Below are 71,806 nucleotides of genomic sequence, written 5' to 3'. Positions count from 1 at the left end.
TGGACTCGCTATCCACGAGGAAGAGTGAGTGTTTGTTTTTGAGAGTGAAGGAGACAGCGATTGTTGTTTTTGGCCAACTGCTTGCTGTTATTGATGACCGCTCCAGTGTTCTTTAGGGGGCTGGAGGAAGCGGACACGTTCTGAGTGGGTATCTTACCAAAAGGTAAGAAAGACTAACTACAGTTGCAAAGCACTGCTGCTTTTTCGATGATTGATTAAAACTATCAATCTGAGAAAAAACACAGATCACATTAATTGTGATCGGTTTGATACCAATAGGCTTACATGACAGGTATTGTGTATAGACAATGGTAAAAGTACTAGACAGTTACGATGGCGCATTAATGAGCGAGCATAAAAGTTCAATTAGGAGAAAAGATATCCATTCACCACTAGCTAGACATTTTGTAGATGCCAAACATTCCGTTTCAGATCTTAAATACCGTGGCATACAAAAAAAATATTTCAAGCTTGAGGAGGTGGTAATCTCTAACAAAAACTATTACAATGTGAATCAAAATGGATCTTCTATCTCCATACAGTACAACCCGAGGGATTAAATGAAAAGCTAGGATTATCATGTTTTCTGTGATATAATGCGCAACCATATTTGTCTTTCATAAGAGCTGAAAATAAATTATAGCGCTTTGAGATTGTCTGTTATTTGCAGATTGTTTAGAAATGTACTCAAATATGTTCCAACTGTTCTGTCTACGAAATATTTCTGTAACATTTATGTAATGCTGTGGCAGGAATGGCTGACTGGTCTGACGTCACGGCAGAAGAAGGGACCACAACAACAAAAAGGTATTGTGCAGTGGCGTGGGCGCCGTTTTATTTAAAGCAACCAAAAATAAATAAATAAAATATCCAAACAGAAAACACTCGCTCACAGAGCAAAATAAATAGTTAAACAAAACAAAATCACGAACACAAAAATAATAAACAAAACCCAGGTCAGGCTGAGCATTTGCCTTCACTGTTCCTGGAGTTTACTTTTAGTTTCGTTTTAATCCTCTCGCTCACTCTCCTTCCAACACCCACCCCGATCTAAAGAGCTGCAGGCTTTTTATAACAGGTGACCATCTCCCGATTAGCAACAAATTAAACCACTTAATTCATTCGGGAGATGGCCACCTTCTGCACGAGTTTTAATTAATTACTCCTGGCAGAGGACGAGCACTGATCTCGCCTCTGCCAGGACACGTTTTAAAAAATAAACAAAACACGGCGCTACGCCGTCATAAATATAATACAATAAAACTAAATACAAAAGAAAAACACACTGCACAGGGGCGGAGGGGAAGACCCCGATCTAAAAATAAATAAACAATGTACAGGGCTGCTCGCCCTGTTACATATCCCCCTCCTTGTGCGAAGCACACATGGCCCCAACGGCCACCTCCCCCCTCAGTCTCAATGTCCTCGGAGAGGGGGAAGCAAGTTGCTTCTGGGGGGTGGCCATGGTGGAATCTCCAGCACCCCCCAATTCTTTGTGGCCGGCAGCTCCCTCTTCTGGGGCTCCCTCCACACTCTGTCCTGCCGCGAAATTGCGGCTGGGGGAGCTGGTCTCCTGACCTTCCCCCTCCTCTTCATGGCCAGCAGTTCCCCTCCGTGGGGCTCTGACCACCCAAACTCCTGCCGCGAAAGTGCGGCTGGGGGATCTGGTCTCCTGACCTTCCCCCTCCTCTTCATGGCCAGCAGTTCCCCTCCGTGGGGCTCTGACCACCCAAACTCCTGCCGCGAAAGTGCGGCTGGGGGATCTGGTCTCCTGACCTTCCCCCTCCTCTTCATGGCCAGCAGTTCCCCTCCGTGGGGCTCTGACCACCCAAACTCCTGCCGCGAAAGTGCGGCTGGGGGATCTGGTCTCCTGACCTTCCCCCTCCTCTTCATGGCCAGCAGTTCCCCTCCGTGGGGCTCTGACCACCCAAACTCCTGCCGCGAAAGTGCGGCTGGGGGAGCTGGTCTCCTGACCTCCCCCCCTTTCTTGATGGCCGGCAGCTCCCCTCCGTGGGGCTCCGACCACAGTGTAGGGACCCCAGGTGAAGCAGGATCCCTGGCGACCCCAGGCGACGGCAGCGGACCCTCGGGAGGCGACGGCAGCGGACCCTCGGGAGGCGACGGCAGCGGACCCTCGGGAGGCGACGGCAGCGGACCCTCGGGAGGCGACGCAGGACCGGCAGCAACCCTAGGAGACGCAAGGGAGACACAGGCGACCCAAGGCGATGCTGACGGCGGGAGGGGAGCCCCTGGCCATGAAGGCGGCAGCAGGAGCTCCACTTCTCCCAATGGTGGTGGTGGTGGTGGAGGTAGAGGTAGCTCCTGCTCCTCTCCTCTTGACAGTAAAGGCGGCAGGGGCTCCTCCTCTTCTGGCGGCCAAGGCGGCAGGGGCTTCTCCCCTTCTGGCGGCCAAGGCGGCAGGGGCTCCTCCTCTTCTGGCGGCCAAGGCAGCAGGGGCTTCTCCCCTTCTGGCCGAGGTGGCAGGGGCTCCTCCCCTTCAGGCGGCCAAGGCGGCAGGGCTTCCTCCCCTTCAGGCGGCCAAGGCGGCAGGGCTTCCTCCCCTTCAGGCGGCAGGGCTTCCTCCCCTTCAGGCGGCAGGGCTTCCTCCCCTTCAGGCGGCGAAGGCGGCAGGGCTTCCTCCCCGTCAGGCTGCCAAGGCGGCAGGGCTTCCTCCCCTTCAGGCGGCCAAGGCGGCAGGGCTTCCTCCCCTTCAGGCGGCCAAGGCGGCAGGGCTTCCTCCCCTTCAGGCGGCCAAGGCGGCAGGGCTTCCTCCCCTTCAGGCGGCCAAGGCGGCAGGGCTTCCTCCCCTTCAGGCGGCCAAGGCGGCAGGGCTTCCTCCCCTTCAGGCGGCCAAGGCGGCAGGGCTTCCTCCCCTTCAGGCTGCCAAGGCGGCAGGGCTTCCTCCCCTTCAGGCTGCCACAGGGAAACCAGCAGGCATGTTCCCTCTGCTGGCGGTGGTAGTGGGAGCGACATGTCGTCCTCCCATGGAGACGGAGGTGGCACCAGCAGGTATTCTCCCTCTGCTGGTGGTGGGAGCGACACGTCGTTCTCCCACGGCGGTGGAACCAGCAGGTATGCTCCCTCTGCTGGCGGAGGTGGGAGCGACACACAGTCCTCCCACGGAGACGGAGGTGGAACCAGCAGGAATGCTCCCTCTGCTGGCGGAGGTGGGAGCGACTCACAGTCCTACCAGGGCGGTGGAACCGGAACCAGCAGGAATGCTCCCTCTGCTGGCGGAGGTGGAAGCGACTCACAGTCCTCCCAGGGCGGTGGAGGTGGAACCAGCAGGAATGCTCCCTCTGCTGGCGGAGGTGGGAGCGACTCACAGTCCTCCCAGGGCGGTGGAACCGGAACCAGCAGGAATGCTCCCTCTGCTGGCGGAGGTGGAAGCGACTCACAGTCCTCCCAGGGCGGTGGAGGTGGAACCAGCAGGAATGCTCCCTCTGCTGGCGGAGGTGGGAGCGACTCACAGTCCTCCCATGGAGATGGAGGCGGCACCAGCAGGTATTCCCCCTCTGCTGGCAGGTACCTGGGCTGTGGACCTTCGGCCTTCCCCTTCTTGGGCCGTGGACGCACCGACTCCCCCCTCTCGGGCCGTGGACGTACCGACTCCCCCCTCTCGGGCCGTGGACGCACCGACTCCCCCCTCTCGGGCCGTGGACGCACCGACTCCTCCCTTTTAGGCGCAGGACGTTCGGGCTCCTCCCTTTTAGGCGCAGGACGTTCGGGCTCCTCCCTTTTAGGCGCAGGACGTTCGGGCTCCTCCCTTTTAGGCGCAGGACGTTCGGGCTCCTCCCACTCAGGCGCAGGACGTTCGGGCTCCTCCCACTCAGGCGCAGGACGCACCAACTCCTCCCTCTTGTCTCCCCTCCAGCAGCTGTAATCCCAGTCTTCAGGGAGGGGGCAATTAACTGGGAAATGCCCCCGCTCCCCACAGATGCAGCAACAACTCAGCTGGCTTATGCTATGGAGGAGGGCTTCCCAGCTCATCTCCTCCTGTGCCTGCTGTTGTTGCTGCAGCGGCTGCTGTCTCCTCATCCTCCTTCTTCCTCCCATCTTCCTTCCTCCCATCCTCCTCTTCACTCTCCTTTTCTCCACACACAAAAACGAAAAAAAACGAAAAAACCTGCAGTACCCTCTTCTGCCTGCGTCCTGGAGGCGCTGCAATCCCACGCAGGACACCACATGTGGCAGGAATGGCTGACTGGTCTGACGTCACGGCAGAAGAAGGGACCACAACAACAAAAAGGTATTGTGCAGTGGCGCGGGCGCTGTTTTATTTAAAGCAACCAAAAATAAATAAATAAAATATCCAAACAGAAAACACTCGCTCACAGAGCAAAATAAATAGTTAAACAAAACAAAATCACGAACACAAAAATAATAAACAAAACCCAGGTCAGGCTGAGCATTTGCCTTCACTGTTCCTGGAGTTTACTTTTAGTTTCGTTTTAATCCTCTCGCTCACTCTCCTTCCAACACCCACCCCGATCTAAAGAGCTGCAGGCTTTTTATAACAGGTGACCATCTCCCGATTAGCAACAAATTAAACCACTTAATTCATTCGGGAGATGGCCACCTTCTGCACGAGTTTTAATTAATTACTCCTGGCAGAGGACGAGCACTGATCTCGCCTCTGCCAGGACACGTTTTAAAAAATAAACAAAACACGGCGCTACGCCGTCATAAATATAATACAATAAAACTAAATACAAAAGAAAAACACACTGCACAGGGGCGGAGGGGGAGACCCCGATCTAAAAATAAATAAACAATGTACAGGGCTGCTCGCCCTGTTACAAATGCCTTTGTGGTTTTTTAATGAAGCTCATTTGCTAATAGACTGTTCTGATTTTGTTTCTAACCGTGAAGCGATCACTCTTTTTGCCGTATATTTTCTTTCTGTAAGAGGAGTGTCCTTGTGATTCCATACAGAATGCGACAAAACAAGTCGCCCTCCTTAATATAACCAGAAAAAGAATAAGTACACACACACGCCAGGTGATTTACTGCAGCGTCAGACATTGGAGGTTCAGCAGTGTGCTGCAGTGTTGTGGAAAGTCGGTCCAAGTCAGGATGGCCGACTAAGGCGCTGCGTTCAGGTCGCAGTCTCCATGGAGGCGTGGGTTCAAATCCCACTGCTGACAAATCTTCTTGTTAATTTATTTCTAAAACGTCCACCGAATGTTTGGTAATTTTACTTGTTTTTCTTGTTAGTAATCAAATCACAGGTTTTTAAATGAGAGAAAGTCACCGCAAGCCCGCACCTCGCCACTTTCTTCACACTGTTAAACTGCCTCAAAGATGAGGCCTCTAATTATGCCTTTCCAATACTTTGAATGTGTTATTGTTCAGTTTAACATATCTTGGTAATCATAATGTCGGCAGGACTTTTCTCGGGTTTTAATAACAAGGTTCGTGTGTGGCCGGTTAGCTCAGTTGGTTAGAGCGTGGTGCTAATAACGCCAAGGTCGCAGGTTCGATCCCCGTACGGGCCATTACTTTTCTCCATTATGCCACTAGGGCTGACAAGGGAAGCACACATTTGGTAGTACTAAAGAAAGTGGGAACAATATTATCGTGGTTTAATAAATATCCAAGCAATCGTTGGTGTTCAAACAAAGCAGAGTGTTACATTGGGAAAGGGCCGTACTAATCAGTAAGTATTCGTAATTCATGTGGGAAGATTTAAGATTGTGAAGAAGTTTTAATATGCTTCGTATTTGCGCATTGGTAACCTTACATAATTAGGTTTTGATTAATGCCACTTCCTTACAGACAGTAATCAGGGTGACGATACAAGACCAGAGCCAATAAACCTGTTATTTTCCTGTCCTTTCATTACCATATGCTAGTGTGCTTGTTCAGAATATGCGTGAATCCTGAAAACGTCTTGCTAATATGTGAGCAAAGCCAGCATTCACTTTATTGATCACCATGTGGATTAACCGCTACTGGAACACAGATGATTGTGTTAAAGATGTGAATAGACTCTCAATGTACAAGTTTGAGCTAAACGTTTGTTGAGACAATTCAAGCGCTGTAGCAGTGTTTACCTATTTCCTGGATGTTTGCCTTTTGATCTTACTCTGGAAAAAGTAATACTAATAATAAAAAGTAGGCAAAAGAATTTGAGAACCGCATTTGGGTGAAAAATGAACAGTTTCAAAACACATTTGTAAAGGCATTGGATTCTATTATGGTGTTTCCGAGCTGTTGAACGTTTCTCATTATATACAGGTTTACTGGCTTGACAAAGGCGATTGACAAAAAGAATGCCTCGTCCCTGCGTGGGCTTGAAACAGCAACGTTTTGGTTAAGCCGAACGCGCTCACCGATTACGTTGTTTTATTAGATAACACTCTCGGAGCCCAACAGAACACTGTATGCATATAACTAAAATATTTACGGTTCAAATGGCAATCGTATTCATCAGATTTTAAGCACACATTTGATGGACTTCACACTGCAAAGGAGGAAGGCAGGCAATGCAAATGAGGCAACTGGCTCGTACTTTTAAATCATACGAGAAACTTGAACCCAATTAAGCTTTTAACCGCCTGCAGTCTGGAATGAGTTTGAAATGTTATTGTAACACCTCACTGGGATTCAGCAATTGCATTATATGAAAGTGCTCCTGTTTATTTGTCACCGGCACAGCTACCGGTGCCACTCAGAGTTGGTTGGAGACGGTCGGCCAGTTGCACATAAAACAGTACTTCCAGGGATCATTTCTATAGTGATTTGCTAGCGAAATGCGTTTCTAGAGTTTTTCTGTGAGGTTAGCATTATTTAAGCATTTCTTCAGCTTCCAAAAGGATCTTCTGCCGGGAATTGGAAAGATCTACAGCAGGAGTTGAGATGATGGCGGAGATTCAACGTGCTCCGTTTGACCTGGAAAGAAAAGGAAGACGTGACCTTAACCAGATTGGTCTTCAGGTCGACAGATTCTTCAGAGGCTGCTAGAAGTCAAACCGATGGAGCTGAATTGTTTAAATCAGAAGACCAGGAATAACTGCAAGCTTTGATGTCAGCTTCGTGAGTACAGGGGCAATGGGGAAGTGCTTGGAAGTGTTTAACAAGAAAAAAGATGCACCTTTAAATCAGTTTTTAGTTGAGCCTCTGTCCGACAGAGAAATCAAAGTTTTCACGATTCAGTTTTATGACGAGACTGTAAATGATAATGATATTGAGACCTGGTTGAGCAGACACTGTCAGGTTAAATCTGCCAGTCACAAAGTGAGAGATGCAGATGGGGTGTGGAATGGGGCTAGACAATGGCTCATTCAACTCCATGAGGACCCGAGCGGGATTAATGGCGTGTGGCATTTGCTAAATAATATTACACTGGGAAGTGCTCTTGGGTTTGTGATCTACTACGGCATGCCGAAGCTGTGCCGTAACTGTGGGGAACTGGGACACATAGCGGTGGCTTGCAAGACTGTAAAGTGTAAGAACTGTGGTGGGCTGCACATTAGTTCCATGTGCACAGAGAAGAAATGCAACCTGTGTGGGAAAGAGGGGCACGTCTTTAAAGCATGCCTGGACCTGTACTCCAACATGATTAAAGGGCTAAGAGTGCTAGAACAAACGATGTAGGAGAAGGAGGCTGATTCGGAGAGTTAGAGGAACAGCATGGCACAGATTGGGAACACAGAGGAGAGTTTGGAGGAGTATTTTTCAGAGTCAGACTCGAGTGCTGAGGAGCCTGAGTATGAGAGCGCCATTGCTGACCGGGAAGTACGGAGAACGACAAAGCGCAAGCCTGACCAACAGGATGCGGGGAGTGACACAACTAAAAAGAAAGTCGGCGAGGTATTGGTTTCGTATGAAGCAAAATCTGAAATAAATTCAGGTAACATCTGAGGTGGAGGTAATGGAGGAGGCTGGGCTTTATGTGGACAGCCCTGCCTATTCTAGCGGGAGAGAGGACGTGGTCAGATTGGGCTTTGATGGGGCAGCCTTTTTGGAACAAGGGGACGTTACGTCTTTTTCTTCAGTATCGGCCATGCTGAAGCCTGGAAAGGGCGAAGCAACTGCAGAAGGGCAGGTACGGGACGTTGAAACTGTGGAGGACGTAAGTGCTGAACAAAACAGCGCTGCTGTGGACAATGATAAACTTGGGGGGGAAGGGTGCTGGGATGGACAAGGAGCAAGAATGGGAGGAGGGGAAGAAAAAAAGGAAAAAAAGGGAAAAAAAGAGAAAGATGGGTCTGATGTAGGAAAATAATGGGGACGAAGGGTGTATATTTGTGTTGCTCTTTTTTTTGATTATTAGTCATGTTATTTAATATTGTGTCAATAAATGTTAGAGGGATTTGGAGTTCGAGTAAACTTAGAAGCGTGCTGGGTTATTTAAAAACTATTGATGCAGATATGTTTTGCTTGCAAGAGTGTGTTATTCCATACTCTAAGAGTTACTTTAATTTAAAGCAGGAATGGAATGTGGGGGAATCAATATGGTCGGGGTCAAATACAGAAAGAGCTGCAGGGCTGGGCGTTGTGTTTAAAAATGCAAATGTCATAAGTGAAATACATGAAGTAGTCCCTGGGCGTTTATTGATTATTGATGTTAAATATGGAGAGACAGAATTGTGAGTAATAAATGTATATGGGCCTGTGACAGGAATGGCTGAGGGTCTGACGTCACGGCAGAAGAAGGCACAACAAAACAAAAGGTATGGTGCAGTGGCACGGGCGCCGTTTTATTTAAAGCAAACAAAAAATAAAATAAATATTTAAACAAAAAAACACTGTGCTCACCGAGCAAAATAAAAGGGTAAACAAAAACAAATCACGAACACAAAATAAATCAAACACAGGTCAGGCTGGGCAGATTGCCTTCACTGTTCCTATGTTATTTTCTTTTAGTTTTGCTTTTAATCTCCGTCTCGCTCTCTCCGCACCTACAACACCCACCACGAGTTGGAGATCTGCAGGCTTTTTATAACAGGTGACCATCTCCCGATTAGCAACAAATTAAATCACCTAATTAATTCGGGAGATGGCCACCTTCTGCACAAGTTTTAATTGTTACTCCTGGCAGAGGACGAGCACCGATGTCGCCTCTGCCAGGACACTTTTAAAAATAAACGAAACAATAACACTGCGCTACGCCGTCATAAATACAATACAATAAAAATAATACAAAATAAATACACTGCACAGGGGCGGAGGGGGAGACCCCGATCTAAAAATAAATAAACAATGTACAGGGCTGCTCACCCTGTTACATATCCCCCCCCTTGTGCAACGCACACATGGCCCCAACGGCCACCTCCCCCCTCAGTCTCAATGTCCCGGAAGAGGGGGAAGCAAGTTGTTTCCGGGGGGTGGCCATGGTGGAATCTCCAGCACCCCCCAATTCTTCGTGGCCGGCAGCTCCCTCTTCCGGGGCTCCCTCCACACTCTCTCCTGCCGCGAAAGTGCGGCTGGGGGAGCTGGTCTCCTGACCTTCCCCCTCCTCTTCATGGCCAGCAGTTCCCCTCCGTGGGGCTCTGACCACCCAAACTCCTGCCGCGAAAGTGCGGCTGAGGGAGCTGGTCTCCTGACCTCCCCCCCCCTTTCTTGATGGCCAGCAGCTCCCCTCCGTGGGGCTCCGACCACATGACCTCCGGCCGCGAAAGTGCGGCTGGGGGAGCTTGTCTCCTGACCTCCCCCCCCTTTCTTGATGGCCGGCAGCTCCCCTCCGTGGGGCTCCGACCACAGTGTAGTGACCCCAGGTGAAGCAGGATCCCTGGCGACCCCAGGCGACGGCAGCGGCAGCGGACCCTCGGGAGGCGACGGCAGCGGCAGCGGACCCTCGGGAGGCGACGGCAGCGGCAGCGGACCCTCGGGAGGCGACACAGGACCGGCAGCAACCCTAGGAGACGCAAGGGAGACACAGGCAACCCCAGGCGATGCCGACGGCGGCTCCTGCTGTCGCCTTCATGGGCAGGGGCTCCTCCTCTTCAGGCGGCCAAGGCGGCAGGGGCTCCTCCTCTTCTGGCGGCCAAGGCGGCAGGGGCTCCTCCTCTTCTGGCGGCCAAGGCGGCAGGGGCTCCTCCTCTTCTGGCGGCCAAGGCGGCAGGGGCTCCTCCTCTTCTGGCGGCCAAGGCGGCAGGGGCTCCTCTTCTGGCGGCCAAGGCGGCAGGGGCTCCTCCTCTTCTGGCGGCCAAGGCGGCAGGGGCTCCTCCTCTTCTGGCGGCCAGGGCGGCAGGGGCTCCTCCTCTTCTGGCGGCCAAGGCGGCAGGGGCTCCTCCTCTTCTGGCGGCCAAGGCGGCAGGGGCTCCTCTTCTGGCGGCCAAGGCGGCAGGGGCTCCTCCTCTTCTGGCGGCCAAGGCGGCAGGGGCTCCTCCTCTTCTGGCGGCCAGGGCGGCAGGGGCTCCTCCTCTTCTGGCGGCCAAGGCGGCAGGGGCTTCTCCCCTTCAGGTGGCAGGGCTTCCTCCCCTTCAGGCTGCCAAGGCGGCAGGGCTTCCTCCCCTTCAGGCTGCCAAGGCGGCAGGGCTTCCTCCCCTTCAGGCTGCCAAGGCGGCAGGGCTTCCTCCCCTTCAGGCGGCCAAGGCGGCAGGGCTTCCTCCCCTTCAGGCGGCCAAGGCGGCAGGGCTTCCTCCCCTTCAGGCTGCCAAGGCGGCAGGGCTTTCTCCCCTTCAGGCTGCGAAGGCGGAAGGGCTTCCTCCCCACTAGGCTGCGAAGGCGGCAGGGGCGCCTCCCCTTCTGGCTGCAACAGGGAAACCAGCAGGCATGTTCCCTCTGCTGGCGGTGGTGGAAGCGGAACCAGCAGGCATGCTCTCTCTGCTGGTGGGAGCGACATGTCGTCCTCCCACGGAGAAGGAGGTGGCACCAGCAGGTATTCTCCCTCTGCTGGTGGTGGGAGCGACACGTCGTTCTCCCACGGCGGTGGAGGTGGAACCAGCAGGTATGCTCCCTCTGCTGGCGGAGGTAGGAGCGACTCACAGTCCTCCCAGGGCAGTGGAGATGGCACCAGCAGGTATGCTCCCTCTGCTGGCAGAGGTGGGAGCGACACCCAGTCCTCCCAGGGCGGTGGAGGTGGAACCAGCAGGAATGCTCCCTCTTCTGACTGCGTCCTGGAGGTGCTGCGATCCCACGCAGGACACCACGTGTGACAGGAATGGCTGAGGGTCTGACGTCACGGCAGAAGGCGGCACAACAAAACAAAAGGTATGGTGCAGTGGCACGGGCGCCGTTTTATTTAAAGCAAACAAAAAATAAAATAAATATTTAAACAAAAAATCACTGTGCTGACCGAGCAAAGTAAAAGGGTAAACAAAAACAAATCACGAACACAAAATAAATCAAACACAGGTCAGGCTGGGCAGATTGCCTTCACTGTTCCTATGTTATTTTCTTTTAGTTTTGCTTTTAATCTCCGTCTCGCTCTCTCCGCACCTACAACACCCACCACGAGTTGGAGATCTGCAGGCTTTTTATAACAGGTGACCATCTCCCGATTAGCAACAAATTAAATCACCTAATTAATTCGGGAGATGGCCACCTTCTGCACGAGTTTTAATTGTTACTCCTGGCAGAGGACGAGCACCGATGTCGCCTCTGCCAGGACACTTTTAAAAATAAACGAAACAATAACACAGCGCTACGCCGTCATAAATACAATACAATAAAAATAATACAAAATAAATACACTGCACAGGGGCGGAGGGGGAGACCCCGATCTAAAAATAAATAAACAATGTACAGGGTTGCTCGCCCTGTTACAGGGCCCCAGTCAGGGACGGAGAGAGTTCATTTATTTGAAAAATTAAGATTTTTGGTAACGAGCAGGGTATTGCTTATAGCGGGGGATTAAGCACCAATAATTGTGTGTATTATAAAAAGAGTGGTGTTTGAATATATGCAACACCAATAGTTACATCATAATATAGCAGTTATAGTTATAATGATTATAATTGATTACATGAACTTGGCTTTCAAAAATATATTCCTTCATGTCATCTCACTCAAATTAGTTTCCTTCTTTCCTTACTGGTGTATGTTTAGCCGGTATTATAGGGAACCTTTATTCTATATCTCTTCTAGTATAGAGTTTTCTCCTTATGAAAAACCCAACTATTTTATTGAGCTATGAAGTTGTAATGCCTTTCTCTCCTATGGGCCCCAATTGCCTGAACTCAATTGACACTCAGATGACCCTGTATGTTTCAGCTATATTCATACTGGCTAAAACCAGCTTGCTGGAGACACCTCTTTTCTTGCCAAGTTTCATAGTGATTAATGTTCCCTAGAACTTTCCTTACACCTGTATCTTACGTGCTTGTTCCGCCCGGCAACTAACTATCTTAGGTGCTAAGACCATCCGTTCTAACTCCCTATTTTTGCAGTCCGGCCCGATACTATAAGCCTTCTGATAAAAAATTCCGGCCTCTTCCCACCAAAGAGGCCTTCCATCGGCTAATACAAATCTTCTCCAAGGGCAGGCTGATAGAGAGTTCAAGAAGACAGATCACATAGAGTTTACTCTCCTAAAACCTGCTTTTATTCTTCATTATTTATTCAATCCTTTTATTTTGTATGTTTACCACAACTTCTTTTTATGCTGCGTCTTTTAACTTCAGAGTCAAACTAGTACATTACTTCTTATAGCGTATGGCTGCTAACCTTATTACTTTCTGCTAGCAGCAGTATATCCGCAATATTACAATAGGATTTTATTCAATTTTTCTGCTCTCTATTTGTGGTGTATCTTCTGACAATGCTTATTTTTCTTGAATTAGAGGCTGCTTTTTACTCTAGGTTGTTCTTACTCACCCACTTATTTTAAAACTGAATTACAAGCAGAAACCTACTCAAAGCGAGGTCTTTTACTCCTTTTCTGTTTCTCTTTCCCTTAAGAATACTCCTAACTCCTTTTCCCTTTATATTCGGAAGTTATAATTCTTGAATGTAAGCACACAATAATTCTTTTCATTGAATTAGGACTCAGTTTTTAACTATGCTCATCTTCATAGAAAACAGCTTCAGGTATGCTATCATATTAAGCAAAGTGAATCATATGATCTTATACATAAAAATTGTTCATAGTATTTCATACTAACAATAATTATCACTACCTATGATTATATGTTACCACAACAATCTATACCATTTAAAACAAACATTTTAACATACATCTATTAGTACAGCATTATTCTGTATTCAAGCTGAAAAGTGTTAACAGAGATTTTAGCACTAAATTCTGGGAATCGTGCCAATTTTGATAAGAGACTGCTCAAGGCCGGCCAGTGTATCAAGTTGTACCAGATTCTGTTGTACGGTCTTACAGAGAGAGAGCACTTTACAGTATTCGTTACAGACTAAAGATTATTCAAACATTACAAATGGTTACAACACATATCATCTCATTAATACATTTCATTTTTAAGTCATCCAGTCCATGTCCAATGTTTCAGCTCGTTCCCAGCAGGACTCCACTTCTGTCTTGGGTTCAGCTCGGGTCGGCTCTGCAAACACCACAATACCTATTTTGCTCTACATTATTAGTGGGCAGACTTAATACAACTGAATCTGAATCAATCAAGGAGCCGTGAACTCTAGCCACTGAAATTCTCCATGCAAAGGAATCCACTTTCTTACTACACATAATAACTGGTTCAGGGTCACCCGTGACAAAGTGCTTAATGAATGTTTTAAAGTTAAAGGTTTGGGGAGATCTATGAGGGAAGGTTTGATAACCATTTTGTTTAAAAATAAAGGGGATATCAATGATCTGAAGAACTGGAGGCCAATTACATTGCTTAATTGTGATTATAAAATTTTATCCAAAATATTAATGATTAGACTACAAGAAGTAACCGGAAGATTAATCTGTCCGGATCAGGTTTGTGGTGTGCCAAGGAGAACTGTGGTGGATAATTTGGTTCTAATAAGAGATGCATGTCTATATGCAAAAGAGAGAGGACACACTTTGTGTCTAATTAATATTGATCAGGAGAAAGCTTATGATAGGGTAGATCATGAATATCTCTATAAAGTCTTTGTGCATATGGGGTTTGATCCAATTTTCATTGATTGGATTAAAATGCTGTTTCGGGACGTAAATGCCAGGGTGGTGGTAAATGGGTTATTGTCACCGTCGTTTAAAATTAATTCAGGTATAAGGCAAGGGTGCCCTCTATCACCCTTGTTATACATTTTTTCTTTAGAACCCGTGCTAGCAAAAATAAGGAAAACAAAGCAGATAACGTAGGTGATTATTCCAGGGTCAGGACAACAAGAAGTGAAGTTATTGGCTTACATGGATGATATATTGTTTGTTTATCTGCAGAGATGACTTTCAGGTTCACAAAGCCTTGGATAAAATGAAATTATTTGAAACAGCTTCTGGTTAAAAAATCAACGTAGTAAAGTCATGCTCTGTGTATGGGAGAATGGAAAGAAAAGGAGAGGATCAAGAAGGAGTTAATAGTGGAAGAGGAGAGTATAACAATTTTGGGTGTTGTATTTGATAAACATATTAATGGGAGTAGGAACTGGGTGGAAGTCTTAGGGAGGGTAAAGAGAAATGGATTATTGGAAGTTAAGAAGGCTATCGCTAGAGGGAAAACTATTAATTATAAAAATGGTACTGATGCCAATGCTGCTGTATGTAGCAAGGGTGTTCCCACCTGATGTTGCATCAGGTAGAACAATAAATAGACAATTGTTTCGGTTTTTTGGGGGAAGGGAATTTGAGAAAGTCAAGAGAGAAACAGTAATCTTACAAGGAAGTCAGGGTGGTAAGGGCTTTCCAAAAGTCATTTATTTTCTAAGGGTCCATTGTGTGTCATATGTTGAAGTCAATTATTGAAATGAATAAAAAAATAGTTTTTTTGCTAGGTTTTATTTTGGACAGTTTGAGGAGAATGGGTATAGTGAAATTAACAAATACTGTGTCACAGTCAGGATATGCCTTGTGTACAGGAAGGCCATGAATTTTATTATACAAAATAATGTGTGTAAAGCGATGGAAGCCGAGTGGTCAGCAAAGAAATTGATTAAAAAGAAGGAGGCAAGTGGAAAATTAAGTAGAATAGGCTTACTGAGTGACAAAGACTCAGAAATGGTATGGAACAATGTAAATTATTTTAGATTAAGTAATAAACAAAAGGACATAGCATGGTTAACAGGACATGCAAGGCTGCCTTGTAAAGAGCTGCTCTATAGAAGACAGGTGTCGAGGTCGAATGCATGTGTTAGAGGAGAGAGTGGGGCAGAAGAAACAATACAACATGTGTTTTATGAATGTGAGTATGCGAGGAAATGTTGGGAAAGGGTAAATAATTGGACATGGAAATTTATTAAAAACCAAGATTTATGTGTCAATTTAAAATTGTATGGGCCGAGAAAAGGGATTAAATCAAATGACAGGGAAAAAGGATGGCTGATAATTAAGAGTGTAAAAGAGGCACTTTGGAGTATTAGAAATCTGAGTGTTTAAAAATAAAACAAAACGTAAATGATTTCTGTAAAATTGTGATTTCTAGGATTAGAGATTATGTGTGGATAGACAAAGGCTTTGGGCAAAAATGGAAAATGAGAACACTGCGTGAGTTGTTTTTGTAATGTTTCTTTCTTTTTGTTTTTGATGTTATGAATGTATTTTGATTTGTTTTGAATTTTTATAATAAACATTTATATAAAAAGCTAGTGAATTCGTTTTTAAAGTGTTTGGACTCGCTATCCACGAGGAAGAGTGAGAGTGTTTGTTTTTGAGAGTGAAGGAGACAGCGATTGTTGTTTTTGGCCAACTGCTCGCTGTTATTGATGACCGCTCCAGTGTTCCTTAGGGGGCTGGAGGAAGCGGACACGTTCTGAGTGGGTATCTTACCAAAAGGTAAGAAAGACGAACTACAGTTGCAAAGCACTGCTGCTTTTTTGATGACTGATTACGGATCACATTAATTGTGATCGGTTTGACACCAATAGGCTTACATGGCAGGTATTGTGTATCGACAATGTCATATACACAGAAATGAACACAGACAGTGTTTATGAAGGGCTGACTCATTTAAATGTTCGAGAGATCTAGGTGTACTGGACAAATCTACTGGATTTTTTTTTCCATGTCGTAATTGTGCCGCCTGTGATAATGCGTCTGAAACTAAGAATTTTACAAGCCGTAGAACGAAGAAAAAAAAAAAAAATACCGTATCTCACAAGTGATGACCTGTGCTTCAACTCATGTCATTTATTTGATTTCTTGTCCTTGCTATTTACAGCATGTTGGTAAAAGTACTAGACAGTTACGATTGCGCATTAATGAGCGAGCATAAAAGTTCAATTAGGAGAAAAGATATCCATTCAACACTAGCTAGACATTTTGTAGATGCCAAACATAGTTTCAGATGTGAAATACCATGGCATACAAAAAATATTTCAAGCTCCAGGAGGTGATAATCTCGATCAAAAACTATTACAATGTGAATCCAAATGGATCTTCTATCTCCATACGGAAGAACCCGAGAGATTAAATGAAGAGCTAGGATTGTCATGTTTTCTGTGATATAATGCAAAAGCATACTTGTTTTTCATAAGAGCTGAAAATACATGATAGCGCTTTGAGATAATGTCTGTTACTGGCGGATTGTTTAGAAATGTACTCAATTATGTTCCACTTGCCCATAAAACAATACTTTCAGGGATCATTTCTATAGTGATTTGCTAGCGAAATGCATTTCTAAAGTGTTTGGACTCGCTATCCACGAGGAAGAGTGAGAGTGTTCGTTTGAGCGTGAAGGAGACAGCGAGTGTTGTTTTTGGCCAACTGCTCGCTGTTATTGATGACCGCTCCAGTGTTCTTTAGGGGGCTGGAGGAAGCGGACACGTTCTGAGTGGGTATCTTACCAAAAGGTAAGAAAGACGAACTACAGTTGCAAAGCACTGCTGCTTTTTCGATGATTGATTAAAACTATCAATCTGACTGAAAACACGGATCGCATTAATTGTGATCGCTTTGATACCAATAGGCTTACATAACAGGTATTGTGTATAGACAATGTCATATACACAGAAATGAACACTGACAGTGTTTATTAAGGGCCGACTCATTTACATGTTCGAGAGATCTAGGTGTACTGGACAAATCTACTGGATATTTTTCCATGTCATAATTGTGCCGCCTGTGATTGCGTTTTACAAGCCATACAACGAAAAAAAAAAAAAAAAAAGAGTACAGTGTCTTACAAGTGATGACCTGTGCTTCAACGCATGTCATTTATTTGGTTTGTTGTCCTTGCCATTTGCAATATGTTGGTAAAACTACTAGACAGTAACGATTGCGCATTGATGAGCGAGCATAAAAGTTCAATTAGGAGAAAAGATATCCATTCAACACTAGCTAGACATTTTGTAGATGCCAAACATTCCGTTTCAGATCTGAAACAACATTTCGGTTAACTGCCGAACGTGCTAACCGATTATGGTGTTTAATTAGATAACACCCTGGGAGCTCAACAGAACAGTGTGTATGCATATAGCTAAAATGGAAACCAAATATTTATGATTCAAATGGGAATCGTATTCAGATTTTAAGCACACATTTGATAGACGTCACAGTGCAAAGGAGGAAGGCAGGCAATGCAAATGAGGCAACTGGCTCGTACTTTCTAAATCATACGAGAAACCTGAACCCAATTAAGCTTTTAACGCCCTGCAGTCTGGAATGAGTTTGAAATGTTATTGCAACACCTCACTGGTCTACAGCAATTGCATTATATGAAAGTGCTCCTGTTTATTTGTCACCGGCACAGCTACCGGTGCCACTCAGGAGTTGGAGGGAGACGGTCGGCCACTTGCCCATAAAACAATACTTTCAGGGATCATTTCTGTAGTGGTTCTTGAAGTGTGTGTTCGAGGGAAACATTTGGCTTCCGAGTGGGTTTTGGAGAGACTAACATCGGGAGCTGGAAGGAGGGCGGCGACAGCAAGTGTGCGCAGATTTAACGTGCTTAGTTTCAACTGGAGCGACAAGAAAGAAGTGTCTTTGTCAAGATTGGATTTCAGTAGACAGATCCTGCAGCGGCTGTTGGAAGTGAAACCGGAGAATTTGAACTGTCTGATCAAGCGTCCAGGAATTGCTGTGAGCTTCAACGTAAGCTTTGTGAGTAATGGAGCAATGGAAAAATGTTTGGAAGTGTATAATATGAAGAAAAAAGACGCACCACCAAGTCAGTTTTCAGTTGAACCTTTGGTCGGACAGAGAAATGAAAGTCATTACAATTCAGTTTTATAGTGAGGTTGTAAAACGACTATGATATTGAAACCTGGCTACGTAGACATTGTAAAGTTAAGTCTAGCAGAAAAGTAAAGGACGCTGACGGTGTGTGGAACGGAGCTAGACAATGGCTCATTCAACTCCACGAACACCCGAATGGGATTAATGGTGCGAGACATTTGCCAAGTAACTTTTCTCTGGGGACTACTCAGGGTTTTGTTATGTACTGTGGAATGCCAAAGCTGTGCAGCAAATGTGGGGGGTGGGGACACTTAGCAGTTGCGTGCAAGGTTGTGAAATGCAAGAACTGCGGTGGGGCTCATATCAGCTCTTTGTGCACTGAAGAAAAGAAATGCAACTTGAGCGACAAAGGTGGTAATGTTTTTAAAATGTGCCCGGACTTGTTCACTAATGTTGTGAAAATGCAGCGAGCGCCGAGGCCAACGGTGGCGGAGGAGGAGGCAGGAGCAGAGGGTCAGTAAGCGACGGGACTTGCGGTGGTGGAGAAAGAGGCAGAAGCGGAGAGCCAGGGTAACAAAGAGGCGCAGTTTGGTAACGAAGAGGAGAGCTTGGAGGAAGGTTCTTCGTCGTCGAGCTCTAGTGAGTTTGAGGAGGAGGGGGTTGCAGATTAAAGGAAGCGACCCGTGAAACGTAAGCCTGAAGAAGACGAGGGGTTTGATATAAAAAAAAAAAAAAAGTCGGGTGGGGGGGGGGGGGGGGATCTGCTTCTCAGACAGCAGAATTAAGCTCAGGCTGTACACCTGAGTCAGAGACAATGGAGGAGAGTGGAGATTACGTTGATAGCCCTGCTTCTTCCAGTAGGGGGCACGACGTAGTCAGATATGACTTCGAAGGGGTAGCCTTTTTGCAGGAAAATGACGTTGCGTCTTTTGTTGCTGCTTCGGCTGTTCTAACGCCGGCAGAGGACAAAACACCGGCAGAAGAGGAGCAACAATCAGATGACGGAAACACTGGGGAGAGCATTGCTGGTGTGGACACTGATAAGGTGGAGGCGGAGGGTGTCACAGAAGGTAAATGGGAGGAGGGGAGGCTAAAGAAAAAAGGAAATAGAAAGGATAAGTCTGAAGTATAAAAATGAGGGGAAAGAAGGGTTTATAGATTTTTTTCCCTTTTTGTTGACATTAGTCACGTTGCTCAATATTGTTTCAGTAAATGTTAGAGGGTTTCAGGGTTCGAACAAACGCAAAAGTGTATTTGGTTGTTTAAAATCAATTGAGACAGATTTGTTTGCAAGAGTGTGGGATCCCGTACTCAGATTGTTATTATAAGCTTAAAACAGGAATGGAACGTGGGAGAATCTGTGTGGTCTGGGTCAAATACAGAGAGAGCTGCAGGGCTTGGTTTTTTATTTAAAAACCCAAATATTATGGTAGTGGAAATACAAAGTATTCCCGGGACGTTTATTAGTTGTAGATATTAAATAGAGACACAGAATTGTGGCTAATAAATGTATACGGGTCTCAGTCGAGGGTTGAGAGTTAAATTGTTTGAACAGTGTGGCAAAGTGCCCCCCCTGTGTATGTTATATGTTACGTGTTGTGTGTAAATGTTGGTGTATAGGCATTGGTACACCGGATATAAGCGGTCTGTGTTTCACGTGTGTGTAAATTGTATATTTGTATTTAGGCACGGGGATGGCACATCACATCACGTGCAAGTAAAAAGTAATATGTGAGCACGGGGAATTGCACTTTAATTCACGTGCAGTTGTACCGAGATTCCAATTGAATGATTGACTAGGAATCGAATCTCGGTACAACTGCATAAAGGCTGCATGTTTTCACTCACTGGGGGTTGGTGTTCGGTGAGTGGAGAACGGGTTAGGAGACGGAGGGTATTGTAAAAGTAAAATAAGTAGTAAAAGAAGCTCACCGTGTTTGTCTGTGTAGTCCGTTTTGTTTGTCTGTTTATTTTGGCTCAAGTGCCGTGTCCTGTGTTTTGTTGCAAACCTTTTTATTTTCTGTATTAAATGCTGAGCGCAATCACGCGCTCAGTTTAACCAAAACCCAAATCTCTGTCTGTGTATTTCCTGCATCTGGTCTGACGCCACCCACTCAGCCATTCCTGTCACACGTGGTGTCAGAACCGGGACGACAGCGCCTCCAGGGCTCAGGCCAGAGCGGGAACCGCAGTTTTTTTTTGGAAAAAAAAACAAAAACAAAAAAAAAACATAAGGAGAAGAAATGGGGAGAAGAGGCTGGAGAAGAGCACAGGAGGGCAAAGGGAGAAAGGCGGAAGCAGGGCTGTGGTGTTTCGACTGTGGCCAAACTAGCCACACCACCATACCCTGCTCCGTCCACAGGACCCTACAGGCAATGGCCCAAAGACTGGGATGGGGGGAGTGGTGCCCTGGCTGTGGGGCATATGGGCACACGTTGGCCCTATGCCCCATGCAGGATGAAGAAGAGGAGCCCTTGCTGCCACGTCCTATGCCTGAGCGGGAGGAGCCTGAGCGTCCACAGCCCAAGCGGGAGGAGCCCGAGCGTCCACGGCCCAAGCGGGAGGAGCCCGAGCGTCCACGGCCCGAGCGGGAGGAGCCCGAGCGTCCACGGCCCGAGCGGGAGGAGCCCGAACGTCCACGGCCCGAGCGGGAGGAGCCCGAGCGTCCACGGCCCGAGCGGGAGGAGCCCGAGCGGGAGGAGCCCGAGCGGGAGGAGCCCGAGCGTCCACGGCCCGAGCGGGAGGAGCCCGAGCGTCCACGGCCCGAGCGGGAGGAGCCCGAACGTCCACGGCCTGAGCGGGAGGAGCCCGAGCGTCCACGGCCCGAGCGGGAGGAGCCCGAGCGGGAGGAGCCCGAGCGTCCACGGCCCGAGAGGGAGGAGCCCGAGCGTCCATGGCCCGAGAGGGAGGAGTCGGGGCGTCCTAGGTCCGGAGGGGAGGAGCCAGTGCGTCCTGTGTCCGGAGGGGAGGAGCTGAAGGCCCAAACCCCTATTTTTTTTTGGGAGGGACGAGGGCGTGAAGCTCAGGCTCCACAGCAGCCGCTGTTTTTGCTGCTGAAGGGAGCCCAGCGGAGACGCCCGCCACCAGCCCTACCCCCGCTGTCGGAGGAGCCGGCAGCGCCACCACCACCACCCGAGGGAGAGGAGCAGGAGCTGCCTCTGCCTCCACCACCACCCGAGGGAGAGGAGCAGGAGCTGCCTCTGCCTCCACCACCACCACCACCACCCGAGGGAGAGGAGCAGGAGCTGCCTCTGCCTCCACCACCACCACCTGAGGGAGAGGAGCAGGAGCTGCCTCTGCCTCCACCACCTGAGGGAGAGGAGCAGGAGCTGCCTCTGCCTCCACCACCTGAGGGAGAGGAGCAGGAGCTGCCTCCACCACCTGAGGGAGAGGAGCAGGAGCTGCCTCTGCCTCCACCACCACCACCTGAGGGAGAGGAGCAGGAGCTGCCTCTGCCTCCACCACCACCACCTGAGGGAGAGGAGCAGGAGCAGGAGCTGCCTCTGCCTCCACCTCCCGAGGGTCCGCTGCTGCTGCCGTCGCCTGGGGTCGCCAGGGATCCTGCTTCGCCTGGGGTCGCCAGGGATCCTGCTTCGTCTGAGGTCGTCGAGGGTCCTGCTTCGCCTGGGGTCGCCGGGGCCTCTGCTTTGCCTCGGGTCGCTACACTGTGGCCGGAGCTCCATGAAGGGGAGCTGCCGGCCATAAAGAAAGAGGGGGAGGTCAGGAGACCAGCTCCCCCAGCTGCACTTTCGCGGCAGCAGATAGTGTGGCTGAAGCCCCGGAAGAGGGAGCTGCCAGCCACGAAGAATTGGGGGGTGCCAGACATTCCACCATGGCCACCCCCCAGAAACAACTTGCTTCCCCCTCTTCCGGGACTTTGGGACTGAGGGGGGAGGTGGCCATTGAGGCCATGTGTGCGTTGCACAAGGGGGGGTATATGTGGCAAAGTGCCCCCCCTGTGTATGTTATATGTTACGTGTTGTGTGTAAATGTTGGTGTATAGGCATTGGTACACGGGATATAAGCGGTCTGTGTTTCACGTGTGTGTAAATTGTATATTTGTATTTAGGCACGGGGATGGCACATCACATCACGTGCAAGTAAAAAGTAATATGTGAGCACGGGGAATTGCACTTTAATTAATTCACGTGCAGTTGTACCGAGATTCCAATTGAATGATTGACTAGGAATCGAATCTCGGTACAACTGCATAAAGGCTGCATGTTTTCACTCACTGGGGGTTGGTGTTCGGTGAGTGGAGAACGGGTTAGGAGACGGAGGGTATTGTAAAAGTAAAATAAGTAGTAAAAGAAGCTCACCGTGTTTGTCTGTGTAGTCCGTTTTGTTTGTCTGTTTATTTTGGCTCAAGTGCCGTGTCCTGTGTTTTGTTGCAAACCTTTTTATTTTCTGTATTAAATGCTGAGCGCAATCACGCGCTCAGTTTAACCAAAACCCAAATCTCTGTCTGTGTATTTCCTGCATCTGGTCTGACGCCACCCACTCAGCCATTCCTGTCACACGTGGTGTCAGAACCGGGACGACAGCGCCTCCAGGGCTCAGGCCAGAGCGGGAACCGCAGTTTTTTTTTGGAAAAAAAAACAAAAACAAAAAAAAAACATAAGGAGAAGAAATGGGGAGAAGAGGCTGGAGAAGAGCACAGGAGGGCAAAGGGAGAAAGGCGGAAGCAGGGCTGTGGTGTTTCGACTGTGGCCAAACTAGCCACACCACCATACCCTGCTCCGTCCACAGGACCCTACAGGCAATGGCCCAAAGACTGGGATGGGGGGAGTGGTGCCCTGGCTGTGGGGCATATGGGCACACGTTGGCCCTATGCCCCATGCAGGATGAAGAAGAGGAGCCCTTGCTGCCACGTCCTATGCCTGAGCGGGAGGAGCCTGAGCGTCCACAGCCCAAGCGGGAGGAGCCCGAGCGTCCACGGCCCAAGCGGGAGGAGCCCGAGCGTCCACGGCCCGAGCGGGAGGAGCCCGAGCGTCCACGGCCCGAGCGGGAGGAGCCCGAACGTCCACGGCCCGAGCGGGAGGAGCCCGAGCGGGAGGAGCCCGAGCGTCCACGGCCCGAGCGGGAGGAGCCCGAGCGTCCACGGCCCGAGCGGGAGGAGCCCGAACGTCCACGGCCCGAGCGGGAGGAGCCCGAGCGTCCACGGCCCGAGCGGGAGGAGCCCGAGCGGGAGGAGCCCGAGCGTCCACGGCCCGAGAGGGAGGAGCCCGAGCGTCCATGGCCCGAGAGGGAGGAGTCGGGGCGTCCTAGGTCCGGAGGGGAGGAGCCAGTGCGTCCTGTGTCCGGAGGGGAGGAGCTGAAGGCCCAAACCCCTATTTTTTTTTGGGAGGGACGAGGGCGTGAAGCTCAGGCTCCACAGCAGCCGCTGTTTTTGCTGCTGAAGGGAGCCCAGCGGAGACGCCCGCCACCAGCCCTACCCCCGCTGTCGGAGGAGCCGGCAGCGCCACCACCACCACCCGAGGGAGAGGAGCAGGAGCTGCCTCTGCCTCCACCACCACCCGAGGGAGAGGAGCAGGAGCTGCCTCTGCCTCCACCACCACCACCACCACCCGAGGGAGAGGAGCAGGAGCTGCCTCTGCCTCCACCACCACCACCTGAGGGAGAGGAGCAGGAGCTGCCTCTGCCTCCACCACCTGAGGGAGAGGAGCAGGAGCTGCCTCTGCCTCCACCACCTGAGGGAGAGGAGCAGGAGCTGCCTCCACCACCTGAGGGAGAGGAGCAGGAGCTGCCTCTGCCTCCACCACCACCACCTGAGGGAGAGGAGCAGGAGCTGCCTCTGCCTCCACCACCACCACCTGAGGGAGAGGAGCAGGAGCAGGAGCTGCCTCTGCCTCCACCTCCCGAGGGTCCGCTGCTGCTGCCGTCGCCTGGGGTCGCCAGGGATCCTGCTTCGCCTGGGGTCGCCAGGGATCCTGCTTCGTCTGAGGTCGTCGAGGGTCCTGCTTCGCCTGGGGTCGCCGGGGCCTCTGCTTTGCCTCGGGTCGCTACACTGTGGCCGGAGCTCCATGAAGGGGAGCTGCCGGCCATAAAGAAAGAGGGGGAGGTCAGGAGACCAGCTCCCCCAGCTGCACTTTCGCGGCAGCAGATAGTGTGGCTGAAGCCCCGGAAGAGGGAGCTGCCAGCCACGAAGAATTGGGGGGTGCCAGACATTCCACCATGGCCACCCCCCAGAAACAACTTGCTTCCCCCTCTTCCGGGACTTTGGGACTGAGGGGGGAGGTGGCCATTGAGGCCATGTGTGCGTTGCACAAGGGGGGGTATATGTGGCAAAGTGCCCCCCCTGTGTATGTTATATGTTACGTGTTGTGTGTAAATGTTGGTGTATAGGCATTGGTACACGGGATATAAGCGGTCTGTGTTTCACGTGTGTGTAAATTGTATATTTGTATTTAGGCACGGGGATGGCACATCACATCACGTGCAAGTAAAAAGTAATATGTGAGCACGGGGAATTGCACTTTAATTAATTCACGTGCAGTTGTACCGAGATTCCAATTGAATGATTGACTAGCAATCGAATCTCGGTACAACTGCATAAAAGCTGCATGTTTTCACTCACTGGGGGTTGGTGTTCGGTGAGTGGAGAACGGGTTAGGAGACGGAGGGTATTGTAAAAGTAAAATAAGTAGTAAAAGAAGCTCACCGTGTTTGTCTGTGTAGTCCGTTTTGTTTGTCTGTTTATTTTGGCTCAAGTGCCGTGTCCTGTGTTTTGTTGCAAACCTTTTTATTTTCTGTATTAAATGCTGAGCGCAATCACGCGCTCAGTTTAACCAAAACCCAAATCTCTGTCTGTGTATTTCCTGCATCTGGTCTGATGCCACCCACTCAGCCATTCCTGTCACAAACAGTTAAGGTTATTTTTAATTACTACTAAAATATTGCTTGTAGCGGGGGATTTTAATTGTGGCATATTAATTGAAGACCAGAAAAAAGAAAATAGATGTACCTGGTAATCTTTTGAAAATTCTGATAAAGGATGCAGGTTTAATAGATGTTGATCCCTCTGACCCAGGGTACACGTGGTCTAATAGTTCCACTAGTTCAAGGATAGATTTTTGTTTTGTTCCAAGCTTTGTAAACATGAAGAATTTTAGTTTAGAATCTTTTTTTTTTTTCAGACCATAGAATGTTAAAGATTTCACTAGAATTAACTGGGGGAACTAAGTATGGAAGAGGGGTGTGTAAGTTAAAACTGTAATTTATTAAATGATGAAAAATTGATTAAATCGTATAAGAAAAGGTATTTGGAATGGAGAGAGTTGAAGGTGCGTTTTGATTCTATAAGTGAATGGTGGGAGATGGTAAAGTCTCGTACTAAGGGTTATTTTATAACATTGGGGAGGAAACAAGCACAAAGGAATAAAAATAGATATTTGAAACTTCAAAAAAGTGCAAAATCTAATAAAATTACAAGGGGAAGGCTTTGATTTTGGCGACGGAATTAAAGAAATTAATCACAAACACTGATTTATTTAGAGAGATGGAAAAGAAAGTGTGCTTTAGAGCTAGGGTGAATCATTTAGAGAAGGGTGAGATGTGTAGTTTCTTTCGTGAATTAGGGAAGAAAAAAAGTTGTGCAAAGTTTGAGATGGAGAGGGGGGGGAAGTGGTAACAGAAATTAATGACATCTTAAATGTTACAAAAAAAGTTTTATGAAGATCTGTATAGAAAGAGGGAAACAAAGTGATGTGCAAGATTTGTTTTTGAGAAAGCTGGAGTGTCAAATTAGCAAGGAAGATAATATTAATCTTATTCATAAATTAAGGATGGAAGAAGTGAAACAGGTGGTTTTTTCATTTGGAAAGGGGAAGACCCCAGGTCTAGATGGTCTTCCCATTGAATTTTATCAGGTTTTCTGGGAAGAGATTAAATGATTTAATGGAAATGCTTAAGGAATGCAGAGGAGAGGGGGCTCCCTTTATGCCTTATTAATATAGATCACGAGAAAGCATTTGACAGGGTGGACCAAGAATATCTGTTTAAAGTCTTTGAATATATGGGATTTAATTCAGTATTTATTAAATGGATTAAAATGCTTTTCCAAGAGGTTAGGGGGTAGGGTGGTGATTAATGGGTTATTGTCACCGACATTTCAAGTAAATTCTGGAGTAAGACAGGGGTGCCCTTTGCCTCCGCTGTTGTACATATTTGCATTAGAACCTGTATTAGCAAAAATAAAGAAATCAAAACAGATAACAGGGGTGATAATTCCGGGTTCAGGACAACAAGATGTGAAATTAGTAGCCTACATGGACGATGTAACTCTGATTTGTAGAGATAACTAGTCTGTTCACAAAGCTTTAGATATTATGAGGCTATTTGGGAGAGCTTCTGGTTCTAAAATTAATATTGAAAAGAGCCATGCCATGTGTATGGGGGAGTGGGAAGAAAAAGAGAAAATTGAGAGGGTGTTAATAGTGGAGGAGGAGGGGGTAAAGATTTTAGGGGTGGTGTTTGGTAGAGAAATTAACGGTATAAAGAATTGGGTGGAAGTTTTAAGAAAACTAAAAATTGAATATTGGAAATTGAGAATTGACACTAGAAGGGAAACTATTGATTGTTAATGATATTGATGCCAATTTTATTGTATGTGGCAAGGGTGTTCCCACCCAACTTGGTGACGAGTAGAACAATAATTAGGCACTTGTTCCAATTTTTCTGGGGAGGGAGATTTGAAAAGGTGAAAAGGGAAACTGTAATGGTGCAGAGAAACCAGGGTAGAAAAGGTTTTCCAAATGTCATTTATGTTCTATGGGTGCATTTTGTATGTTACACAATTAATGCAGCATTTGAAATGAATAAAAAAAATATAGCTTCTTTGCTAGGTTTTATTTTGGTCAGTCTGAGGAAAATGGGTTTACTGAAACTGACAGTGCCTTATAGTGATAAAATGCCTTTTTTATACAGGAAAACAAACAATGAGCTTTATAATGCAAAATAACCTGCGAGAAGATGCAAAGGAATTGGTCAGCAACAGAATTAATAAAAAAGAAAGTGGAAAACTGTGCAGAGTCTGGCTCTTGAATGACAGTGCCTCGGAAACCATATGGAAAAATGTAAATTATTCAAGGCAAAATAGACAAAAAAATTTGGCATGGTTATCAGTGCATGGGAGGTTGCCATGTAAGGAACATTTGTATAAAAAGCATATGGTAAAGTCAGACAAATGTGAAAAAAAAGGGTGTACAGCTGCAGAAACAATCCAACATGTGTTTTTTGAATGTGTGTATGCAAAAGAAAGCTGGAAAAGTGACGAGATTGTCAAAGAAATTTATTAGAGATCAAGATATGTGTGTTAACTTGATACTGTATGGGCCAAAGAAGGGGATTAAAACAAATGCCAGTGAAAAAGGGTGGATTATTATTAAATGTGTAAAAGAGGCATTGTGGATAGTGAGAAATCGGAATGTGTACAACTTAAGTTGAGACTGCTGTTAATGATTTTTTGTAAAATTGTAATTGTAAAAATAAGAGATTATGTATGGCTAGACATGTTGGCTTTGGGTAAAGCTGTGGCTTTAAAAAATGGAAAATTAATTCACTTGGTGATTTGTTTTTCTAAACTGATTTAGAAATGTCAGGATTTGTTTTGTAACCAAGCATGTAAAGGACTATGACTTGTATTTAGTTTCCTTTTGTTTTGTGATTGATTATAATGTGTTTTGAATTTAATAAACTTTATATAATGTTAGCAAAATGCGTTTTTAAAGTGTCTGGACTCGCTATCCACGAGGAAGAGTGAGAGTGTTCGTTTTTGAGAGTGAAGGAGACAGCGAGTGTTTTTGGCCAACTGCTCGCTGTTATTGATGACTTCTCCAGTGTTCCTTAGGGGGCTGGAGGAAGCGGACACGTTCTGAGTGGGTATCTTACCAAAAGGTACGAAAGACGAACTACAGTTGCAAAGCACTGCTGCTTTTTTGATGATTGATTACGGATCACATTAATTGTGATCGGTTTGATACCAATAGGCTTACATGACAGGTATTGTGTATAGACAATGTCATACACAGAAATGAACACGGACAGTGTTTATTAAGGGCTGACTCATTTAAAAGTTCGAGAGACCTAGGTGTACTGGACAAATACTGGATTTTTTCCATGTCGTAATTGTGCCGCCTGTGAATGCGTTTGAAACTAAGAATTTTACAAGCCATACAGCTTTAAAAAAAAAAAAAACCTAATAAATCAGTGATTTTCACAAAAAAACAGAAAACTTCATGCAACCAAAAAAATGCCTAATGCTTAAACCCTCCAATAGCGGCTATTTTAGATAATACACAGGTGGATAAAGTGCAGGTGTGCCATCAACAGTTAACAGGCCTCTCAACTATACATTGTAAACACATACACAATTACAGTTAGGATAAAGACGCTAACTAAAAATCTAAAAAACACAATAACACAATTAAAAGAAGTTCGTATGCAGCGCTCAAATATTACATACAAACTCACATGATCGTAAATTACCAACTCAGAATACAGACAATGCACACTCTTTTGTAATCAACCCCATACAATTGCGACCGACGTCTTAGTAAGAGCACGGGGGATACTTCACTGAAACCACTCCAATATGGAGCGGACCAAACTATTCAATATGAATAGTAGTAGTTTACCATTAACTTCTAGCGCCTCAGTATTACACTTGAAAAGTTACAATCCTTACCAAACAGTAGTTCCCCGACCCGTGCTCTCAGCTCACAAGTCTCTCAAACCCGGTCGCTCCCTGCTGATTAACCCCACCTGTTTTTTATACAGCTGGCCGAATTACGAATTAGCACTGCAATTACTAATGGAGACCAGTAGTGTCCCTGGGGTTTAAAGGGACAGTGCAACAGTAAAAATGATAAAAATCACACAATAAAACTCAATCTTATTACATTCAAAAAAATAAATACATCCATTGACATCTGTTACATACAGTATCTCACAAGTGATTATCTGTGCTTCAACTCATGTCATTTATTTGATTTCTTGTCCTTGCCATTTACAGAATGTTGGTAAAAGTACTAGACAGTTAGGATTGTGCATTAATGAGCGAGCATAAAAGTTCAATTGGGAGAAAAGATATCCATTCACCACTAGCTAGACATTTCGTAGAAGCCAAACATTCCGTTTCAGATCTTAAATACCGCGGCATACAACAAATATTTCAAGCTCGAGGAGGTGATAATCTCGATCAAAAACTATTACAATCTGAATCCAAATGGATCTTCTATCTCCATACGGTACAACCCGAGGGATTAAATGAAGCGCTAGGATTATCCTGTTTTCTATGATATAATGCGCAAGCATACTTGTCTTTCATAAGAGCTGAAAATAAATGATAGCGCTTTGAGATTATGTCTGTTATTAGCAGATTGTTTAGAAATGTACTCAAAGATGTTACAAATGTTCTGTCTACGAAATATTTCTGTAACATTTATATAATGCCTTTGTGGTTTTTTTTAATGAAGTTCATTTGCTAACAGACTGTTCTGATTTTGTTTCTAACCGTGAAGCGATCGCTCTGTTTGCCGTATATTTTCTTTCTGTAAGAGGAGTATCATTGTGATCCCATATAGAATGCGACGAAACAGGTCGCCCTCCTTAATAGAAACAGAAAAAGATTACGTACACGCACACGCCAGGTGATTTACCGCAGCATCAGACATTGGAGGTTCAGCAGTGTACTGCAGTGTTGTGCAAAGTCGTCGGGGTAAATAAGGATGGCCAAGCGGTCTAAGGCGCTGCATTCAGGTCGCAGTCTCCATGGAGGTGTGGGTTCGAATCCCACTTCTGACAAATCTTCTTGTAAATGTATTTCTAAAACGTCCACCGAATGCTTGGTAATTTTACTTGTTTTTCTTGTTAGTATTCAAATCACGGGTTTTTAAATGAGAGAAAGTCACCGCAAGCCCGCACCTCGCCACTTTCTTCACAGTGTTAAACTGCCTCAAAGATGAGGCCTCTAATTATGCCTTTCCAATACTTTGAATGTGTTATTGTTCAGTTTATAACATCTTGGTAATCATAATGTCCGCAGGACTTTTCTCGGGTTTTAGTAACAAGCTTCATGTGTGTGGTTGGTGGTGCTAATAACGCCAAGGTCGCGGGTTTGATCCTCGTACACGCCATGACTTTTCTTCTTTAAAGAAACCACAGCATTTGGAATGGTGCCAAAATGAACATTCTTTGACAAAATGAACCGGTGCGATATGAAGTACAACCAGTAATGTTTCAGATTCCTGGTGTGTGGTGTGTGGCAAGTTTTCTTTTACAAAGATTACATTTTACACCTTTCATCTCAATACTTCAGGCATAAATACAAGAAACGGTAAAAATTGTCCTATTTTTCTTGTTTTTCAGGAGTTTAAATTAGCCTACAGTTATGTTGGTTGGCCACCCAACAAAACGATGGGACAGGCATGGCATCTACCACTTTACTCCCCTTTTTTCTGTGCTTTCAACATGTACATGCCACTTTTCACTTAGATAACAAATACTTGTACAGTACCAATCAAAATTCCGTTAACTGTACTGGTACTCTATCTTCAACTCACTAAAGAACAGGTGTCACCTTTGTGTTCAGTTATACTCTGGTAGTCTAACCCAGTAGTTACTAGGGACTGTAACTAGACATTTACTTCAAAACTACACTGTCAGTCAGGCATTGTAAATAAACATGTACTTTAAAATACCTTAATGGTCCACACAACTTTCGTTATTTAACTAACTTTTTTTTTTTTTTTTTTTTTTACAAGAACATGAAACATTTAACAGGTCTCCGAGTCCTTCGTTCAGCATCCTCGGCCTACCATGCAGAAGTGACCAGACTTCGGTGGCATCTCGGTGGAGCCCAGACAGTCAGTACAGGTTTCCATCTAAGCATTGCAGGTCCCTCCATCACACTATGTACTCTCTGGTCAGCAGGTCGATAGGTAGGTTCCCCTAAACGATCATAAGTATACAGCTTTCGTGTCTCACTCTCAGATTGTCTGTTGCATCTGGGGTCAACTTCTTCCTCTTCATTACCGTCAGATTCTCCTGACAGATGGTGATTGCTTATACCCTGTTCCTCATCCTCAGGCTGGGCATTTTCAGGTTTTTCCTAGTTGGGTAAGAAGTACTTTCCTCTATTCCAGGCTCAAATTCCTCTGCTTCTGGATTCAAGTTCGTTTCTTCTCTTGTAACAGTTCTAGGTGCTGTTATAAAGAAACCATATGGTTCTTCATCAGAGCTTTCAGAATTTTCCTGATTCACTGAAACAGTGTGGTCTCTGCACCAGGGTGTTTTTATCTTTTGACTGTGGGGTTGTTGTTTTGGCTGTGCGTTAGTACTGATTTGACCATCTACAAGATATGGACAGGGCATTAGCAAGTTTCTGTGCAGAACTCTTATTCGCCCACTTCCTTCTAATGGCTCAACCTCATACACTGGGCTGTCTGTCCCTCTTTTTTTCACTGCATGTATCTTATCTTCCCAGTGAGCATGTAACTTCCCAGGTCCTCCTCTCTCGGACAAATTTCTTACCAGCGCGTGATCTCCTGGTTCCAGATCTGAACTCCAAGCTCGCTAATTGTAATACTTGTTTCCACGTGCTGCAGATTTTTTAAAGTTTTTAGACACAATCTCATAGGCTTCCTGCATAGCTGTTTTCCACTTTTCTGCATAACTTTCATGGGACTGCTTTTCCATTTCTTGTTCTCTCAGAAAAATCAGGTCAATTGGTAGCTTTGGTTCTCGGCCAAAGAGCAGAAAGAACGGGGAAAATCCAGTTGCCTCGTGGACAGTAGAATTATAGGCATGGACCACTTTATTGAGGTAATCCTTCCAGTTCGACTTCTGGACTTCTTCCAGTGTCCGCAACATGCTCAGTAATGTCCGGTTAAAACGTTCTGCAGGGATCGTTTGAGGATGATAGGGACTTGTCCTTGAGTTAAGTATCCCACTGTATTCTTGCAGTTTCCTGAAGAGCTCATTTTCAAACTCCCTTCCCTGGTCGTGATGGATCTTCGATGGGAATCCAAATCTCAGGATGAAATCATTGAATATTTTCTGTGCTGCAGTCTTTCCAGACTTGTTTGATGTTGCATAGGCCTGAGCAAACTTTGTAAAATGATCTACAATGACTAGAATATATTCATATCCACCTTTGCTTCTTTCTAAGTGCAGGTAATCAATGGAGATCATCTCGAACGGTGCAGTGGTTACAATACTTTGTAGCGGAGTTCTTGTTGTTCGATTTGGTTTCTTTTGTTTTAGACATCTACACACTTTAGTTATGTAGTGCTCGATTTCTTCTCTCATTTTCGGCCAATAGTAACGATCTCTGGCTAAAGCAAGCATCCTGTCAGCTCCCAAGTGCCCCATCTCCTCATGAAGTTGCTTGAAGACTACCATCTTATACTTCTCTGGCATGACCATTTGAAGTTTTGTTACTGTTTTGCGGCAAAGTATTCCATTCTTGTCCACTTGTAAGCGAGGCCACTCTCTCAGTAGATGTCTTACTGATGCAGGTTCTTTTTGCCTTTCTTTATTTTTCAGGACATTGTTCTGCAGCTTTAGAGCTACCACTCTACTGATAACTGGGTCCTCTTTCTGCGCATCTCTGATGTCCTCAGTCGTCTGTAGTTGGGCTGTAGTCTCACATTCCCATACAGTTTCTGCCAAAGTGGCCACATCACATGACACAATGGAGATCCAGTCAATACCACCTCTTTCCTGAGCATCTTCTATTGCAGCTCGAGTATCAGGCTGGCACTCCAGTGTACATTCAGTCATCAGATCTTCGATCTTTGTGGGCCTCCTTGATAAGAAGTCGGCATCTCTATTGGCAGATCCCGGACGGTACTTCAAAGTAAAATCGATAATCTGCAAGTCCTGCCACCCACCGATGGCCTGTAGCGTTTAGCTTGGCTGTCTTCATTATATAGGTCAACGGATTGTTGTCACTATATAATGTAAAGTGAGGAGCATAGAAGAGGTAGTCACGGAAACGCTTTGTGATGGCCCATTTTAAAGCTAGGAATTCCAGCTTTCCTGAGTGAAGTCTATAATTTTTTTCTGCAGGAGTCAAGGTTCGGGATCCATAGGCAATAACTCTCAGTACACCCTCCTGCCTCTGATACAGGACTACTCCCAGACCTCCTGAAGCATCAACATGCATTCGCAAACGTTTTTTTCACAATCCGGGTATGCCATCACTGGTGGACTTGTCAGGGCTTCCACTAACCTCTCTAGTATGTCCTGATGCCTCTCAGTCCATTCTACTGTTTGGGATGGTGGTGGCTGGAATGACCACTTGCCCTCTGTTCTCCCTTTTGAATTCTTCCTCCTTACCCCTCCCCTTCTGGGAATTGAAAGTTCATAGATCGGCTTGGCAAGTCTGGAGAAATCTGGTATGTACCCTCTATAATAGCTCAGGAAGCCAATCAGTTTTCTTACTTCTCTTAGTGTTGCAGGCTTTTCAGTTTTCAGTGCTTGGACTGCGGCAATATCTTTTGGGTTCATGCTGAATCCATGTTCAGAAACGACATGTCCCACGTAGCAAACCTCTCTTGAAGAAGTCACATTTTGTAGGTCTTAATTTTATTCCACATTGCTGTTGTCTCCTTAGAACTTTACAAACATTTTCTATGTGGCTTTCAAAATCACTGCTGAAAGCTAGGATGTCATCTAAATATGATACACACACATTGTCTCTCAGGTCTCCAAGGCATTCTTCCATGCAACGTTGAAAAGCCACCGGTGCATTGGTCAGTCCAAATGGAATGCGGACCCATTCATACAGACCCCATGGCGTAATGAAAGCTGTACACACTCTGCTTTCCTCTTTGATGAAACCCTGGTGATATGCTTTGCCCTGATCAAGCACAGTAAACCATGAATTTCCACCCAAGTTTAAGAATTTCTTGGATTCTAGGAATTGGATGACGATCAGGAAGTGTTTTCTGGTTGAGCTGCCTGTAGTCTACGCATAGACGAAGTCCACCATCCTTCTTTCTCACACAGGAGGAGCATGACTTCTGAATCCACCCTCGATTGAACAGGTCCTTAGATGTAATTCTTAACTTCCTGGTACAGAGGTCTCGGAATGGCGTTGTATGTTTGTTTTTTTACAGGGATGTTGTCTTTAAGTGTAATCTCCATGTTCAGGTCCGGAATGCATCCAGTGTCCCAATCATCTTTAGCAAAGGCCTTGCACTCTTTACTCAACATTTCTCCGACAGTCTGCTGTTGTGCTGCTGAAAGATGACTGAGGTCTACTGGCGGGTCCCACAGCTCTTTTGGCTCTTCACTGCAGTGCTCCTCTTCAGCTTGAGTGAATGCGATTGGCTTTGACTGGGGTGGCATTTGTTTTTGAACAGGTGGGGTGACTTCTACTGGATAGGCTAAAGCAATAGCGTGTAATCGACCTAACACTATCCTATTTTGACCTAACACAATCCTATTTTGGAGAGTGATGTCCTCATCTGTTGTATTTTCTATGGTCACTACCACACACAAGTGGTTTTCTGTTGAGAGTTGGATAAGTTGTTCTTTGACTTGTAAACCTTGAGGCCAGGGAGTTTCTTCATTGGGTTCAAGCACCATTTGATTGTTCAATTGGAAGGCCTTGTTCAATCTCCCACATTTCACATCTACAATTTTACATTTAGGAATAACAATGTCTTGTCGGCCCAGTCTCACTAGTAAGGAATTAGATGTGCCCTCTTGTTTCTTCAGCTAACCGAGAAGAGTTCTGGCTTTCTTAGTCCCCACTTCTAAAGCTGAGCTCAAGCTTTGCACACACTGCGTGAGTGATGCTCCTTTGTCTGTTGATAGACCGCTCAGCACCAATTGTTCAATTACATTGAATCCCAGAATTTGCCTTTCCAGTGAGCTGGTACTTACGAGGAATGGAACTAGGAGTCTATCATCTGCTGGTGGGTAGACTGAAGTCAACTTCTATCCAGCCTTCATATGGAACGGTTGTACCATTGGCAGCTGTCAGTTTTAGCTTGGTTTCTCCTTCCAGCAACTCATCAACAGGTCTCATTTCAGTTTCTGGTAAGTATTTGTTTTTCTAATCAAGCCCCACTATTGATACCTGTGATCCACCGACCTACAAACACCAATGTAGTATTTCCTCCTAATGAGCATTGTACTAAACATATTTGCCTCACCAGCTTTGCTGTCTTCTTCTGCTTCCTTGAAAGAGAGCTATTGGTACAGTACAGACCTTCATCTGTTTCAACTGTCACTTCAGCACTAGTAACTTGTTGCACTGTCGTCACTGCTTCCCTCTTACTTCGGCAGCCTACAGCCCAGTGGTCGCTGCTGCCACACTTGTAACAGTGCTCACACCTGCCTTCAAGATTTACTTGTTCACATCAAAAGCAGCACCTTCCTCCAGTTGGTTGGACCGTCCCTCTCTGGTTCTGCAATGGCTGGCCTGTGTCATTTACAGCTTGTTTTCTTGAAATCTGGGCGAGAGATGCAACTTGATTAGTCAGGTTGTGTAGTGCTTCACAGATTTCTTTGATTCCAGAATCAAGTTTGTTCATCCAAGTGTTTTCTCGTGGTGCTTTACAATATTTGTCAGTTTCTGTTTTCTCTCTTTCTCCATGCTGTACACCATATTCATTTTCTCCAGTAGGGTCTCATCATCTACGTTTGAGTCTTGCAAGTATGGTTTGAGATCTGCTCTGATGTTGTCATCATGCAAGCCTGTCATCACTGTTTGCAGGAACTGGTTTTGAACAAGCTCAATTGTATCTCAGTCCACATTTGGCTTTTTCTGAAGCAAAAAGCACTTTGTCTCAAATCCATAACACACACAAGAAATTGATTTGGTGTCTCTTTCAGCTCTTGAACAGCGCAGGTCAGTGAATGATACAGTTCTGTTGCATCCTTCTCTATGTAGTGAGTTCGCAAGATTTGCCTCAAAGTGGATAACCTCAAATCAGTTCTGCTTTCTAAGTAGCTCCTTAATTTTAACTCTGGAACAATTGCTTGAATGACGGCTTCTACAACTTCCATTTCATCATAGCCTTTTTACAGAGCTTTTTCAATCTGTCTTTCTAAGCTACTGTAGCTCAACTTGTCTTTCTGGCTGGGTTCTCCAATTTGCCCTACAATTCTCAAATCTTTTCTGTATAATGGATGAATATTTGCATGTCCTTTAGCATTAACAGGCACTGCATCCATAGGAACAACGCTTTTAGATGCAATACCACCTTTTGTCAGCAGAGGTCGGACTTGTTGCTGCAATGCGGTAGAATCGTTTACTACATTCACTGGCTCTACATTGTTTACTGCCTGCGGTGGAGAAGTTTCTGTATTAGCACCACTTTCCCTTCTCAGACAATCAAGCTGATCGTTAAGTTCAAGAAGCACTGACATTCCCTCATCTTCTAGGTTTATTACATCATCCCCTTCCAAATATGCAATAATCAATTCTCAGAAAACAGAGTTTTTGCTGGTGCACCCTCGTCTTCTTTTACTGTGATATTTAACTAATTTGCATCTCTCTCTTAACTCGTCCAATCCTAAAGGCAATAGCTTTCCTTCTATCTCCGTAAGGAGAGCATCCCGTTCATCAGACATTATTGCTTTGCTTTATAATATGCCGAAAGGACTGAAAAATGCAAAACAAATCGCGCTTAACACCGTCTCTGCTTCAGGTCAGCCTTATGGATTTTTTTCTGTAATGGCGTCTTCTCGTGGTCTCCTCCTTTGATAGTATATCAGGCTGGTTTTAAAACGCGTTTTGTTTTGTTTTTTTAGAACTGGGTGGAAACACAAATTTTTCTGTTGCACCCTTAAAAAGAAACACGCAGCAGTCCGCTTTCTTCTTTTTGCAACTTTAAGCCACGGTCCGAATCAGTTTTTAACAAAGCAAGGCGTATCACTTCTTTTGTACATACAACTCAGTTTTTTTTCTGCTCACAGATCTGGCATTTTTAGTTGTATTTTCTTATTTTTTCCATATGTAGCCTTTCACTGTTATCACATGCGCACACTTCTTTTTTTCATTTGTTTTTCACGCTGTGACCTTCAACCTCTCTACATTCAAAACCGTCTACGTCTTAAAGCTACAGTGCTCCTTACAAACTAATGCTCATTCATATTTTTATTCCTAGCATTTTCTAAGGCTCAACATTAGCAATGAACACATACAATTAAAAACAAAGCTAACGTAGTCAGCAGGATTCGAACCTGCGCGGGAAACCCCAATGGATTTCAAGTCCATCGCCTTAACCACTCGGCCACGACTACATGTTCTTACATTTTTAGGTGAAATTATGCATATTATTGTCAAATGAAGTAAACGACACCCGCTGTAATGCTGTAGATGTCAGTATAGGCTAACAAATGAACCGAAGTCAAATGCCTTTGTTGAAACTCCATCGATTTAACATAAGAAAGTTTACAAATGAGAGGAGGCCATTCAGCCCATCTTGCTCGTTTGGTTGTTAGTAGCTTATTGATCCCAGAATCTCATCAAGCAGCTTCTTGAAGGATCCCAGGGTGTCAGCTTCAACAACATTACTGGGGAGTTGGTTCCAGACCCTCAATTCTCTGTGTAAAAAAGTGCCTCCTATTTTCTGTTCTGAATGCCCCTTTATCTAATCTCCATTTATGACCCCTGGTCCTTGTTTATTTTTTCAAGTCAAAGAAGTCCCCCGGGTTGACATTGTCTATACCTTTTAGGATTTTGAATGTTTGAATCAGATCGCCGCGTAGTCTTCTTTGTTCAAGACTGAATAGATTCAATTTTTAGCCTGTCTGCATACGACATGCCTTTTAAACATGGGATAATTCTGGTTGCTCTTCTTTGCACTCTTGCTAGAGCAGCAATATCCTTTTTGTAACGCGGTGACCAGAACTGAACACAATATTCTAGGTGAGGTCTTACTAATGCATTGTAGAGTTTTAACATTACTTCCCTTGATTTAAATTCAACACTTCTCACAATATATCCAAGCATCTTGTTAGCCTTTTTTATAGCTTCCCCACATTGTCAACATAAACTCCTAGGTCTTTTTCATAGTTCCCTTCAATTTCACTCCCATATGATATTTATAATGCACATTTTTATTGCCCACATGCAACACTTTACACTTTTCTCTATTAAATTTCATTTGCCATGTGTCTGCCCAATTTTGAATGCTGTCTAGATCATTTTGAATGACCTTTGCTGCTTCAACAGTGTCTGCCACTCCTCCTATTTTTGTGTCTGCAAATTTAACGAGTGTGCTTACTATATCAGAATCTAAATCATTAATGTAGATTAGGAATAGCAGAGGACCTAATACTGATCCCTGTGGTACACCACTGGTTACCTCACTCCATTTCGAGGTTTCTCCTCTAATCAGTACAATCTTCTTCATGGGCGGAAAAAATACCTCGATATTTATCCAGGAGCTGCTTCAATTGGATCCGCTGCTCCTCACTTAATTCTACATCTGAAAGATCAAAAGCATCATGATTACAAGCATTTTCTCCTAACGCAAACTTTTCAGTCTGTAGTAGGCGTACTACTATTCCTGGTTCTATTTGCGCCATAAAAACAATCATGTTCTTCAGTCACCTCCTCAGATTGAATTAAAAACAATTCCTCTAATTTCTGATGGCTGTGTAACAGAACTGGTTCGCTGCCTGTATTCCTAACTCGCACAAATAGTCGTCCATTCTCCACAGTATTCAAACTGCAGCCTACCAGTAAAGACTGCTGCTCACCAAGGGTTCCACTAGACAGCTGTAATCCTGCCCTCCGGGACCAGCTCTAGCTCTGCCTCGGATGAGCATGTCGTTAAATCCTGGAATCTTGAGGGGAAAACGGTTAGTCGTACGGACAAAACCAACTCGTCCAATTTTCTTAGCACATATCTTCAAGACCTGTCCCCAAGCTTTTCTTCCAGAAGCATTCAGACAACAGTCCTTGAAGCTTACTGGTCTGTTTCTTTTGGAACAATTCCTCCCAATACTCCTGAATAATATTCAAACCTAACAATGCAGGTGTAGATGGCAAACGGTGATCTTGTACCTCCAAAATGCCTTGTTGAGGAATTCTTGCACTTCCAATCTCAATATCCATCACAGCCCAACCTTCATAGGGAATTGCTAACCCATTAGCAGCATGTAGAGAGCCAAGCGGTAGGGTCTTGCAGATATTTTCCATGCTTCCCAAAGTGTTGTTCAAAAAAGCTCAGTCGTAACATGGTAACTTGAGAACCTGTGTCCAGCAAACAAGGTCCTTCCATTAAAACTTCCACCATAGGACTATCCCCAATCACTCCCTCCATCAATGGTATTTCTGGACCTTGACTAGAATGGCCCACCGTTCGGTCCAACAAGGTGGGACGGGCTAGTTTAAAGTCTCCATCGATGAACTTACTGGCCTCCCACAATAGCGTTCTATATGTCCTGGCAGATGACAACGTCTACAGATTGACCTTCCTTGGGGATCATAACTATTAAACTGTCGACGATTAGTGGAATACTGACTTTCCGCCCTATTATGAGAGGGCCTCACTCCATCTGCTCTTGATTCTGTAGGGATAGATGTCAATCTCCAGCTCTGCAACTCCGCACGCAATTCTCCTAACAAACTCTGGGACAGTTCATTCATTTTACCTTGTATGTCACTCTGCAGTTCAGCATGCAATTCTCTTCTCAACAATTGCAGTCTTCAGGGAACCAGGGAGAGAGGCAGATAGATAAGTTCCTGCTTTTTGTAATTGTAACTACTACATTTGGTGACATTGTAAGGTGGTGTTTGAATTGGCTGAGTTTGTGTGTGATTAGTACCAGGTGAGTGGCTAAATTGATTAGCAGTTGATTTTGCTATTTGATTGGTTTCCACACAGTTTAGTTGGTTCTTTTGCCAAGCAGGGGTAACAACATTTATTCAAGCAGCTTATTTTAGCGCCAGCACGAAGCGCCAGCCAACAGAAGAGCCTCAACAAAAGAGCCGGGAGTCTAGCTGTGGGAGTCGACAGGTAACCAGGTAACCAGGTAACCAGCATTTGAAGCAAGATAGGTATTTGATCCTGCTCCTAGTAATTTTTCCATTAACTATATAGTATTACCTGGTGTTTCTAATTGGGGAGGAGTGTGTGATTTTATCCCAGGCAGTGTGCTTATTTTGAGTACTTAATTTGTAATTTGTAAATTTGAATCAGGGTGGGTTAACTTGATTAGAGCAGTTTGCATTTGAATTGGTCTCCACACAGCTCCTGCAGTTGTGTGATCCCATCAAAGTGTGTGAAACTATTGTCTCCAGAGCAGTTAGCAGCTAGTTCCCTTGCTAAGTGAAGGGAGTTATTTAAGAGTGGGCATCTGGTAATTAGTTCAGTCTTCAGGGAACCAGGGAGAGAGGCAGATAGATAAGTTCCTGCTTTTTGTAATTGTAACTACTACATTTGGTGACATTGTAAGGTGGTGTTTGAATTGGCTGAGTTTGTGTGTGATTAGTACCAGGTGAGTGGCTAAATTGATTAGCAGTTGATTTTGCTATTTGATTGGTTTCCACACAGTTTAGTTGGTTCTTTTGCCAAGCAGGGGTAACAACATTTATTCAAGCAGCTTATTTTAGCGCCAGCACGAAGCGCCAGCCAACAGAAGAGCCTCAACAAAAGAGCCGGGAGTCTAGCTGTGGGAGTCGACAGGTAACCAGGTAACCAGGTAACCAGCATTTGAAGCAAGATAGGTATTTGATCCTGCTCCTAGTAATTTTTCCATTAACTATATAGTATTACCTGGTGTTTCTAATTGGGGAGGAGTGTGTGATTTTATCCCAGGCAGTGTGCTTATTTTGAGTACTTAATTTGTAATTTGTAAATTTGAATCAGGGTGGGTTAACTTGATTAGAGCAGTTTGCATTTGAATTGGTCTCCACACAGCTCCTGCAGTTGTGTGATCCCATCAAAGTGTGTGAAACTATTGTCTCCAGAGCAGTTAGCAGCTAGTTCCCTTGCTAAGTGAAGGGAGTTATTTAAGAGTGGGCATCTGGTAATTAGTTCAGTCTTCAGGGAACCAGGGAGAGAGGCAGATAGATAAGTTCCTGCTTTTTGTAATTGTAACTACTACATTTGGTGACATTGTAAGGTGGTGTTTGAATTGGCTGAGTTTGTGTGTGATTAGTACCAGGTGAGTGGCTAAATTGATTAGCAGTTGATTTTGCTATTTGATTGGTTTCCACACAGTTTAGTTGGTTCTTTTGCCAAGCAGGGGTAACAACATTTATTCAAGCAGCTTATTTTAGCGCCAGCAAGAAGCGCCAGCAAACCGAAGAGCCTCAACAAAAGAGCCGGGCGTCTAGCTGTGGGAGTCTACAGGTAACCAGCGTCTGAAGCAAGATAGCTTATTTTAGCGCCAGCAAGAAGCGCCAGCAAACCGAAGAGCCTCAACAAAAGAGCCGGGAGTCTAGCTGTGGGAGTCCAGCGAGGGGAGGCCTGCGCTAAGACACTGATCAAATAGATCCGAACCTAACAGCGCTCTGGAAGAAGCCATCTACTAGTCAGGTCTGTACCCTCCACCCCACTGCTCCTACTGTGCCTTTTGTCTTGCTTGTCCTGCTATGACTGTCTCTCACATCCCTGTTCTGTCCTCCCGTCCTCGTCCTCTGCCCTCCCTCCGCTGCTGCTCCTCCAACCCCTCTAACCTCATTTCTCTGCCTCTCCCCCCCTCCCGCACACTCTCTGGTGCACTCTGGAACTGTCACTCTTCGGCTAACAAAGCTGATTTCATCTCTGCCTTTGCCTCCCACCTCTCGCTCGATTTCCTTGCTCTCACTGAAACCTGGCTGTCCCCTGATAACACTGTTACTCCTGCTGCCCTGTCCTCTCTCTACGTCCTGTCCCATACCCCGCGTCTCACCGGACGGGGAGGTGGGACGGGTCTTCTCCTCTCTCCCTCCTTACTCTTTTCTGTCCCCTCTGATCTCACCTCCCTCTCTGTCACTACCTTTGAATTTCATGCAGTCCAACTAACCTCTCCCTGTCAACTCCTGCTCATTGTTTTGTACCGCCCCCCTGGGCCTCTCACTCACTTTCTGGATGAACTCGACTATCTACTCTCCTCCCTCCCCTCTCTGTCTACCCCGACTGTCCTGTTGGGTGACTTCAACATCCATCTCTCCAACCCCAGCCACTCTGCTGGATTCCTCCCTCTCCTTCACTCCTTCGACTTCTGTCTCTCTCCGTCCCCTCCTACCCACAAAGCTGGCCGTCAACTGGACCTCACCTTCTCCAGGGCCTGCTGCCCCTCCAACCTCTCTGTCACCCCCCTGGACCTCTCTGATCACTATTTCATCTCTTTTTCTCTGTCTCTCCCCCCTCTCCCTGCTCCTCCTACCCCCACTGTCACCTCTCGCCGTAACCTCCGCTCTCTCTCCCCCTCTGTCCTTGCCTCCACTGCTCTCTCTCACCTCCCTCCTATCGACTCCTTTTCACAACTCTCCGTAGACTCTGCTACCTCCACCCTCTTCTCCTCACTCACCTCCTCCCTCGACTCCCTCTGTCCCCTCACCTCCCGACCCGCTCGCCCCTCCCCTCCCCATCCCTGGCTCTCCTCTGTGCTCCGCTCGGCAAGAATCACACTGCGATCTGCTGAAAAGAAATGGAAGAGAACCAAACTCCCTGCTGCCCTAGACCTTTACCGCACTCTTCTCTCCTCCTTCTCCTCTACTCTCTCCTCTGCTAAATGTGCTTATTTCCAATCTGTAATCCAAGCCTCCACTAACAACCCACGTAAACTATTCTCTACCTTCTCCTCCCTCCTAAACCCTCCCCCCCTCCTCTATCTCCCCTGACGACTTTGCCTCCTTCTTCTCTTCTAAAATCTCAGATATCCGCAAACTCTTTAACACCTCTCCCTCCCCCGCACCCCCTCCTGCTCCAACCCCTACACCCACTACATCCCCTACTAACTCGCCCTCCCTCTCCACCTTCTTGCCCCTCTCAGACTCTGACCTCTCCTCCCTGCTCCAGGGTCACAAACCCACCACGTGTGCCTTGGACCCCCTCCCCACTCACCTCTTTCAAGCTGCTGCTCCTGCTCTACTCCCCTTCATCTCCTCCCTCCTCAACACCTCTCTACTTTCTGGCATCTTCCCCTCTGCCTTCAAAAAAGCCTCTATCACTCCCCTCCTCAAAAAACCTACCCTCGACCCCACCTCCCTCCAGAGCTACCGTCCTGTCTCCCTCCTACCCTTCCTCTCCAAAACCCTCGAGCGGACTGTACACCGCCAGCTCTCTGCTTTCCTGTCCAACCACTCTCTGCTTGACCCTCTCCAATCTGGCTTCCGCTCTGCTCACTCCACTGAAACCGCCCTTCTCTCTGTCACCAACTCACTTAAGTGTGCCCGAGCTGCCTCTCTCTCCTCTGTCCTAATTCTCCTCGACCTCTCTGCTGCCTTTGACACTGTTGATCACTCTATTCTACTATCATCTCTTGCTGACCTGGGGATCTCTGGCACTGCTCTGGCCTGGTTCTCCTCCTACCTCTCCAACCGCACTTACCAGGTAACCTGGCGTGGAGCAACCTCCACACCTCACCCTCTCTTGACTGGAGTCCCCCAAGGGTCAGTCTTGGGTCCTCTCCTGTTCTCTCTCTACACCCGCTCCCTGGGCCCCCTCATCGCATCCTATGGTTTCTCATACCATTTCTATGCTGATGATGCTCAGATTTTCCTCTCCTTCCCCACCTCTGACTCCACCATCTCCTCCCGTATCTCTACCTGTCTGTCTGCTATTTCCTCCTGGATGCACTCGCATCACCTCAAACTCAACCTCTCTAAATCTGACCTCCTTTTCTTTCCCTCCTCCTCCCCCTCCTCTGATCTCTCTATCTCTGTTCCTCTGGAATCTACCACACTCTCTCCCTCTTCCTCAGCTAAAAACCTTGGAGTCACCCTGGACCCCTGCCTCTCTTATTCCCAGCACATCTCCACTCTGGCACGCACTTGCAGATTCTTCCTGAGCAACATCCGAAGAATCCGACCCTTCCTCACCAACTATGCTACCCAGCTCCTGGTCCAGGCCCTGGTACTCTCCCGCCTAGACTACTGCAACTCCCTCCTGGCTGGCCTCCCTGCGTCCGCCACCCGTCCGCTCCAGCTCATCCAGAACTCTGCTGCTCGCCTGGTGTTCTCTCTACCTCGCTTCGCCCACGCTACTCCACTACTCCGCTCGCTCCACTGGCTCCCGATCACCGCTCGCATCCAGTTCAAGACTCTTGTACTAGCCTACAGATGCCTTGACCAGACTGCACCCAGCTACCTCCAGACCCTCATCTCTCCCTACACCCCCACTCGACCTCTCCGCTCCGCCTGCACTAGAAGACTGGCTCTACCTCCGCTACGCTCCCCTGCCTCCCGAGCCCGCTCCTTCTCCACCCTTGCTCCGCAGTGGTGGAACGACCTTCCTACAGATGTCAGGACTGCCCAGTCCCTGACCACATTCCGGCGCCTCCTTAAGACTCACCTCTTCAAACAGCACCTGTAGAACTCCTCTGTTGTATCCTGGGACACTATCACCCTTCATTTAAATATGCTTTATTTTGCTCTTATCTGCCCCCTATTTTACTGCATTTAATCCTGTACCTCAGAATATTGTAATCTCCCAAGTGTTTAATCTGTAGTATTTTGTACTTAATCATATCCTGATGTAACTATCACTATTATCTGCTGTATTATTGAATTGTGGTTTGTCACACTTGAGAATTATTGTATTTCTTGTTCTTATTGTATGACTTATATTGTAACACTTGAATGTATTTGTATTTGCTTGCGATTGTAAGTCGCCCTGGATAAGGGCGTCTGCTAAGAAATAAATAATAATAATAATAATAATAATAATAATTTCTTCAGCCACAGTCTGAGACTTTTGCTGAACTGAGCTCCGACACTGGAATACGGTAGATTCTTCTCCCTCAAATGCCTCAACATGCAATACTGCATCTCTACGGATATCCGTAAAAGACAAACCATCATTTAACAAGATCTTTGCTCGTAGTTCTTGTCGCAACATCATGTCCTGCAAGCCACTCAAGAACTGGTCCCGGATTAAAATGTCTTCATCACCAATCCCTCTGGAGTCCCGTTTCTTCATTCTGGAGAATAATTCTTGCAAACTTAGTGAGAATTCCCTAATATTTTCTGTTGATTTCTGTCTGCAGCTGAAAAACAGGGAGCGTAAGGTCGAGGTAGTTGTCTTATCGCCATACAATTCTAATTTCTCAAATACTTGTTTTACTATACATTTGCTTTCATCTGGCAAAATCTGCATTTCCCTTTTTGCTTCCACATCTAAACTAGAGAGCACAATATCCAACTGCTTAGTCTCCAGTAATGCATAGATTCTGAACATAGCTTCAAGACTAGACTTCCATTCTACTAAACTCACATCCCCCACACTACAATTGTCCCCCCCCCCCATCAAAAACGGGATCATCATTGACACAGAAGCTATAATAAGCCCCGCTTCCTCATTAGACATATTACACCTATCCTAAAACGAGATCAGCACAAAAAAAAAAAAAGAGTCCAATCCTGCCGGCTGTGTCAAGTTGTAATACCCAGGGCCAGGCTCCTTTTAATTGGACAGCCAATCTCAGATAGGACAAATGTACAAACAAGGATAGTTCAATCAATTATATCTTTAATAAGAAATATACAATTTAAAAAAACAGAAGGAATGGAGAAAGAGAGGATACAATGTCAAAAACAAATTCTAAAACGACACTTCACTAAACACATCAATACGATATAGGAAAAAAATAAAAAGTAAACCCAAGCAACTCAATTACACACTTTCCCCAATAATATCTCAGTGTAAACAATAAAAATAACCATTTCACAAATCAAAACAATCAAAATAAAGAAATCCCATATAACACCATGAACACAATATATAAATCAACAATTTGCAAAAAGAAAAACAAAAAAACATTAACACTGCAAAGCAAAATGGTTGAGAAATGAAAAGGTTCACAATTTACAAATGGACTATATACAGAGTGACAGTGCCATAAAGAATAACTAAGATAAATCCTATAGACAAAGCTCACACTCCATTAACCCCCCAGACAAGACATATGTTTTAAAATCCACCAACACAATTAATACAATTAAAATAGAATTACCGGTTTCAATTCTAAAAATAGATGCATCATAAAATCAATTAGCCCATAAACAATGAACAGTGGCCCAACGCGAGAGAAAAACAGAGCCAATATATTACAAAAGTCGATTTAACCATATACTTTCTCAGTTACACAAACCTACTTTGTTCTCACCACATACAGCAAGCATTAACGGATCACGACTTCCATGGATCAACTCATTCGTGGGTAGAACATTTCATTTTCCAATCAAACTGGAATAAACACTAAAAACAAAACTTAAACTAAAATTAACAAACAAAAGGCGCTCTGTCTTTTCCTGGCATTCACAAACACAACCTGTCTCTGTCAAGGGCACACTCCCGTCACCATCCAGCAGCTGGCTTTTAAAGCAGCACGTCAATTAAGACAGCTGCTTTATCCAATGGACTCCGGACAGAACATATTGCGGTCGTTAGTTTCAATGAAGTCGTCATAAAACCAGGACAAACAGAAAGAATCCCAAACTAGTTAAATACAAACAAAACTTGCCCATAAAACAATACTTTCAGGAATCATTGCTATAATGTCAGAGAAAAATCGATGGGAGGATGGCGAAAGAAATTTGAGAGAAGAGTTGGTGCAAAGAATACGGCGAGATTTTGTTGGCGAGGAATAGTGGAAGAGGAGGAGATGCTGAGGGAGGAATTAATTGAAAAAATCATCATTGGTCAGCTGGAAGTAAACTTTGAAGAGATCCTGGGTATACAGAGGAACGGCAGAGAAAAGTATTTGGACGTGACAATGAAGTGTCAGACCTATTTAAAGAAGCTCATGGTGAAGTATATGGAGAATGAAGAAGTCCACCCAGTAAACAAGTTCAAGGTAAGATCAATGGAGAGGGATAATTACAGACTGATAACCTTGAACATGTTTGATATGAACGTACCAGATGTTGCAGTAGACTTATTTTTGGTGGATTATGTGGAAATAGTATCTGGACCCATGTATAGAAGAGACAGGTTTGGTATGTGGAACGGTCAGAGGCAGTACGAGGTGTTGCTGAAGGAGGATGAAAATGGTTTTGAAGGATTTTTCCATCCACCTGCTACCTTCAGAATTGGGAGAGTGAAGGGATATATGGTTTACTCAAGACAACCTCAGATTTGCAGGGTATGTGATGAGGTAGGGCATTAGGAGTTTAGATGTGAGAAGAGGAAATGTCTGAACTGTAAAGAACTAGGGCATTTTGATCAAGCTTGCCCAAAGCCGAGAGCGTGCAACGAATGTGGGTCGACAAATCATCTATTCAGAGCATGCCCAAACAGATCATACGCAAGTGTTGCTAGAGGACAAGAGGAGCGTGGAAGTCTAAGGGCAAAAGATGAGGCCATGGAGGAGGTAAAGACCCAGAAGGCCCTCGTCAGTAATAGCAAGGAGACAAGTAAGATGTTTGCCCCCACTAAAGCAGTCGTATTGGAGAGAGATAAAAGAGAGGCGGAAGAACAGGGAGAAATCAAGGAAGGAGTCTCATTTACAGATTCTGAGCTGGCTGGGGTGTTAACTCCCTATGAAAACGAAGAGGAGGGCGAGGAGCCTGAGGGTATGGAAGAAGAGAATAGTGGAGGATCAAAAGGTACGGTGATTCTGGATACCAACATAAATAACATTTCCTGGGGGGGAGAGCGTGGAAGGAGAACATAGTACCAGGAAAAGAAATTGATAGACATTGACGAGGAGATAGTGTCAACGTATAATAGGTTTGAAAGTTTTATAGGAAATATCGGATGTGACCTTTGGGGATTCGGATGGTTCAGTGGTGTCGGTCATTGGTGGATCCCAGGTGATCGAGGAGTCGGTGAGTTTGAGATGGAAGATTCGGAGGTAGAAAGTTCTGAGGCGGAAGGTTATCTGGGAAAAAAATGGAGTGGAGGGGTTCAAAGGATTAATTGGGTTTAAAGGATTAATTGGGTTTACAGAGGAAAAGAAAGGAAAAGAGACCGAGGAAGAAAAAGGAATATGAATAGGGTAAAAGCAAATAAACAAATATTAATCTTTGTGAACATGATGCACCTTAAAGTAATTTCGATGAACACCAGAGGAAAGAAGTACTCTAGTAAAAGAGCGTCTTTGTTTTTGTCTTTAATGAATCTGGATTTTGAGATTTGTGTTTTACAGGAGTGCCATTTGAAGAACTTTGAGGACTGTAAACGGTTTTCAAAAGAATGGAAAGCAGGGCCCTCTCTATGGAGCATTGGTAATGTGCATGCAGATGGGGTGGGGATGGTTTTTAGGGGATTTGATTGGTTCTTGGAGTCACAAATAATAATACCAGGTAGATTAATGTATGTAGATATATATAAAAAAAAAAAAAAAAAAAAAAAAAAAAAACACACACACACACACACACACACACACACACACACACACACACACACAACATGGGGAAGCATTTAGGGGGGATTAATATGTATGCACCAACCAGTAGGAGTGCTAGGTTGGAAATCTTAATTACCCGAGTTGCTGAGCACGAATAGGAAAGTTATTTTGGGGGGGGGGGGGGGGGGATTTTAACACCTCCCTGGATGATTTGATTGTTGTAAATGTAAATTAAATATTTTTCAGCCAAGTATCTGAAAAAGGAGGTGGGAGACTATGCCTTGGTGGACAGTTCTAGAATATTTAGAGAAATTCAAGAGGTGTGAGTAGGAGATTAGACTACATTTTTGTAAATAAAGAGTGTGTAATTAGTGATTGTAAGATTATCCCCATGTGGTGTTCAGATCATGATATTACACTATGTAACACAATTTTTGTTCCTGGGAAGTAAGTGTTATTTCCTAATTGCTTATGCCTCAAGTATAGAAAATTGCTATTATTCCCCACAAACTTTGCTTTTGTGACCAGGACAGTGATATTTTGAAATTTACCTATTTCCAATGAGAAAATGGGCGAATGTGTCTTTTCGTTCACATAGTCGGAAAAAAAAACATATGAATCCAAATTAACATGTATTTATACAAAAGTAATACAAAAATGATTACAAGAGATTTAGAAAAGTCAGTAGTTTGAGATTTATGATTATACTGTAAATCACTTTCACGAATCAGCCCCCAAATGTAGTCTCCCATCATGTTCTCGTTATACTGTCCTTGGTAGCGGCGTTCAAAGTCCAGTATATCCTGGTGGAAGCGCTCGCCTTGCTCCTCCGAGTACGCGCCCATGTTCTCCTTGAATTTATCAAGATGAGCATCAAGGATATGGACTTTGAGGGACATCCTACAGCCCATTGTGCCGTAGTTCTTCACCAGAGTCTCAACCAGCTCCACATAGTTTTTCGGCCATGTGATTGCCCAGGAAGCCCCAAACCACTGCGAGAAAGCTGTTCCAAGCCACGTTCTCCTTACTAGTGAGCTTCTTGGGGAATTCATTGCACTCCAGGATCTTCTTTATCTGTGGTCCGACGAAGACACCGGCTTTGACCTTTGCCTCAGACAGCTTAGGGAAGAAGTCTTGAAGGTACTTGAAGGCTGCCGACTCCTTATCTAGAGCTCTGACAAATTGTTTCATAAGGCCCAATTTGATGTGCAGTGGTGGCATCAGCACCTTCCGGGGGTCCCAGCCGTACTCATCATACTTCAAGGCGTCCAGCAAGATCTTGATGCTGTTGTAATCCTCTTTGAGGTGCACCGAGTGAGCCAGGGGAAGAGACGGGTACTTGTTACCATTATGGAGCAGCACGGCTTTGAGGCTCCTGGATGAGCTGTCAGTGAAGGACAGTATAACGAGAACATGATGGGAGACTACATTCGGGGGCTGATTCGTGAAAGTGATTTACAGTATAATCGTAAATCTCGAAAAACTACTCACTTCTAAAATCTTTTGTAGTCATTTTTGAATTACTTTTGTATAAATACATGTTAATTTGGATTCATATGTTGTTTTTTTCTGACTTTGTGAACGAAGACACAAATTTGCCCGTTCTCATTGGAAATAGGTAAATTTCAAAATATCACTGTCCTGGTCACAAAAGCAAAGTTTGTGGAGAATAATAGCAATTTTCTATACTTGAGGCATAAGCAATTAGGAAATAACACTTACTACCCAGGAACAAAAAAAAAAAAAATTGTTACTTCAGTTCTATTGAAGTGAAAAGCCCAGACATTGGCCTGGGGTATTGGAAAATGAAAATTTCTGTTTTGGAAAATGAGGATTTTAAGAGAGAGTTGAGCCTTATATGGTAATTGGAGGAGGATGCAAGATAGTTTTGATAAATTGGTAAAATGGTGGGAGGAAGTAAAAAAGAGAATAGATAAATTCTGTCAACAATTTTGCAAGCAGTTGAGGAAATAGGAGAGATATGAGATGAAGCAGTTGCAAAATAAACTGGAAAATATGAATTCTGAACTTAATGAGGGGAGGGAGGTGAATGTTAAAATATATGAACAGGTGAAAAAGGAGATTAGATGTAAATTAGAAAAAAAGGTTAAGGAATTTACTTTTCTGGCAAGGGTAGAGGAAAATGAAAAGGATGAGAAGTGCTCTAGGTTTTTTTTTTTTTTCAAACAGTGAGGGAGAAAGAGAAATTGTCATTAGTGAACTGACCAGTGAAAATGGGTCAATTAAACAGACTGGAGAGATGTTGAAGTATGTGCAAAGGTTTTATCAGGAATTGTTTGGAAAAAGAGGAAATAAGGAGAAGGGTGATGTTTTTTTTAAGTAACATTACAAAAAAGTTAAGTCAGGAGGGAAAAGAAGATTTGGACAGGGGATAAACAAGGAAGAGGTGGAGGCACCTTTAAAATCATTAAAGAATGGGAAGACACCGGGGTGTGATGGGCTTCCAAAAGAATTGTATTTGTGCTTTTGGGAAATTTTGGGGGGGAGATTTTACTAAAGTGTATAGTGAGATGCTTAAGGATGGGGTGATGGCCAAATCACTGAGGATGGGGGAAATAAGTTTAATTTTTAAAAAAGGGGATAAAGATTTATTAAATTGGAGGCCGGTTACTTTGTTATGTGTGGAAAATAATTCTAGGTAAAGTAATGGCAAACAGATTAAAAAAGTAATGCCTAGATTGATAAATGAGGATCAAACATGTGGAGTGGTGGGCAGACACAGTGGTTTGAATTTACAATTAATTAGGGATGTAATTGAATGGGTAAATGGAAGGGAAGTACCATTATGTTTGATGAATATTGATCAGGAGAAAGCCTTTGATAGGGTTAGTCATGATTTTTTGTTTGAGGTAATGGAAAGAATGAATTTTGGCCAAACCTTTATGGGGTGGATAAAAACTATGTATAAGGCGGCTTTCAGTAGGGTGAAAATTAACGGGTTTTTAAGTGGGGAAAAATAGAACAGGAAGGAGTGAGGCAGGAATGTCCTATGGTCGCCGCTGTTGTATGTTATTTTTATTGAATCGTTTGCAGAGTTTGTAAGGAATGAGGTTTTGAAGGGACATGGATAGAGCATTCCAGGTGATAGATTTATATGGCCAAGCAACAGGTTCAAAGGTGAACCTACAAAAAGTCATCTGATGTATTGTGGGAAGTGGGATAAGAGAACTGAGGGTAAAGGCGGGGTTGAGGAGCGTCAGCACGGGCTAAAGATCTTGGGGGTACGGTTCTACAGGAAGGATGGGACAAGGAAAAATTGTGAAGAAAAAATTGAGAAGGTAAAGAAAAGAATGAATATATGGAGAAGCAGGACACTGACCATATCAGGGAAGGTTTTGGTGTTGAAAGCACAGATCCTACCTACGTTGCTGTATCTTGCCAATGTGTTTCCGGTTCCGGTAAGATGCAAACAAAAGTTAAGGGGGGTGTTTTCTTTTATTTGGGGAGGGAGATACGAGTGTGTGAAGAGGGAAGTTATGTACGGGAAAATGGAGGAGGGGGAAGGGACGTGCCGTGTTTTCCCTTAAAATTGGATTGTTTATTTGTAAATCTAATGTGTTAAGAATTTATTGATGAAATTGTCACAAATCATTATTTTTTGAGATTATGGTTAGGGATTTCATTGAGAGAGTTTGTTTATTGGGATAATAGGGTGCCCCATTCAGAAACCAGGCTGACGTTTTATGATCATAGTGTCCTTTTTGAAAGTGCATAAAAATTTGGTAAATAGGGAAATTTTATTAAATCACAAAAAGATGTATGGGCTGATAAGGGATGAGTGGGGGGTTAAGTTGGATGTGGATTTAAGATCAATTGAATGGGGGAAAATGCAACAAAAGTATTTGGAAAATGAAGTGAAGGATTTGGTTTGGTTGGGAGCATTAAATAGGCTTCCTGTAAGGGAGATATTACATAGACACGGATGTGCATCCACGACAGTGTCCAAGAGGTAAATGTAATGATTATTAAACTAAACATGTATTCTGGGAGTACTATTTTGCAAAGCAATTCTGGACGAAATGTGCAGGTTTGCTGAAAATATTTGAGGGGAATTGGGTTTTAGATGTGGATTGTGTTATGTTTGGGGAGGGGGTGTTCAAACTCCCTAAGGAACATTACATACCTGTTTGGACTCATAAGTTTGGGGAAGATGGCTTTATGGGAAAAAAGCAACATAGCACTGAAAAAAGAAAAAGACAAAACCACTGTATTAGAGGCCTATTTGTTTCGAATGGAAGGTGAAAGTAATGAGAATGAAAGTATATATGGGGAGGGAAAATGTAGGGAAAAATGGAAAGGTTTGATGGATGTGTTGGATGGCTGAGTTTTATTTCTGTGTATGTATGGGTAGATGAGTATTGGTATGTGTTATAAAATTGAGGTTTTTTTGCATGGTAAAATTGTAATGAGGGAAAGTGGTAAGAAAAAAAAATTTTGCTAGCGAAATGCGTATTTAAAGTGTTTGGACTCGCTATCCACGAGGAAGAGTGAGAGTGTTTGTTTTTGAGCGTGAAGGAGACAGCGATTGTCGTTTTTGGCCAACTGCTCGCTGTTATTGATGACCGCTCCAGTGTTCCTTAGGGGGCTGGAGGATGCGGACACGTTCTGAGTGGGTATCTTACCAAAAAGGTAAGAAAGACGACCTACAGTTGCAAAGCACTGCTGCTTTTTCGATGATTGATTAAAACTATAAATCTGACCGAAAACATGGATCACATTAATTGTGATCGGTCTGATACCAATAGGCTTACATGACAGGTATTGTGCATAGACAATGATAAAAGTACTAGACAGTTACAATTGCGCATTGAGCAAGCATAAAAGTTCAATTAGGAGAAAAGATATCCATTCACCACTAGCTAGACAATTTGTAGATGCCAAACATTCCATTTCAGATCTGAAATTCCGTGGCATACAAAAAATATTTAAAGCTCAAGGAGGTGATAATCTCGATCAAAAACTATTACAATGTGAATCAAAATGGATCTTCTATCTCCATACGGTACAACCCGAGGGATTAAATGAAGCGCTAGGATTATCCTTTTTTCTGTGATATAATGCGCAACCATATTTGTCTTTCATAAGAGCTGGAAAGAAATGATAGCGCTTTGAGATAATGTCTTTTACTAGCGGATTGTTTAGAAATCTACTCAGTTATGTTCCAACTTTGTCTACGAAACATATCTGTAACATTTATGTAATGCCTGTGTTTTTTTTTTCATGAAGTTAATTTGCTAACACTGTTCTGATTTGTTTCTAACCGTGAAGCGATCGCTGTGTTTGCCGTATATTTTCTTTCTGTAAGAGGAGTGTCCTTGTGATCCCATATAGAATGCGACGAAACAGGTCGCCCTCCTTAATAGAAACACCAGGTGATTTACTGCAGCGTCAGACATTGGAGGTTCAGCAGGGTACTGCAGTGTTGTGCAAAGTCAATGAGGTAAGTCAGGATGGCCGAGCGGTCTAAGGCGCTGCGTTCAGGTCGCAGTCTCCATGGAGGCGTGGGTTCGAATCCCACTTTTGACAACTCTTCTTAATTTATTTCCAAAACGTCCACCGAATGCTTGGTAATTTTACTTGTTTTTTCTTGTTAGTATTCAAATCACGGGTTTTTAAATGAGAGAAAGTCACCGCAAGCCCGCACCTCGCCACTTTCTTCACACTGTTAAACTGCCTCATAAAGATGAGGCCTCTAATTATGCCTTTCCAATACTTTGAATGTGTTATTGTTGAGTTTAACATATCTTGGTAGAATCATAATGTCCGCAGGACTTGTTTTTCTCTGGTTTTAATAACAAACTTCATGTGTGGCCGGTTAGCTCAGTTGGTTAGAGCGTGGTGCTAATACTGCCAAGGTCGCGGGCTCGATCCACCCATACACAAAACACAAAGTAGATAGTTATTTTAACTGAAAAACTGACTTGCTTCATTGCTCCTGCCACAGCACTCAAACACGTTGTGGCTAGCGTGAGCGGACCTAGCAGATAACAAGACCTACAAAATATCACATGCCAATAAAACATAACATAATTATGTTCATTTTTATAACACTCCACCCCAGATGGGACTCAAACCCACAATCCCTGGCTTAGGAGGCCAGTGCCTTATCCATTAGGCCACTAGGGCTGACATGGGAAGCATCCATTTGGAAGTACTAAAGTGGGAACAATAGTATCATGGTTTAATAAATATCCAAGCCATCGGTGTTCAAACACAGCCGTGTGTTACATTGGGAAAGGGCCGTACTTATCGGTAAGCATTTGAAATTCATGTGTGAAGATTTAAGATTGTGAAGAAGTTTTAATATGCTGCGTATTTGCGCATTGGTAACCTTACATAATTACGTTTGGATTAATGCCACTTCCTTACGGACAGTAGTCAGGGTGACGATACAAGACCAGAGCCAATAAACCTGTTATTTTCCTGTCCTTTCATTACCATATTCTAGAGTGCTTGTTCAGAATATGTGTGAATCCTGAAAACGTCTTGCTAATATGTGAACAAAGCCAGCATTCACTTTATTGATCACCATGTGGATTACCCGCTACTGGAACACAGATGATTGTGTTAAAGATGTTAGACTTTCAATGTACACGTTTTAAAGCTAAACGTTTGAGACAGTTCAAGCGCTGTAGCAGTGTTGAACTTTTTCATGGATGTTTGCCTTTTCGTCTTACTCTGGAAAAAAATAATAACAGCAATATAAAAAAGTAGGCAAAACAATTTGAGAACCGCATTTGGGTGAAAAATGAACAGTTTCAAAACACATTTGCAAAGGCATTGGATTCTATTATGGGGTTTCAGAGTGGTTGAACGTTTCTCATTATATACAGGTTTACTGGCTTGACAGAAAGGCAATTGACGAAAAGAATGCCTCGTCCCTGCGTGGGCTTGAAACCGCAACGTTTTGGTGAAGCCAAACGCGCTCACCGATTACGTTGTTTTATTAGATAACACCCTCGGAGCCCAACAGAACACTATGCATATAACTAAAATATTTATGGTCAAATGGCAATCGTATTCATCAGATTTTACGCACACATTTGATGGACTTTACACTTTAAAGGAGGAAGGCAGGCAATGCAAATGAGGCAACTGGCTCGTACTTTTAAATCATACGAGAAACTTGAACCCAATTAAGCTTTTAACCGCCTGCAGACTGGAATGAGTTTGAAATGTTATTGTAACACCTCACTGGGCTACAGCAATTGCATTATATGAAAGTGCTCCTGTTTGTCACCGGCACAGCTACCGGTGTCACTCAGAGTTGGAGGGAGACGGTCGGCCAGTTGCCCATAGAACAATACTTTCAGGGATCATTTCAGTATTTCCCCCCCCCCCCCAACAGAATTGATAAAATATCTAGAGATTGTGTAAAGCATTCCTGCTTCGGAGGAAGTCTTCTGCCGGGATTTGGAGGGGCTTTCTTCAGGAGCTGTGGTTATGCCGATGCAACCAGGTGTGCGGAGGCACAATGTAATTCGTCTTACATTGTGCGGCAAAATTGAAGAGAATTACCTAACTAGAATCTACTTCAGTAGAAAGATTATCCAGAAAATGTTGGAGACTTCACCAAAAGACCTGCATTGTTTGATCAAGAGACCTGGAACTGAAGCAAGCTTTGATGTAAGTTTTGTCAATTCTGAAAAAATGGAAAAGTTTTTACAACGATATAGAATGAGAAAGAATGAACTTCCTCCGAAACATTTTTTGGTTGAACCTCTGTCTGACCGGGAGATTAAAGTTGTGACTAAACAGTTTTATAATGAGTCTGTTCATGAATATGACGTGGAAACATGGCTTAAGAGATACTGCAAAGTTACTTCATCTAGCCGCAAAGTGTGGAATGGAGCACGTCAGTGGCTCATTCAACGGTTTAAGGATCCAGAGGGGATTGGTGGGGTGCGTCACCTTCCCAGTAATGTGACTTTGGGGGCAGCTCGTGGGTTTGTTGTATACAATGGGATGCCGAAGCTGTGTCGTAACTGTGGACAACTGGGACACCTGGCTGTGAGTTGTTCTGTAACTAAATGCAAGAACTGTGGAGGGCCGCATGTAACTGCTCTCTGCCATGAGGAGAAACACTGCAATCTGTGTGCGGAAGAGGGCCATGTTTTCAAAACTTGCCCAGATTTGTATACCAATATAGTTATAGGACAGAGAGTAAAACAGCAGGATGTTGAAAGGGAGGAGGAAGCCAGCAAAGAGAGAACAGAGGAACAGCAGGATGAAAACGGGAGTCTTAAAGAGGACCTGTATAGCTCAGAGTTTTCTTAAAATGAGCCCGATATCTCTGCAGAGGAGGATAACGCCGATAATGAAATGGAGATTATACAGCAGACCGGTAAACGGAAGCCTGAACAGGCTGTACAGTCAGATAACAATGGAAAGGTGGCTGCCACGGGCAACGACAAAGATAAAGGAGCTGATAACAATATAATCAAAGACAAGGACAATATTGAGAACACAAGAGGAGACTATCAGTGGCATAACGTGGGAGAGAAAGAAAGGGGAAAAAGGGACAAACAAATGATTAAGTTTGCATTTTTTTCTATCTTTCTTGTTTATACAATGATGATATTGAAATTATGTTCTGTAAATGTTAGAGGTATTAAAGGTGCTGATAAGAGAGTGTTTTTGGTTACCTTAAATCTATTGGGTGGGATCAAATGTAGAAAAGGCTGCAGGGTTGGGGATTCTGTTTAAAAACCCTCATATTGAAGTTAAATCTGTTTCTGATATAATTCCAGGGCGTCTGTTAGCAGTTGATATAAAGTATCATGAAACAGAAATTTGTTTAGTGAATCTTTATGGGGCTCAAACGTGTGCAGAGAGGGAACATTTTTGAACACTTAAGATTGCTTTTAGTGAGCAACAAAACTTCAATAGTGGCGGGAGATTTTAATTGTGGATTGTTACCTGCTGATAAAAGGAAGCGGAATTTAGATGAATCAGGCAAATTGTTAAATAGTGAAAGATGCTCACTTGAAGGATGCAGCAAAATGCTTTTGCCCATTAGACCCTGGTTTTACATGGTTCAATAAAGCACAGTCCTCCTTTCCTAGAAAGGATTTTTGTTTCGTATCACAGTTTTTAAATGTGAAAAATTTTGAATTGGAAACTGTTTTTTTTCCAGACCACAAGAGTTTGGTGGTATGTGTTGAACTGGTTAACAATTTTGAATATGGAAGAGGTTCTTGGAAATTTAATTGTGCATTGTTACAGAATCAGGATTTGTTTAAGGCTTTTAAAAAAAGGTATACAGCGTTGAAAGTGTGTTTTGATTCGGTGTGTGAATGGTGGGAAATGATCAAGAGTAGGACAAAAGGCTATTTTATATCACTAGGAAGGAGGAGGGCAGAGGAAAGGAAAAATAAATATTTTAAATTACAAAAAAGATTACAAAACTTGTATGGGTTGCAGAGTCAGGGGTTTAATTTAAGGAGGAAATACGAGATATTAAGGAGAAACTGTATAAGATGTTTTTAGAAATGGAAAAAAGGTTATGTTTAGGGCTAGAGTCAAGTACATGGAAGGAAACGAGACTTGTAGTAGTTTCTTTAAAGTAATGTTTAGGAAGAAGAGTTGTCTACAGGGCTTAAACTGAGAATGGGGGAGTTCTGAAAGGAAAAAAGATGAAATGTTAAATTGCAGAGGAGTTTTATGAATCTCTTTATGAAAAGAGAGAAACAGATCCTGCAATACAAGATTTGTTTCTTAAGTCTGGAAACCAAGGTAACATTAGAAGAGAATAATGATTTGTTGAGGGATATAAATTTGGATGAGATTAAAGAAGCATGCTTTTCTTTTAAAACAGGTAAGACTCCTGGATCAGATGGGTTGCCCATAGAATTTTATTGCACCTTTTGGGAATTGATTAAAGAAGATTTATTAGAAGTTTTCAATGAATGTTTGAGCAGTGGACTAATGAGCAATTCTATGAGTGAAGGGCTGATAACTCTCCTATTTAAAAATAAAGGGGAAAAAGAGGAGCTGAATAACTGGAGGCCTATTAGTCTCCTCAATTGTGACTAAGATCTTGTCCATGATAATGTTTAGGTTTCAAAATATAACGGCAAATTGATCCTGACCAAGTATGTGGTGTTCCAGGAAGAGCTATTGCTGAGAATTTAGTATTGATTAGAGATGCATGTATCTATTCAAAGGAGAGAGATTCACCTTTATGTTTAATTAATCTTGACCAAGAAAAGGCCTATGATTGTGTTGATCATAGTTTTATGTTTAAAGTTTAGGAGTACATGGGTTTGGATCAAAGATTTATTAGATGGGTGAAGATGCTGTACAGAGGCATCAGTAGTAAAGTTATTGTTAATGGATTTATGTCTGCTGGTTTTGAGGTGAAGTCAGGGGTGAGACAAGGGTGCCCTTTGTCACCCCTGTTATATATTTATTGTTTAGAACCTGCACTTTTGCGAATTAGAAAGAATACACAGATTGAGGGGGTGGTAACTCCTGGCTCTGATCATCAGGAGGTTAAAGCCTTAGCATACATGGATTATGTGACGTTGATGTGTAAAGTCTTCTACTCTATTCAGGAAGCTTTGAAAATTATGGTTTTGTATGGGAAAGCTTCTGGTTCGAAAATCAATATGGAGAAAAGTGAGGCTTTTTGTATGGGGGAGTGGGAGGAGAGAGATGAAATCAAGAAAATGTTAAAATTGAAGAATGATTACATTAAAATTAAGCATGATTTGATAAAAATGTGAGTGGGGTAAGGAATTGGGTGACGGTGATGGTAAAGTGAGAAAGACAATCACTTTCTGGAAATCCAGAAAGTTGTCAATGGAAGGTAAAATTAATAATGAATAATTAAAGTGGTGTTTATGTCAATGCTCTTATATGTAGCAAAGGTTTTTCCTCCGGATAGAGCATGTTGCAAATCGATTAATAGGGAGCTGTTTATTTTCTTTTGGGGAGGGAGAATGGAAAAGGTAAAAAGGGAAACTAATGTTGGAGAAGAATGGAGGGAAAGGTTTTCCTAATGTCATTTATTTGTATGCAAATTGTCTGTTTTCTAATTAACACAATTCTTCTGATGAATAAGAAATGTAGTTTCTTTGCCAGGTTTTTTTTTGACATTTTTTTTTTTTTTTAAGTAGGATGGGTTTAATTCATATCAATTTGACAGTGCCCTATAGTTAGACGATGCCTTTTGTATACAAGAAGGCTTCACGGTTTATTTTAGAATATGATCTGATGGATTGGCCAAAAGCAAAGTGGAAACCTAGAGATTTGCAGAAAAAGAAACTGGCAAATGATAAATTAATCAAAGTTAATTTTCAGTGTGCAGACGTGTCAACAGTTGTGTGGAGAAATGTAGGATATCCTGGCTTATCTAATACTCAGAAGGATATACCTTGTCGGCAGCTTATGTACAAAAGACAAATGGCAATGACAGATACATGTGTAAGAGTTGATTGTAACGAAACTGAATCGGTGGAACATGTCTTTTGTAACTGTAAGTTTGCTAAAGGATGTTGGGGGAGGTTAAAAGTGCTTCTGAAAAAATTTATCAAAACAAATTAATTAACATGTAATGTGATTATGTATGGGCCAAGAGGGGGTTTAAAAACAGATAATTGGAAGAAGGCATGGCTGATCATCAACAGTGCCAAAGAAGCTTTGTGGTTGTTGAGAAACATGCATCTGTATAATAAAACAAAAAATCAAGCAACAGAAATTGATTTTTGTAAAATTGTTTTTGGTAGAGTGAAAGATTATATATGGATGGATATTAAGAACTTGGGAAGGAACAATGCAATGAAAAAATGGAAAATTAATTCAATGACAGATTTATTTTTGTAAAATGTATGTTTTGGTGATGTGATTATGTAATGGATTTTTCTAATAAACTTTTATATAAAGCAAGCGAAATGCATTTCTAAAGTGTTTGGACTCGCTATCCACGAGGAAGAGCGAGTGTTCATTTTTGAGCGTGAAGGAAACAGCGAGTGTTGTTTTTGGCTAACTGCTCACTGTTATTGATGACCGCTCCAGTGTTCCTTAGGGGGCTGGCGGACACGTTCCGAGTGGGTATCTTATAAAAAAAGGTACAAAAGACGAACTTGTCTGAAAACATGGATCGCATTAATTGCAATTGGTTTGATACCAATAGGCTTACATAACAGGTATTGTGTATAGACAATGTCATATACACAGAAATGAACAATTAGTGTTTATTAAAGGCTGACTCATTTACATGTTAGAGAGATCTAGGTGTACTGGACAAATCTACTGGATTTTTTTCCATGTCGTAATTGTGCCGCCTGTGATAATGCGTTTGCGTTTTACAAGCCATACAACGAAAAAAGAGTACAGTGTCTTACAAGTGATGACTTGTGCTTCAACACGTCATTTATTTGATTTTTTGTCCTTGCCATTTGCAAGATTTTGGAAAAACTACTAAACACTTACGATTGTGCATTAATGAGCGAGCATAAAAGTTCAATTGGGAGAAAAGATATCCATTCACCACTAGCTAGACAGTTTGTAGATGCCAAACATTCCGTTTCAGATCTGAAATACCGCAGCATACGAAAAAATATTTCAGACTCGGAGGTGATAATCTCGATCAAAAACTATTACAATGTGAATCAAAATGGATCTTCTATCTCCATACAGTACAACCCGAGGGATTAAATGAAGAGCTAGGATTATCATGTTTTATGTGATATAATGCGCAACCATACTTGTCTTTCATAAGAGCTGAAAATAAATTATAGTTCTTTGAGATTATGTTTGTTATTTGCAGATTGTTTAGAAATGTACTCAATTATGTTACAACTGTTTTGTCTACGAAACATATCTGTAATATTTATGTAATGCCTTTGTGGTTTTTTAATGAAGCTCATTTGCTAACAGACTGTTCTGATTTTGTTTCTAACCGTGAAGCGATCGCTCTGTTTGCCGTATATTTTCTTTTTGTAAGAGGAGTGTCCTTGCGATCCCATATAGAATGCGACGAAACAGGTCGCCCTCCTTAATATAACCAGAAAAAGAATAACCCATATGGAAAAAATATATTTCATACAAGTTTCCGAATGGCTATTATAAAACATATGTGTATCATATAAGGCTTATATTGTACTTGTGTATTGCCAGGGATATATAAAGGACACATATATGGTAAATGTCTACATATAAGATACCTATAAAATTTTGTATGTCTGCGCATTTAACTGAACTCTGATTCAGGTACAACATTTCTTATTGTTTAATTGATATATTTGGTGTGTTAAGTTTGTAACAAACCCAATCCTTAAGCAACGTCCAATAAACTAGTATTTTGTGACGGAATTACAAGTAAACTACCCTGAACAATATAAACTCTCCAAAGTAGTAGGATTATGCGACAGACATAGAAAATATTAAGAAAATTAAATCATAAGACAGCACCAGAATTCACATAGCAGATGTTATTGAATATGTGTGGAATATTATTTGTTAACAGAGGTTTAAAACATTTGATGTACATGAGTTTTAATCAGACAGCATTTGGACCATTCACAAATGTTCAGCAGAGACCACATTAATACTAATCATAGGACAGATCAAACATTTAGTAAATGTACAGCCTAACATGCCCATGTTGATTAAAGCGTTTCACAGAGTCCATCAGGCAGTCCTTATAGAAAAAAAACATAATGTCCAAGAAACAACCACAAGCAATACTTTAAAAGTCCCAAGCTGTTATATCAAGTCCATATTGGGAATGCAGGTTGAGCCAGTAAAGTTTAAACAAAACAAAAAAGAAAAAAAAACAAAAAGAGACTTCTATGCGAGGTGCTCGTTAAACCCCGATAAATAAACAAAATGAGACTTCTATGCGAGGTGCTCGTTAAACCCCGATAAATAAACAAAATGAGACTTCTATGCGAGGTGCTCGTTAAACCCCGATAAATAAACAAAATGAGACTTCTATGCAAGGCGCTCGTTAAACCCTGATAAATAAACAAAATGATAATAATCCCAAACAGTTAGAACCAAACAGATAATCCAGCAGCAGAAAATAAGATTCCTCCCCATCAGGGGATCTCACCCAGTTCTTCCTTGGTCCTGTCGAGCTTGGAGTTTCCAACCAGGTAGTGAGACAAAAAGTGATGATTTGGATAATAAATTGATTAGTCACTGTTGTTACTCTTAGGACAAAAAATAAACAATTTGAATGATGTAGATAGTTTCCATTGGGCAGGAGATTTGATAACTGGTTACTTTCCAACTGAAAAATGGCAGATTAGAAAAAAATACACTGTTTCTAACAACCAACCGATCATTGCTTTCCGATCTCTCTTTTATAGACAGTAACCTTCTTCAAAAAACTCTGCTCTTTCCTCCAAACACTCTGCCTCTGCCTCTGCCTCTGCCTCTGCCTCTGCCTCTGCCTCTGCAACCACACCACACCACACCACACCACACCACACCACACCACACCACACCACACCACACCACACCCAAAAAAGAATCACCCAGAAAAGGAACCACCCCCTGCCCAGGAAGTAATAGCCATATTTAAAGGGTTCCCAATTAAGATACTTAGACAATGATAAATCAAGCTCAATAAGCCCTTTGCCAAGGCAATTAGCAACACCTGACTCTAATTAGAACTTCCATGTGGAAATTTAGGAAAAGATCATTCAGTTAAAACAAGAGAGACCAGTGCAGAGATAAACCCCTTACCAAAAACTGACAGTAAATTGATATAGCTTCACCTAAGTTACCTTATGAATCTGAAAAGCCCACTTTAGAAACAAGGACAAAATTACTTATTTAGCAATTTAATAGACAATTAACTTAACCTGGCCTGGTATTCTGATACTCAATTAAGAGCAGCAGGCAGAAAATTACTTCTGCTGCATTCATGTAGCTAGTGCTACAAGTTAGCATGGACAAAATTCACATTGCATGCATAGTATAGGGATTCAATTTGGCACTACAAATATTGATACATAAAATATGACATGATCATATGTGAAAGTCTTTTAAATTATAACCAATACTAAAATGAAATTGCTTCTTTAAATGGTAAGAATTATATTTTAAAGGAAATACAAAACTACTTAGATGTAACTAGTATGTTTGTCACCTGAAACAATAGATGTAATGATAGTCAGATAGACAGATACATTGATATAGATAGATTTCATTTATGGAACAACATCTTTGTTTACTTTCAGACAAATGAGACAAAAGCCAGTTTATTATAAAATAAACACCTTGAATTAAAAGTAATGTTGTGGAAATTTACAATACACATACACTTTTTTATGTTTTGTACAATACATTATTATACCACCCAAAATATTTAAGAATTTTAACATGCTATAACAATTAAAAATATGGTATGGACTCTGTAAAACTGCACATACAGTATAGCAATTTTTATCTGAACTCAATGTTTAGAATCCTGACTAAAATAATTCCACAGTATGTTTGGGGGGGAGGGGGGGGGGGGGGGGTGTTGGAAAACCTTGACAACCTTGAGAACTTTGAATTTAACCCAGTTTAAAATGTCTTTTTTTACACAACAAACATTCCTTTACACAGACACTAAGACAGATGATGGGAGAATTAGAACAAGTTGAAAGTTATATTACATTTATTACCTAAATGTAAAAACATGTTTTTACATTTTGCTTTCATCAAAATAGTTATGGTAAGCAACCTTGTAAAACAAACCTGGAACTATCCACAATGCACCTGTTCAATAAAAAATACACAATCATATTATGCCACATATTACAGAGCGGTGTATAAGCAGCTGCAGCAGTTCCTTCTGATTCTCACAAGAGTCACACCTGAAAGAGGGTGCTGATTGTAGTCTTTATGGTCAGAATGGTCAACGGTAAGCAAATCAGCCTTAAAACACATGCTGCTACTTATACTTTGAGATGTAAATTCTTGACTGAAAGATAAATTGTCAAGAAAATGGGTTATTGGGACAAAACACAGACAGAAATTGAAGATCAATGTTCTATATAACATGATCTGTCCAGCATAGTCCACACATGTATCACCAATTATTACATCTGTAATTGGTACAGTATTTGCATTTGTATCTTTTTCTTACTTGGAATCATATATTTTAATCATTTGACACAAAATGTCATTTGATTTTCTACATGTGATTACCATGCATTTTCATGTAACTCAGAGTAGTCTTGACTGTGGTTCTTTTGACGAGTGTTTGATTTGTACAAGGTCCATGTCTACCAATTGCATAACATTGTTCTTGTCCCTTGTCAGTCATCAATGCTATAAAAATTGAAATCTTGAACGCACTTTTATCCTTTAGCATTACAATGCAATTATTTATTTTTACAGATCGAGTATATTTCTGGGAGTGAATCACTTCCTCATTTACAACAATTCTTTCTTAATACTTAACCATTGTAATGCTGTCAACAGTGCTTAAAGCAGTGTGCAGACAAATATAGAGTTTTTCAGAAATTATTCTAATTTTAGGTGCACCAAGTGCTGTGACACCATTGTATTTGTCAACACTATGGATATGGTGATCTGTGGATGTCATTCTTAAAAAGAACAGCTGGAATTCAGCTGAAGCAGTCCACAAGTGTGGCTTTGCAATCTGCGGCAAAGCTCTCAACATTAAAAACGTTTTTGCACACTTGCAAAGGCACGGCTTTACTGTTTTTGTTTTTTTTACCAAATCTAACAATTTACCATTACAATTTTCAAATACAAAGGCTGAATGGCACCAAAGAGGGCCCCAATTTGTCACAGATTTCGCCAGATGCAGAAGCATATGTATATTAAAGCTCATGTGCTCTTTACCATAAAGGTCTTCTACACAAGCAACAAAGTAAACAAGTGCTTCATTTGCATGTGTTATTTCCTCTCTACTTAAATTGGATGATAACAAAACACTTATTCCCCCCACTAGCAGTGCCCAATGAGAGTAATAGGCAGTGGGTAACGTATCTTTCAGTAAAGGTAAGCTGTAGTATAACAGCCATGTTTGCCACTCGTGTGCTTTCCAATATTTACGTAATGTGATGGAGCATGGTGTTCTTGATATTGAACTTGGAGGCTGAATAGATAGTAAAAATTTGTCAACTTCCCTCATGCAATTACCAATATACCATGGTTGACTGTGGTATTTGGATTCAAACCATAACGTTGCTAACTGACAGCATACACCTAAAAGTACACAGAGCATATAATCTGGTACCATGCCATGAATTAAACCAAATTTGGGCATATATATAAGGGGAGAGGGCCCTTTTACTCCGAGGATGTCTGTACCTTCTCTAACTGCTATTTCACTCAATGCCACAGTTGTAGTGTGCTCTCTTTCTTCAGGAATTTCAGATGTATGAGGATAAACTCTCACAGTTCCACACCCTTTTTAACTACATAAACTACATCCATATTTTCCATTAAACTGCTTAAAATTCTGAACCAGCGGTTTTGCCACAGAATCACACACACCACATAATGTATAAACCTTTATGTTTTTCAAAGAATCATCCTTTGGATCTTGCCAGTTTAACCCTGTCTTTGAAAGCTGTATGCATTCATTGACAAAGGGTTCTAGAAATGAATACATTTTAGGTTTTTCCATACCAAACCACAAGCCACATAGAAGCACATGTTTGCTTCTTATATTAGGTGGCAGTTCATTGACAGAACACAGTATTGGCCACATGTTGAATTTAGACGATTTGAATACCAGGACACCATCACAGTTAAATGTAAGTGTAAGCATGTCGTCATTAGGGGATGTACCTCTAAATGCTTTATACAAGTCACCATCATCAAAATCCGTTATTGTGTTATTCGGTATTTTAGGTTCAAAACACACACTATGAACTCCGTGGTTTTCTAAAATATCTCTTAGTTGACTTTCCAAAGGTACATATATAAAAAAATATCCATTTTTCATATTTTCACACATATTAACAGGTGCTGAACAAAAACTACAGGTAGTTGTTTTCCGTGATGAATCAAGCACACCTAGATATTGATCACAGTGAATACAATAATGATGAAACTGAAGCACATCAACAAATTCAAGCAAAGGCTTCTCAAAAAAGTATTTGGTTGATGGCACTGATGATTTATCTTCACAATGCATTTGAATAAGCTTTAGCAAATCATTTACAGCAACGTGTGTTAATCCATGTCTCAGAACAAAAGATAGTATCGCAAGACGACTCTTTTCTTCTGTCATTTGCAAGGAAGAGTCACCTACATGTTCTGTGTTTTCATTTTCAACCTGTGGCAATAAATGAAATGTACTATTATTATTTAAAACACATACAGACACAAACAAACGTTACATGTAAGTATATCTCTCTATCTCTAGGCTTAAGTCCACACTGAAAAACATACATAGGTATAGATATATACACATACATATTTACCTAACTCACACATATATAGTGTTGAGAAAACACATGCACTTCTGCATACCTCATTTACATGTTCCGTCTGAAATGCTGTTGAATCACTGAACAGAGACTGATCCGATTGCATTTCGTTCTGTTGAATTAACATACATTATTGTGTTTAACCATATTACATAATGTAAGACATATTTATGGCAAGGATGTGTGCGTATTTACACTGTTACATAAAAATAAAATAAAAACGATCAAAATAAATGTATCAAGACCAGATCCCAAAGCTTAAAACAAAACAAAAAGTCCAGGATATTAGTCTGTATTATTTGAAATACTGTACATACCTGCTGAAGATAAGAGTTTGCACTTTCTAACACACAACCATCTGTAGTCTAATAATGAAAAAAATAAACACTTTGGAAAAATAACTGTAAACGTATTTTATAAAACTAATGGTAACCCTCGTTTGCAATTTAACATTTGTGAAAAAGATATGTTTAGCAAAATTTGAAAATACGTCAGAATTATATCACTGATTACTTTCAAATGTATTTAATGAATTCCATACTGTGTTCTGCAAAGCAACAGATTACCGAAATAAATTTTACAAAACTTTTCGTCTTCGATTTATTGATTAGTCTGTTCCTCGCACATTGTTTGAAAATATTCCATTGTTTTACTGTAAAATCAGACTGCATAAACAGTTAATATTATATTAATTGTATATTTACTTTACTATCTCAATATTTCATTATGAAACATACTTACTTTTTCCAACAGGTTTTTGTTCGAGAAGGGACACGCTTGTTTTCTGAAATATCCTCATCTTCTTGTGGTAAAAGGTACCTTTTCCTTTTCATTAGATGCCGTTCCATTTTTAAAAAAATATTATTATTATTATTCTTTTAATGCCGAATCATTTACAAAATATTGCAATAGCAGAAAAATGACTAGAAAAGATGATTGTTTCGAACCCGCCATCAGTTAATATAAATAGTTTATTGGAGTAACTACGTGTCAATCATGTAGCTGGCCAATTACTGAGTCGTAATATTGCAGCAGGGCGGAGACTGATTTCAGAATTTCAGCTCGCGGTCGTATGGTCGTGTCACTGTCACGGAACTTTACGTTTGGTAACACGTAAGTACAGTACATGACATGTACATAAAACACATATTAATATTATTGTGACAGGCATGGAAGGACGTGCATAATTAATTTTTAACATTTTCAAAGTGACAGAAAATTCGAGTGCAAAAAATCCCCTAAAATTAAAGGCAATTAAGTTTTGCTGAACGCAGGCCTATTCTTTGTCACTCAGTGGTGGCATACGGTAATAATGTGGAGATATATGTATTTGCTTATCCATCACATTGTTTTAAAAACAATACCAAAATACACTATACAATGATAATATTGCACAGCATTACTTGACTCTGATGCTAAATTGTTGTTGAATACTTTGGTATAACGTACCGGTGGTACTGTATATGAAAAGCTGTGTTTTGGCGATAATGGTTATATTTTCTTTTACTGTATTTTCGTTGTGCTGAAGTGTGTCAGAATGAGGAGGTTTGCCTTGGTTCAGTGGAAAGCTGGAGCTGATAAAGGCAAATTCAGCGAAGTCAGTACGGATGCTGTTCACAATTACAATGATGAAGATTTTGACGAGGATGGAAATCCGAAGGCCAAGCTGAAGCGATCGTAGAATGGCGCCAAGGTAAAAAACAGAAACAGGGATGGCCTATGTACGCGGGCGCTGTTCTTTTTGTTCATAGTAAGTAAAATACCAAGTTTACGTTTTTTTGTGGTGTTGTTGAAAAGAAAGGGTACATTTATTAATTTGTTTTATTAGATAATAGATTCGCCATTGCAAAGAAGATGCAGGAGTGCGTTGAAAAGAAGGATCTGGGGAAACGCCTGAAGAGGCCGCTTAAAATGCCTAAGAGATATGAGTCTTCTTCAGATGGTTCTGATACAGAACCGGTAAGCAGTAGCCCCTGCCCCTATGTAATTTAAGTGTGTAATCGTATCGAGATTTGTTTAAACACAAGTTTTCTGGGTGGATTTAATATCAAAACATTTTAAAAGTTATTTATTTATGTAGGTTAAGAAAACATCTTCAGAGACCAGCATGGCAAAACAGTGCTTACAGAAACACAAGTCAGGTTCCACTGCTGAAACACGAGATGTTGAAGAAGACCATTTGAAGAGTGTACAGCTCCAGAAAGAAAATCAGGATCTTAAGGAAGAGAATCAAAATCTTAAGGAAATGCTCTTCAAAGGCATGTTAAAACATTTTGTATTATAGCAGCGATTGGGTGTCTGCTGTGTGTTTTGGTTCTGTGTTCAAAAATACCTTTCTCAATTTTCTTTTTCTGTAGTTTGATGTAGGATTTTAGAAAGGAAGTTTGCAGAGTTCGTTATCAACTATGCTGTTTTGGATTGTGTGATATTTTCAGTTTTTAAAGTTTACAAATTCTTATTATCTTGAAAAGGTAAAACATTTTTTTCTCGAAATAAAACACTGAAATGTCTTAAGGTAAGATTACTCAAACAATTGAGGTATAGGCACTGTCGCAAAAAAAAAAATCAGATTAAAACATTATCTAATTTTTATATTAAGAGTATTTATGTCCTTTATATTTCCTACTTTAAACTGTACAGTTGTATGTCCATTCTGCTAAAGCTTCTGTATAATATTTGTGTGTGTGTGTGTTTTTTAAAGAAATGCCTATGTTTTTGACCGAAATAAAAGAGATTTTGCATAGATCCATGAACAATATCAGACGTTCATCAACTCCAGAAGTGGATCCTCCAACTACACCAAAATCAGGAAATTCAATGAAGACCGGAAACCCAACCCAGGTTCTTGACAAGGTATAAAACAATGCTGATATTTCTTTGATTTATGAATAGGAATAAGATACTCCTAACTTTAAAGTTTTGAGTTTGGTCTAAATCACCTCTATTTTATTTTTTACAGGTAGAAATATATCCAGGTACTGGGGTGTTCTGTGACAAACTTGTGTGGGCTTTAGCCAACAATTCACACACAGCAACATCATTTGTGCGCACTCTTCTTGTGAATCTATTCCCTTTAGATGTTTTGCTGAAAAGTAACTTGAGAGGGAGGAGCAAAGACACCACAGAGCACAGACCTGCATTAGATGCAACAAAGATTGATGCCATCTACAGTAAGATTTTGTTCATTAATCTTTTTTTGATATTTATAAATGGCATTTTAGAGTCTGCTACATTAAAATGCTTCTTTCTCTCTAATATGGGTTGCTATATTGTACTAGTGGCATTGATATTTATGGACAATATGTTCTTTACAATGTTAGCTATTTCATAATTGTCTTTTAAAAAACCTATTAAAACATTGATTTCTACAAAAACGTAACATTTGATGTATTAATTGTGGGTTTTAATTGTGATATGTTTTCTTTTTAAGGAGCAACTTTGCAGAAGTGGCATAATACCCCACAGGCTGTTATTGGCTCAGCAATCAATGGCAAGTTGGCTGAACTTCGCAATAAAAGTAAACAAAAACTACAGCATACATGGACTCAAAGTGAGGGAGATGTGAGCACTGAATGAGTATGTCATAATGTAGCCTTGATTTAATAGGAATCCAAATAATTCCAGTTCTTCCATTTCTCATTACATGTTACAGTTCCTATTTGTGTTTTGCAAATGGCATGTAAGGTATAAGGAGTTTGTGTATAACATGTTTGATAAATAATTTCAATCTGTTATTTGCACACACACAAAAAATAATATGTGGTATAATGTACACCATTGTTTAACTTGGCTATTTTGTATAAGCTTTTCCAACATGATTATATGTTTTTGTCATGTTAGGTTGCTTGTTGTTGTTCTTGGAATATTACTTTTTTTATTTTTATCAAACCTTACTATTTTGAGTCTACCACTATTGGAAGAGAAGCCATTTAGAGATGGCCCTAAGTTGTCCTAAAAACAGCCAGTGTAAACGCACCATTAGACTTTTATAACATGCAGGATCACATCTCTGAGTATGGCAAGCCAAATTATCATTTAGAGATATATCACATTGCATTTTAAGATATCTCGAAATGATGTAGATATATTTACAGACTTAAGAGCAAATTGTGCAAATTGACTAATATATTGTTTTCTTATTATGAATGAAACAAATGTGTATATGACAAGTTTTCAAAAAATATACTTTTGTCATAATGTCACTTTGTTTAATATGCTTATCCTTTTGTTGATTCTCATTTTGTTAGTCAGATTGCTATCCCCACATTATTTGCAATAAGGGTGTGCCAGTTATTGTCCACAACTGTATAATGGGGAATAATATGTGATTACTTAAAAACACTTCAGTATAAATGTTATTTTAATTGTGTTTTTTAATTTGCAGTTGTAAAACTTTGAAATAAAAGCAATTTCCAGTAAAATATTGCCTTCTATCCCTTTTTAACAGTCAGTACAGCAACTATTTTGTAATATACAGTGCACATATAGTGTTGTTGCAAAAATGTATATATATGCTATTTAATTATATACTGATATTTTTATAGACAACCAATGTAGAGATTCATATACAAACTTAAATTTCATGTTTCATATGTGTAATATTAAATTCATATATGAACAATATAAAGTGTATATACAAACAACCATTGTTTAGTATGTGTTGCATATATGACATGTATGTAACATATCCAATTTTACATAATATGATATACGTTCTTTATATGGCTCATATAAAAAG

At 42.7% G+C, this 71,806-nt stretch overlaps 2 long non-coding RNA genes, 6 other non-coding genes and 4 pseudogenes across 8 annotated transcripts; 10 read left to right on the top strand and 2 right to left on the bottom strand.

Annotated features, from left to right (window-relative positions):
• The window catches only part of LOC117434632 (small nucleolar RNA U3), a 195-nt pseudogene extending 46 nt beyond the window's left edge, over positions 1 to 149 (top strand).
• Positions 150 to 5,424: 5,275 nt separating this feature from the next.
• Positions 5,425 to 5,498, top strand: trnai-aau (transfer RNA isoleucine (anticodon AAU)). The gene has a single exon. It is a non-coding gene; the product is annotated as a tRNA-Ile (tRNA).
• Positions 5,499 to 15,601: 10,103 nt separating this feature from the next.
• On the top strand, positions 15,602 to 15,815 carry LOC131702282 (small nucleolar RNA U3). Its single transcript, XR_009309432.1, has one exon. It is a non-coding gene; the product is annotated as a small nucleolar RNA U3 (small nucleolar RNA).
• Positions 15,816 to 16,618: 803 nt separating this feature from the next.
• LOC117964541 (small nucleolar RNA U3) lies at positions 16,619 to 16,831 on the top strand. Its single transcript, XR_004661111.1, has one exon. It is a non-coding gene; the product is annotated as a small nucleolar RNA U3 (small nucleolar RNA).
• An 11,028-nt stretch (positions 16,832 to 27,859) lies between these two features.
• On the top strand, positions 27,860 to 28,049 carry LOC117434628 (small nucleolar RNA U3; annotated as a pseudogene).
• A 9,299-nt stretch (positions 28,050 to 37,348) lies between these two features.
• Positions 37,349 to 37,429, bottom strand: trnas-uga (transfer RNA serine (anticodon UGA)). The gene has a single exon. It is a non-coding gene; the product is annotated as a tRNA-Ser (tRNA).
• Positions 37,430 to 53,078: 15,649 nt separating this feature from the next.
• Positions 53,079 to 53,272, top strand: LOC117434623 (small nucleolar RNA U3; annotated as a pseudogene).
• An 830-nt stretch (positions 53,273 to 54,102) lies between these two features.
• Positions 54,103 to 54,184, top strand: trnal-cag (transfer RNA leucine (anticodon CAG)). Its single transcript has one exon. It is a non-coding gene; the product is annotated as a tRNA-Leu (tRNA).
• A 527-nt stretch (positions 54,185 to 54,711) lies between these two features.
• On the bottom strand, positions 54,712 to 54,784 carry trnar-ccu (transfer RNA arginine (anticodon CCU)). The gene has a single exon. It is a non-coding gene; the product is annotated as a tRNA-Arg (tRNA).
• Positions 54,785 to 60,514: 5,730 nt separating this feature from the next.
• On the top strand, positions 60,515 to 60,713 carry LOC117964538 (small nucleolar RNA U3; annotated as a pseudogene).
• Positions 60,714 to 67,698: 6,985 nt separating this feature from the next.
• LOC117426456 (uncharacterized) lies at positions 67,699 to 69,587 on the top strand. Its single transcript, XR_009309334.1, has 3 exons — positions 67,699 to 68,818; positions 68,897 to 69,027; positions 69,149 to 69,587. It is a non-coding gene; the product is annotated as an uncharacterized LOC117426456 (long non-coding RNA).
• Positions 69,588 to 69,771: 184 nt separating this feature from the next.
• Positions 69,772 to 71,044, top strand: LOC131702180 (uncharacterized). The gene is made up of 3 exons (XR_009309333.1): positions 69,772 to 69,921; positions 70,028 to 70,238; positions 70,499 to 71,044. It is a non-coding gene; the product is annotated as an uncharacterized LOC131702180 (long non-coding RNA).
• Positions 71,045 to 71,806: the final 762 nt, after the last annotated feature.

The sequence above is a fragment of the Acipenser ruthenus genome, chromosome 29, assembly GCF_902713425.1.
Source record: "Acipenser ruthenus chromosome 29, fAciRut3.2 maternal haplotype, whole genome shotgun sequence".
NCBI classification, from domain to species: domain Eukaryota; kingdom Metazoa; phylum Chordata; class Actinopteri; order Acipenseriformes; family Acipenseridae; genus Acipenser; species Acipenser ruthenus.
Note: the sequence above shows the minus strand (reverse complement) of the source record. Positions and strands in the feature narration are given on the sequence as shown.